The sequence below is a fragment of the Mytilus californianus genome, unplaced genomic scaffold (genome assembly GCF_021869535.1).
Source record: "Mytilus californianus isolate M0D057914Y unplaced genomic scaffold, xbMytCali1.0.p SCAF_18, whole genome shotgun sequence".
Lineage (NCBI taxonomy): Eukaryota > Metazoa > Mollusca > Bivalvia > Mytilida > Mytilidae > Mytilus > Mytilus californianus.
Window position 1 is genome coordinate 8,347,519 of NW_026262666.1, and position 72,089 is coordinate 8,419,607.

General features: G+C 33.1%; 3 protein-coding genes across 4 annotated transcripts in view; 2 read left to right on the plus strand and 1 right to left on the minus strand.

The window, feature by feature from the left end:
• The window catches only part of LOC127726644 (kelch-like protein 12), a 2,635-nt gene extending 311 nt beyond the window's left edge, over positions 1-2,324 (minus strand). The window contains exons 1-2 of the mRNA XM_052234078.1: positions 2,006-2,324; positions 1-1,251 (exon numbers count right to left, since the gene is read on the minus strand). The exon at positions 1-1,251 is cut by the window's left edge and continues 311 nt beyond it. Of these exons, the coding sequence (XP_052090038.1) occupies positions 1-1,240 (1,240 nt within the window). The 5' untranslated portion in view covers positions 1,241-1,251; positions 2,006-2,324. The remainder of the gene's footprint in view (positions 1,252-2,005) is intronic.
• A 25,351-nt stretch (positions 2,325-27,675) lies between these two features.
• Positions 27,676-42,680, plus strand: LOC127726646 (uncharacterized). 2 transcript variants are annotated; one of them, XM_052234081.1, is made up of 2 exons: positions 27,676-27,797; positions 41,072-42,680. In XM_052234081.1, exon 2 carries the CDS (start codon positions 41,196-41,198, stop codon positions 42,606-42,608), a length of 1,413 nt encoding a protein of 470 aa, XP_052090041.1. In that variant the 5' UTR covers positions 27,676-27,797; positions 41,072-41,195; the 3' UTR covers positions 42,609-42,680. The 2 variants fall into 2 exon arrangements, with proteins under 2 accessions (XP_052090041.1, XP_052090042.1); XM_052234082.1 differs by lacking the exon at positions 27,676-27,797 and adding an exon at positions 27,855-27,930.
• A 6,279-nt stretch (positions 42,681-48,959) lies between these two features.
• LOC127726651 (uncharacterized) lies at positions 48,960-60,661 on the plus strand. Its single transcript, XM_052234092.1, has 5 exons — positions 48,960-49,476; positions 53,709-53,888; positions 55,276-55,420; positions 58,035-58,271; positions 60,230-60,661. Exons 1-5 carry the CDS (start codon positions 48,995-48,997, stop codon positions 60,407-60,409), a joined length of 1,224 nt encoding a protein of 407 aa, XP_052090052.1. The 5' UTR covers positions 48,960-48,994; the 3' UTR covers positions 60,410-60,661.
• The last annotated feature ends 11,428 nt before the right edge of the window (positions 60,662-72,089 follow it).

The window sequence follows — 72,089 nt, forward strand, 5'->3', positions numbered from 1 at the left end:
GGTTTCCTCTTGTGGGTAGATCTGCACAGAATGCAAATATATTTGTCTCGATGTCAAATTGTAGAAAATATCCCTCGCTTGATGCAATGAATAATTTAGATTCATGGAGAATGGCTCTGCAGTCCGAGCATTTCTTTGGAAAATCAGCCACAAATTCCACGCATTTGTCATTTGGGTCAAAGGTTAATACACCCGTCGACTCTTGATTTTCATCATTTAGTAATTCGGCGACAATATATATTTTATCGTTATAAGCCGCGCATGGAGCGAATGAAAGTTTTACATTGTCCCGTAGCTGTGCAATTGTTTTCCATGACTTTTTGACCGAGAGTTTATTTCGATGGTGTTTTGTGTCCAGTTCTTCTATTTCTAATACATTGTTTCCATTATGGTGGCCACCGAGAGCGTAAATGAAATCTCCAAGAACCACCAATGAACAATCTGACCGTTGATGATTTAGAGTATGACAGTTTTCGTACTTTAACAGAACGGGGTCGTACCTAACCACGTGTTTGCCAGATGAAATGTAAACATAAGGTGCTTCGGTTTCATCTTTTTGCGCACAAGCAACAGAAAATTTGTCTTTTATGTTATTACTTTTAAACAAATTTCTTAGACATACCAGATCACCATCGCAGTTGAAGACAGCGGCTACAATTGACGATTTTGGTTTAGCAGACGACATAATCATCGCGTGATACAATTGATATGTCTTTACAGTGACGGAATCTTTTCGAGGAGATCGCTGTTTCTGTACAGCGTTCAAAAGTTTGCAGTAAATCGTCATACGACCTTCATGATTCCAATCTAGCCATTTTTCTAACGCTCGAAAAATATCCTCATGTTTAATAACGTTTTCAACTTGACAAAGGCTTTCTATGCTCTGTTCATGGAGATATAAGAAAGAATCATTATCCCACAGATTTTGAAAATGTTTGGTTATCAACTCTATAGCTTCTCTCTTTAGGAGTGAAAGTTCGTACTTTTCAGCGATTTGTAAAGCATCTAATGAACTCATTACTTCTATGCTTTCTAAAAGCTTTTCCTCGCAAGCTGTCTTCAGAGCACGAGACATACAACTCACTTCTAAATAGAACAAAATGTCTTCATTGCGGAGTAATTTCTTACAGACTTGTCCAGTTTTCAAAATTTCCACAACCTGCTTTCGGATAGGCTCCGGGAAACAGTGCACCATTTCACACCTGTCGCAGCTCATTTCACCATGCATAATTCCTGACATATTTCTTCTTTCTGTAAGGGACAAGGAAGATTTTAATATATCAAACAAAGTACTTGTAAATCTGCAGGAAATTGTCACATAAGAGTCTCAGAGTCAATGTTAAGTGTTTGACATCCCAACCAGTTATAGATATAACTTAATATGTAAATAATACATTTAGTGTTTTCTTCCGTTAAGACCAGCTGTGAAACATTAGGCTTCGTCGTATAAACAAATTACTGAAATTTAAAGTAGGTCGGCTAGTATATGTTCAAATAATTAAATAAATTTGAAAAAAAGGCAGGACAGGAGTTTTGAGTTAAAAAAATAGGCAGTTTGAGCAACTTGGCAAAAAAAAAAGGTAGGATGACAATTTATGTAAAAAAAAGTCAGGATAAACTAATAAAAAAAAGGCAGTACCGACCAGAGTGAAAAATAAAAAGGCAGTGCGAATACTGGTAAAAAATCAGTCGAATTCTGAAAATATTTGCTCATCAATCCTTCAAACCATATTAATTAAAATACGTGTAAATGCGTTCGAATTGAAATACATTTTGAATGTATGTTGTGTTGAGCATACAATTTCAAATAAAAATAGATCCACAATAAGCTAGCCTTTTTTGGTGTACAATACATAGAATTGTAAGCAGCTTTTTATAGTATAAAATTATAATTCTGTATTATCATACAAACCTGGGAATAGTACATGCATATACATTGTATGTAATATATTATGTCCCAGTAAAAGCATGTTATGTGTTATAAAAAATATATGACGTGTCTTACCTTTATGATGAAAATAATTCTTCGTGTAAAACACAATTCTTTCTTTATACTTTCTTTATATGCAGAAGGTGGTTTGTAAATATAGCAAGCTTTCGTTATTTAAATATCACAATATCGTTGCTGTGATTGTTTGTTTTATATGATTCCAGCTTAATGTGGGAGTTGCCTTTTTATACAGGTAATTTTCCGTTGATTAAAAATAAACCAAATGTTATGTACTTGTAGAAACTCATCGACGTGGTCTAATGATAGTCATACGTCTAAAAATAGAAAAGTATATTGGATCTCCCATAAGAGTGTTTACAATTATGAACAGCGTAGCTAAGTTCACAAAAATATATCATTGTATTGGAGTCGGGTCTGATGTTATGGCTATTGTCAGGGCAAAGTAGAACAACGAAACGTAAATAAAAACATGACTACGCAATTTGATAGCATGTTTACAGTCACTGCTAACATATAATGTTTACATGTGCAGCCAAAGACTTGCCTAGTGTCGAAAAACACAATCCAGCATCACAAAATGCAGACTTCATGCAGGGTTGTCTAGCAAAAATTATAAGATCATAATTACCTAATTTAAATTGATGCATCCTTAACGATGTACTTAGGTGAAATTCAAAAAATCTAGAATTTAAATTGATACCATAAGTCAGAAGAGCATTAGTTAAGGAACAAAATAAGCTAAAAATATTGATAGGTTCCTTTTCGAAGGTATTTAATTTTTCAAAAAAATGGCGGGAAAATGCGGATTCGGACTTTTACATTATATTTGCATAGGTATTATTTGGGTCTCAAATCGAAAGAAAAGAAATCCAGAATCTGCTTAAATTTTGGTAAATGACCTTTTATGAGCGATTGAAGTCTGATATGAAAAGAAAATGGGTGTTATGTGGCAAAATATTTTACCCTGTATCGTAGGAAAAAAACCAAGGAGTCCGAACATCTGACAAAAAATCCTAAACCTCTCCTAAGTTCATCCTTAATATATAAATTTCAGGCAGTTAACTGCTCCTAGCCAACAAGGTTTAGTTTATATTTCTAAGTTTTGAGTATATCAAAATTATTACACAAATAATAAGTTATGTCTTATAATGTGTGTATTATACAGATAATCGACATAGATAATCGTCCTATGAAGAAGCTATCGATTAAATTCGTTTTATAGGAAGAGCCATTATTTGGCCCCTGAAATTGCACAAATAGTAAGCTTATTCAAGCCTTCAAATAAGTTGACCTAACAAGCTATTTCACGAATAGTTTTTGGTCAAAATATAATACGAACAACAGATTTTACATAAAATTATATATTTTACATACATTAACATGTTCGTGTAATACATTTTGTAGCAAAATATGTGTTTGGGTAATTATGTTGCTCATATCTGAATATTTATGACAATATCTAAAAATGAGGCTATTTTAGTTTGCCCTTAATGTCAAAAGTTTCAAATTGAATGTCCGACAGACATAATTTCTTATGAACATCTGAAGAATGTAAGTTGGTAGATTTATAATATTTTTTTTATATTCAAATTTTGAATTTTCCAAAAAAGTGACCTGATACCTTCTCCTTTGTATTTCAATTACTAGTATTGTTTCATGTTGACAAAACTCGTATGCCCATGTACAGGACCTCTCGGCCCGAAAACAACGTTTTCTCCATAAGAAGTACTGGTACCACAATTAAAAAAGGACTTTATAACAGATGACAAGTGATGTAACAAGTGAAGCAGGAATGGTTTATACCCCCGAAGCACCCGACTTCACTTATGGCGTTGTCAAAACTTGTGTAGTTCAATAGTGTTATGGTGTTGTTTTTCTTTCATCGCAGTATAGTTTTTTTTAAGCCTCCCCCTTTTAAAGATCTTTCTATTTTTCAGTAACAGCGTCAGGTAACGTGAGGGTTTGACGGTCGCAAACACGTTTATTTCAACACCATTTTGTATGAGCCCGTGTCAAGTCAGGAGCCTTCAATTCAGTGGTTGTCGTTTGTTTTTCGTTGATTTTTTTTGTACATTAATCAGGCCGTTGTTTTTCTCGTTTGGATTGTTTTACATTTATTGTATGTTGGAGCCTTTTATAGCTTGTTTCCAGTATTGGTTTTGCTCATTGTCGAAGGCCGTACGATGACATACAGTTGCTTAAATCTACGTCATTTGGTATCTGGTTGTTAGTTGTCTCATTGGAAATCATACCACTTATCCGTATTGTATATCAAGTGTTTAGGTTTATATTTGAAGTAAAAAAAAAATCCTTTTAGGAAAGACTAAGGATGAAGCTTTACAATTAGTTTAGAAAATAGAAGTCTATTTAAGTTGATTTATTACATGAATATGGGTCCGATACTTTATTAAAGTTTGAACTGTTCCTCCCAATAAAAAAAAATAGACAGGGCATGTTTATCGAAGCTGTCCTAGGTTCTGTCGTCAGTCATATCTTACTCAGCATTAGATAAGTATATTTTTTGTTCAGACCTACGACATGTTTAGGCATGCACATCGTATCTTATGACTGTCTTACCTAGGATGTTCTAAGTTTTGACGTTAAAGAAACAAAGAAAGTCAGAATTATAAAATATATAAATATGCATCGAATTTTACTCATAATAATAAGATTAATAACTAGATTTGTAATTGCGAGCAATAACGGATGGCACCCTCGTCCCCTCATTGCCAGGGTAACGGCAGCCATTTTGAAAATTCAAAAGTCGAACATCGCATATACACATGCCAGTTACTATTACTGTAAATTTTCAAAGAGTTTGAAGCATTTCGAAAAATTTTGACATTTTAGATGTTTCCATGGTAACGGCGGCCATTTTGAAAATTCCAAAATTATATATCAACTCTGCACATGCCAGTTAACATTTCTGTAAAGTTTCATAAAGCTTGGTGCATTTTGAAATTTTTGTAGTTTCCATGGTAACGGTAGCCATTTTTCAAATTCCAAAGACAAATACCACTTTGACCCTTTACATGTTACATACCCATAAAGTATCATTGGGTTTAATATTATATTCTTTAAGAAAATGCAGCTTTAATGTGTTTTCCCATAGGGCCAGTGTTAAACTTTCGCCCAGTTTCCATGACAATGGCGGCCATTTTGGAATTTCTAAATACTGAAAAATTATCTAGGCATACGAAATAACATTTTCATAAAGTTTCATCCAGTAAGGTCTTATAATAAAAGATTTGGATTTTTGATTTTTTTTTTACATTTAAATGGTTTCCATGGAAACGGTGACCATTTTGAACCATTCCAAAGTCAGGTGCACAACTTCACTTGTGGGGTCCTCATTATAGTAGAGTTCCATCAGCATTGGTCCATTAAATTCCGAGAACTAGCACGGACAAAAATGTGTGGAAGAATAATAAAAAGGAAAAAAAAGAAACGTAGAATAACAATACGTCACCCCAACTCCGTTGAGGGTGCCATAATTAAAGTTTATATTAGTATCATTCAGTGTTACTAAATACTACTATTACTTATCTAATAATTGAACATTTATTCTTTACGGAAAAATAAATATTGGCAACTTAATATAATCGGGAACAATCATTACATATTTTTGAGTGAGTGAAATAAGTGTTACAGTTTCTTGTAATGAAACAGAGTTCAAAGGAAATCTCGTAAATCTTTCATTTAAATACGGAGGACTTCAACTATTTTATTACGCACGTGATGATCTTTACTTGCGTATAATGCCAATGTCAACCAAATGTCCATTTGATGAAAATAGTCCCTAAGAGGTCAATTTCTACATAAATCATTTGCCCTTCTTCCAAAATAGACGTATACATGGCCGTAATTGTTTACAAATCAACCATCGTAACATATATCCTTAAAACAAGGCCATCCTAAGACCCTCTTAACCCTCTTAAGACACATAAGGTGTCCTAAACTTTATGACAATTCCTATTTCCTATAACATTTCCTATGTTTTGACGCTTCGATAAACAGGTCCGGCAATGGACATTTGAACGAAAAGGCAGGACATTTGACCGATAAATAAGGACGTTTGAGCGCCAAAGTATAGGACATTTGAGCGCCGAAATGTTCCAGGTTAGGAGAGGGTTTAAGCGTTCACAACTGACATGTTTTACCCGGCCACATGATTTATGTGCCCTACCCAATGCAGGAGCCTGTAGTTCAGTGGTTGTCGTTGGATTATGTCTGTCATGTTTGTTTTTCGGAATTGTTTTGTTATAAATAAGGCCGTTAATTTTCTAGTTTGATTTGTTTTACATTATATGTATATGCCTGGAAACGGGCCCTTTAATTGGATTCAATAAATATTCTTATTCTTAATCTTCTTATGTCGGAGCCCTCTGAAGACATATAAGGTGTCCTAAACTTTATGACAATTCCTATGACATTTCGTAAGTTATGACGCTTCGATAAACAGGTCCGGCAATAGACATTTGAGCGATAAAAAAGGACGTTTGAGCGCCAAAGTATTGGATATTTGAGCGCCGAAATTTTAGGACATCTGAGCAAAAATAAAAAATGTGCATATGACATTTGAGCAAAAAAAAAAGTAAGAATGATGAAGGAGTAATTTTTCGACAGATGTAATCTGTTACCCCAGCTTACCACGGGGAGGTGGTAGGAGGATTTCGAGGATATAGTTAATAAAATGTAGAGTTTATAACGCTCGAAGTCAAACGTCCTTTTTGAAAATCCATGTAAGGTTAATATTCAGGATTTAAAATGTCCTATGATGTCGGCACTCAAATGACCCTATGTGCATTTTATATTTTCGCTCAAATGTCCTATGCCCAAACAGGTCACAGGTCGCGGAGTGAATTCATGTTTATCTTCCGTTCTATTCCTTTATTGGAAAACTTGATTAATGAGTGTGTACTGACCACTGAGACGAATGACATCAACAGGGCACCGTGACGGTTTAACTTTTTTTTTGTATCTGCCCGAAAGCTCAAACAAATAATATTATGTTATACGTAAAATCGTTATTCATATTTCTAAATACCACTATAGGATCTCGTTGACATAATGCATTTGATTTAAAATGTTTTATATATTAGAATTATAAATTCTCCCTTTCATGTTTTTTGATGCACAATCTCTAATGGATGTTGATGAGGTCATAGTGGAAAGTTTCGGTACACAAGGAAGAGTAAGAACTATAGTTGATTACCTTGTGGTTACAAGTTCAAAGCATGTCGTAAATGACTATAACGAAAAGAAGGTTATTAACAAGCCATGCATAACGGATGTTTCATTTCAGTAACTTTATTACATTGTGTACATCAAGATGAAGATCTACGAAAGCGTATTGGCGCCACACAATTTTTTTTTTAAATTTTGTCCTATGTTTGCGTTAACCTTTGGGTTATACATGTAACACAAACCTTTGCGAAATAACGCAAACCTTTTCGAAATAACGCAAACCTTTGCGAAATAACGCAAACCTTTGCGAAATAAATTAAACACAAACCTTTTCGAAATAACGCAAACCTTTGCGTTATATAACGCAAACCTTTGCGAAATAACGCACACCTTTGCGAAATAACGCAAACCTTTTCGAAATAACGCAAATCTTTGCGTTATAACACAAACCTTTGCGTTATATAACGCAAACCTTTGCGAAATAACGCAAACATTTGATTTCAATTATTTATTTAGTTTTGTATATGTTATAATAAAAAACTACATTGGATATAAATTTTACATATATGATATAATTTGAAAGCAGTGTTTTTGTAAATGTCGGTATTTGCATGTCCGTCTGTCATCAAATTTCAATTGTGATTTAGTTAAGAGAAGAACCATGAACACAAGGCCAAACTATTATAATAAATATGCATAGGAATAAGGGAATACTTGAAGTGCAATTATACACAAATTAAGAATGGCTTTTGTATCAGAAATTTATATATATTTAACAAGAAAATAGATATTGTATAGGCAAATTTTAATTGAAAGGCAAAGATTTTAAAACATTTGATTAACGGATAGTGGTAAAGTAGATAACATGGATAAGAGCAAAAATAATGTCATACAATTGTGAAACTATCAAAAGTCAAATAGACAAAATGATCTTTCTGCTTTAAAATGAATTATTCAGAAAAAACGTTTTTTTTTTTTTTTAATTTTGATGTAAGAAATCGTTTGTTGAAATCTCAGAATATAAAAAGTCATTATTTTTAATTTCAATCTAGTGAGGCAGCTATTCAAGATGCTTGGGTAGCGATTTGAATGTAGAGAACATTTATTATAATAATAAACATCTTCATCTTATACATTTATTGCAAAAGGGTAGCTTGTTTGGATCTAACCAATCTTATACAATGCTTTGGATTTAGATGTAAATTTGGCTACATTAGCAGGGTTGGTTTTTTATTTTCTTCGGTATAACTTCAATCTACTTAATTTTTTTCTTTGTTATATATATATATATATATACATGTATTATCCTGCTCATTATGATCCCATGATATGTGCTAAACATTCAAGCATTTTAATTTGCAATGAGTACAAAGGGTGATGTTAATATATGCAGCCTCCTCCATTTATAACAGTTGCTTCCCTTGAAACTTAAATAAGAAATAATATAAAACAAACGTTTGCGTTATTTCTCAAAAGTTTGCGTTATAACGCAAACATAGGACAAAATTAAAAAACAAATTGTGTGGCATTAATACGCTTCCACAGAGATCTGCGCAGAATAAACTGGTTTTTACTAGATAGTCACCAACAACATGCTATTTTGTGGTCGTTTTTTATGACCATCCTATTCGGTATAACTGAGGTGAAGTCGAACAAACGAGGATGTGAAATAATACTTAGATTGTTTTCCCCTAATGTATATTGATTGATTGGTGTCTTCAGAACTGTTGTGCTATTTTGTGGGGGTTAGTTTGTATTGATGGAGGAAGACGGATTGCCCGGAGAGAACCATGCACCGACCTTCAGATCCTAGTCAATTAAGATTGGAGTCGAGCGCACCTGTACCTTGCGGGATTCTAACTCACAACCGCAGTGGTGACAGGCTAGTAATTCAGTTGTTCATCTATTTAGAGCACTCGGCCACTTAGAACCCCTCCCCCACCCGTAAAAATAAAAAATGATAAACACGTTCATTACTAAAACATTAGACAGAATATCAGTCACAGACCATTATATCAAACTCATCCGGAACACATACCTTCGTGCAAAGACAAACAACAACGAACAATACTAGATCAGGTTCGACTGACTATGTGAAAGTACAACGTGTGATGCAGTTGAACCAGTTTTATAATGTGCAGACCCTCCCCCTTTCTGCTCATCTAGACTATATGTTAAAAAAAAAAATCCACAATAAGGTGAAGCTTATTTTAACTTCCAAAAAGGATAACTACTTAATTACTTGAACATATAAATAAAAGATAGCACATAATTTGGAAAACATGGGGGGATTTTTTTGGGGGGAGGGGTGGGGGGGGGGGGGGGGCGATCAACTCTGAAGGAAGCGAGCTCAGGGAACTACAGCTGTTGGTTGGATATAATCTTTGGTCCAAAATAATCATCAATAATCCTGAACTATTTTTTTTTTGGCACAATCAATATATACGATATCGAAAATTTACTTGGGAAGACGTGTTATTGGCGCAAACGAACAATAAACTGGAACAAACGTGAAACGCCTATGTATACTGTAGACAGTGTATTTATTGACGAAAGTACACACAATTATGCTGTTTTCGTAAATTGATTTTGTTTAAAAAAATCATTTCCTTTTATGATTGCTCATATATGAGAACTTCTCCGTTGTAATAGTATATATTGCATATTTTGTGTCCCCAAAGGCGTCCCCAAAAATATTAAATCAACATTTTTGAAAATAAAAAAAAAGAAAAATGACGTTTCTAATACTCTATCTTTTTTAATGTTGAAAAAACAGGATAATATTTGAAAATCCTTTTCATATGTAGGAATTTAAAATTTGAATGATATGCCGTTTAACAAATAAAGCAGTAAGTCATAATGGCGACACGTTTACTTATACTTATTGTGATATATTAAAATCCATTAAATAATATATACTGAGTACAAAAAGTTTAGCAACTGTTACAGATATTTTGTTTCTTTTTTTTTTTTTTTTTTATTTTGTATATTTTATATTTAGAAGATAACTATACTTCTAAACATAGCAATACATAGTTTAGTATAAAAACTTGAATGAATTCGCCGTTTCAAAATCTAATGTATTCTGAGTAATATTTTCAACAGCGTACACAAAGACGTTGTGATTTGTTTAAAACGTACTACTTTGGCCTATAATTGTTAACTTTTTATACATTGTGACTTGAATGGAGAGTTGTCTCATTGGCACTCATACCACATCTTCTTATTTATAAAGAATGGAAATTCAACCAATGACGTAACGTTATTTTTATTTTGGTGTACGAACAATGAGATTACAAATAGTCCTTTAGAATCTGAAAAGGCGAATTATTATAAACCAATTTTAACTCGACAAAATCCTTGTTATAAAGCTTTAAACTTTAGAAATTTTTAATATTGAGATTTTTTATTGAAATATAATTTTATGTTGTTAATTTTTTTCTCAGTATATATAATAATCTTTTGCTATAAAACTTTGTTAAGACCTTGGTCCTATTAAAATTCAAGTCTTTCTTTGCTTTTCTTTACAATTTATTTTCATTCCATCTGATTTCGATTTTCATCTGTTCGTGGGAATTGGGTCTAGATATTCAATCTACATTTTATTGTGTATTTAAACATCTTACAGCATAGTCCCAAATGTTTGACAGAATGACGCATGGCAATTGCGAAGTAGGGTCTAATTTCTTTAAACAAATGCCAAAACAGATTAATGATTATGTCTTAATGGTGTTTTTTTTTTATTAAGTTCTGCTTTATACAGAACATTTTCAATATTTCTCTTAAGAATTATATTGTTCGATATCCAACTGGACATTGTAGATTTTAAGGGTAGGACCAATTTCGCCTGAATATATTACATACTATGGAAGATTAAAAAAAGAAGTCACCAAATTATTAAGGCTTGAAGATTTCATTTTTACGCATTAAATCGTCAAATATTTGTATATCCTTTTGTCATTTCGATGCAAAATTTTACAAAAATATATTTGCCATTTGTAGTGTTGTATCATATTTCTTTTGAACATCAATGTGTAGTACGATTTTCGTATTAAATACCATTGGATACGTTTAAAATTGTTGAACTAGTTTTGTTTTTAGACTTTTTAAAATTCAAACTCCGGTGGATTTCAACAACTTTCCGATTTTGACCACAAGCGAGTAAAAAAAAATGGCAGAAGAATTGGCCGTCCCTCTTTCTGCAAAATTCCTCTTATTCATTTTTGTAATTTTCCATTCAACAAAACGTTCAATATATCTAATGCGTATAAAATATATTTTACAATCTTTGTAATCTTAAATAGACGACATTTTAACCACAATTTACCTCATACGTAACCGCACATGACTTACTTATTTCATATCTTTCTGTGTCTAAAGAAGATACATACGTTTACGTTAGAAACGCAATAAAAATGTTATTTATTTACAAAATTTTCCATCAAAAAGATTTTAAATAAAATACAAAATTGAAAAAGCTTGTCTGAGCTATCATGTCCATTGTACATCAACTAAGATAAGTTAGAAAGTATGAATAAACAAAAAAGATGTCGTATATGAGGTCGTCTATGATTGCCAATTCGACACTACGACGATACCACATAGGTTATTTTCTGTTATTTTATTTATTTCTCTGAATGGACAAACTATTTTATGCATGTTTCTGAGAGAACACATTATGATATTCAAAAGTTAAACAAAAGCTTACAGTTGTATTTATTATTTGTGGGAGTTTTCAATTCTTTAAATATAAAGGTTTTGTTACAAGGGCTGTTGACTTAAACGTCAGAATTGAAAAGCTACACGTTTATGTTTTAATAAAAGATTCAAAACTACTCATATACAAATAAGAAAAGGCTAAATGACGTAGAAGTAAGCAGCTGTATGTCACCGTACGGCCTTCATTAATGAACAAACCCGTACCGCATAGCAAGCTATAAAAGGGACCGAAATGACAAATTTACAAAAAACAATCAAATGAGAAAAGTAACGGCCTGACTTATGTACAAAACAATAAACGAAAAACAAATATAATATACAGCAACAAACGATAACCACTGAAGACATAGACAATGGATAAACATGTTTGCGGACTCTAAACTCTCCCCTAACCTGGTGTAACAGCACAACATAAGAACAAACTATACAAATAATATGTTGTATTTATCGAAATGAATTTGACAGAGAGATTTTACAGAGTGTGCTAAGCTGTGTATAAGCCAACCACATACAACATCACGGAGTCTCTTTAATTTCAGCCATTTCCATATTTTACTTAATTTAATATGATCTGCTTAAAATTGAATACTTTATACATACATCTAGTATACTAAAAATTAATCCACAGTCGACGGAAACAAAGACAACTTTCTTTTTATTAATTACAAAATTCGATTTTCTTGACGTCATTAACATTGTACCTTTATGTCTGACCTATCCTATAACTATATATCTCAAAAGATTTTTATAGTTCTTATTTTGTACTGTTACATATACACCACTGTCCCGGGTTCGGGTTGGTGCCTTTAAACATGTTTAACCCCGCCACATTCTTCATGTGCCTGTCCCAAGTCAGGAGCCAGTAGTACAGTGGTTGTCGTTAATTCGTGTCAGTCATTCACTTTTTATGTAAATTGTTTTGATATAAATAAAGTTCGTTAGTTTTATCAATTGAACGTTTCATATTTTTCATGTCGGGGCCTTTTATAGCCGACTATACGGTATGGGTTTTTCTCATTGTTGAAGGCCGTACGGTTGTCTATAATCCATATCATTTAAACTTTAGTGGATAGTTGTTTCATTGACAATTATACCACATCTCCTTATTTTTATGTTAGCAATTTATTGTTCTTGTAACAAAGAAACAGTTGTGGTGCGTGCCTTTTCTTGCTCAGTCTATTGGTTCCTTATCCTGATAATTTTCAAAGTCGATTTTTCGTTATGTTTTTATGGTTTAGTCTGTATTTTGTTGTTGTTGCTATACACAGTCAAATGTCTTTAAACGCAAAATTTTACAAAAGCATGTTAAATTTTAAATGTTGCATTAAAATTGTTCTCAGTATGAATGTGTTGTGCATGTCTCTATTTTTTGTATTGAATAGATATATTTGAAAGTTTTGACAAATCTTTCATTATTATTTAAAAAGCAGAGGAATTCGATTGTTACTCTTTCAGCAAAATTTTGACTTACTCATTGGGTAATTTTCCATTACCTACAGCAATACCTACAGAAATACCTACAAGAAAACAACTATTTATCACAATCATATGCATTTTAAAAAGATGATTTTTAACCACAATTGACCTCATGTGTAACCGCACATGACTTGCTTACTTCATTATATAATGGCATGTAAAAGAAGATATATACGTTTTAGTGGAATAAGGATGTAGCTCATTTACAAAATTTACCGTTTAAAAAGATATATAATATTCATTTAAAAAAAAAATAACAAGATTAATTAAAAATGTGTTAAGGTCGTCGTGTGAGAATATTAGGGTTGATCATCCATTTAATTAAATTATTTTTTTCAAATATTGAATCAATAGATAAAATTTTGTAATGAAATTATTATGTGGCTCTGTAAACGGGTTATTAAATAATCACGGTGGTATTTTCATTGTTTTTATAAAATATAACTTTTCACGCAAGAACCTGGGGAAGTTTTTTCACCAAAGCTTATAATGTATTATATAACATCACAAATATTGAGTTTTGTTGACTTTAATTATTAAAGGATTTTCTGGAGGTATTTTAATTAAGAAAAGTTTATATTTATGTGTTTACTGGGTTAGAAACGATCGCGTCTTGTACTTTTTTCATCGCACACAGTTAACATATTGAAAATACCAAAATCATTAAATGGTAATTATCACAAAAATGACAGGACTAACAAAGTTACCGCAATTTTACAAATCTGGCTCCAATGATAAATGATATAGTATAGATCAACACATTTAAGGAGCTTTTCTATTCTAATTACTTGTAATATCAAATTCCACAAGACTTTATGTCGTTGAATTATGCATGAATAAATCTACGTATTTGGATTTATTTACTGTCTGTTTGTATCGACATTACAAATTCACTGTTGGGGTCCTTTTTTTTTCTTCTTCTACGAAGCTTATCTTTAATACAACGTATGAAATTAAATGACGGCATCTTAAGTAAGTGACCGTTTAGTTGTGTGTCCGTCAACATATATGAAGTAAATTTAATTATAATACCAGTTTAAATTCACCATTGAAAGTTTAAAAATAAAGGAAAGGTTAAAAGCACTTACTACAATGATCTTTTGGATACAAGTTTCTTTTGCCGTTATAATTGATTGGCATTTGTTATATCGTATCCGACGTTCAACCCCTATATCACGATTGTTCCACCCGTATCCCACGATTGTTTCACCCCTATATCACTATTGTTCTACCCCTATTCAATGATTGTTCATGCTTTATCCAACGATTGTTCCACCTCTACCCCACGATTGTTCCGTCCCTATACCATGATTGTTCCAACCCTATATCACGATTGTTCCACCCCTATTCCATGATTGTCCCCCCTATACCACAATTGTTCCGTCCTTATCCCACGATTATTCTACCCCCATCCCACGATTGATCCACCCCTACACCACGATTGTTCAAACCCTCTTCCACGATTGTTCCATCCCTATCTGACGATTATGTCTATTCTATCCCACGACTGATCCAACCCTTTACCACGACTGTTCCACCCCTATACAACGATTATTCCATCCCTATCTTTTTCATCCCCTTTACCATGATTGTTACATCACTATCCCACGATTATTCTACCTCTATCCCACGAGTGATCCACCCGTATACCACAACTGTTCAACCCCTCTGAAAGAGTGTAAATAAGACAATATTATTCTTATCCGTTAAAGTCATTTATTTCATTCGTTTTACATTTTATTTTTGTATCGTAGTTATCAGTAGTTATAGTGTACCCGAATTCATAGAGGTCATAGCCTTTTAGCATTTGTTAGTTTAAGTAGAATTTTATGATATATTAATAGGTTGGTGCATAGTTGGTGCATATTTGGTGGCAATTAAGGTCAGATAAACAAGCAAAATTTAGGTCAAATTCTTGATGCATAGTTGGTGCATTCTAGATGGCAATGTGTATATAAGGGACCTCTGTTTTAGTTTTGGGAAAAAAAGAAGGCGAGAAAGGAACAATACAATATGAAACGTTAAAAAGGATTTTGTTATTCTGAGCAGATTTTGGCAGATCTTGGGAGGACCTTTATAGATTCATAGAAAGTTGTGTTACATTACTATTCATTTGTATTTTGGTTTAATATTTTCTGTCCGCACAGTATTGGACACTTTTGCGTGGTTTTTGTCCGCACAGTATTGGACACTGTTGCGTGGTTTTTGTCCGCTCAGTATTGGACACTGCTGCGTGGTTTTTGTCCGCACAGTATTGGACACTGTTGCGTGGTTTTTGTCCGCATAGTATTGGACACTATGCGTGGTTTTTTGTGTGCACAGTATTGGACACTGTTGCTTTTTTTTATACGGACTGTAATGAAATCCGTTTGTAGTAACTTGTGAAAGTGATGTACCAAGAGTGCCTGTGTGCCTAACATTTTTCCATGTGAATCTTCGAATCATATATTTTGTAAACTGTATATTATGTAAATATTAACCTGGAATGGAATTATAATAAATAATAGATTAGTCGATTTACTCGTATTTTTTTTTTATTTAACAACAAGACTACACATCACTGGATTATCTGTCGTCAAATTGTCTGTCATTTTAATGTATCCGGCCTGACCTGAAAGTTTTGTGATACTCGACCGCCATAGCACCTCTACCAGGATTGTTCCATCTCTATCTCACGATTAAGCCTACCTTATACCACGACTGTTCCAGCCCTATACCACGACTGTTCCAGCCCTATACCACGATTGTTCCACCCCTATCCCATGATTCATCCCTATCTCCTGATTGTTTCGACGCTATATAACGATTGTTTCACTTCGCCGATATCCAAGTCTAAATTGATTTTACATTAGTCATATCGTTGCCATTTCTACCTGACTGTGTTTTGGTTTTTGCTTATTGCTGATTGCCGTATGGTGACTTAATTGCTAACGTTTACGTCATTTGGTGTTTGTAGGAAAGTTATCTTATGGTCAATTATATCATATCAAGTACCGTCCTAACTTATGTAAAACCAATAAACAAATAATTATGAGATATGCATCATAATTTCGTTCATATCTCACCATTTTTTTTTATCGATATCGGTATATCACGATTATTTGGTCGATATCCCACCGTTGTTTGGTAAAAATCCCATGATTGTTTGGTCGATATCTCACGATCATTTGGTAAAAAATCCCACGATTGTTTGGTTGATATCCCACGATTATCGATATATCATGATTGTTTGGTCGATATCCATCGATTATCGATATACCACAGTTATTCGGTCGATATGTCACAATTGTTTGGTCGATATCCATCGATTATCGATATACCACAGTTATTCGGTCGATATGCCACGAATCTTTGGTCGATACCACAAGATTATTTCGCCGCGATAAAATGTAAATGATTTTTTTTTCAGAAGGGAAGTAAGAATCGGTGTGTTTCTATTTGAAATTAGTTAACACATATATACTATAACAATACTGATTGAACCTTGAGGTCATTGAAACAAGATTTTGTAAATTATATTTGAATTTCTTGTTTGTCCAGAAAAACAACCATGCCATAGGTACCCCATACAGACGAATGACCGATGACTTAGACCTCACTGTAAAAATGGTTTACTCTAATTGCATCTATATGTTGTTGAGGAAACTGTCAATCAAAATTTTATTAAAAGGCAGACGAATAGCCCTTAAAGTTTATTGTAAGTATGACATGACCTTGAACACTTCAGAAATAAGTACATATTAAACAATTTGGGTTTTTACACTTTCATTTGCGTCTTTTAAATTGAAAAAAAACTTGGATAAAAATAGATATCAAATACTTGACTTAAAAGATACTCCTCGTGTTTCCAAAATTATTAAGAGTATGAACGATATTTCCACTTGACGATTAATACGAATATAAGCAGTACCATTTTTTGACCGAACAATAAAATCAATACTAATTATAAATTATTGTAATACTGTTTTTTTTTTAAGATAATGCGTTTAATTTTTGAAGGTTCAAATTCAAACCACCTCTACCAGTTTTATTCATTTCACTTGATTATTTTAGATGTAAGACGAGGCAAATACTGTTTATGATTATCTTACATTAGAGGCGACAGTATTTTACCGATGTTGAAATGTCACAAATCCACTTAAAAACTTAAGGAAATAAAACGATTAATGATTATTGACCGAACCAACCGATTATGTTAGTCATTATAATCTGTATTGTAAAGAGAGCTGCTTATAGAGGGGATAATATAACAAACTGATAAAGAATAGAAAAGGGTTCAAATTACATGACTGTGCAAAAACATGTAACGAACAATAACGGAGTCGACCGGGACAGCTCGTATAGACCACTTTTGTTGTAAAATAGTATAAATTAGACCAAGAATGTATGTGAGGAATCATGTAGATTTATGTGCAATATATCTTAGAATATTAACATATGTAGTCTAAATTATATTCAGTGATCGATTGATTGCTGATTGATTTACGTCTAGTGGCAAATATTTCAAGTATTTCAGGACGATAACAAATTGACAATGTAGGTTCTACTAAAAGGGCTAAAGTATAAGTAAGCTCTTTCATAAGTCGTTTCAAAAGAACATTAAATATCGGATACAAATTGTATAAAAATAAGAAGATTTAGTATGATTGCCAATTAGACGAACTTCTTCCAGAGACAAAATGACATGATGATAGTTAACAACTATAGGTTACATTTCATAGATATAATCTATGTTCTTTTTACGAATAGAGGGTCAGAATCTATAAACTTATGTTAATTTATGATAAAAGCATGTATATTTTGCTTTCTGTAAATTTCAATCTGAGCAATTGATTTGGCGACAAACTCTTGAGCGAACAAAACTGATTGACAGATTATTGTTGATTGTTTAATATCCAGTGGCAAATATTTCATGGATAATCTGGACAACAACAAATAAAACATAAAATCAAAAAGAAAGGGCCTGCAAAATTGACCATGATTTGACTGACACTTACATGTACATACCATGCATGGTACATTGAAAAAACTACCTACGACTACAACTAGAGTTATTGCAAGAAAAAGGCGAGTGTTTAAGTGCAGGTTATACTTATTATCATTGACTTTAAAACATGAATTCCAAATTATGTATTATGTATAATTACATTGTAGTAGTACATAATTACGAAGGTATGTGTTGGGATGTTTAATCATTAATCTTAATCATTTGTGTTTTTCTATTTGATTTTAAAATCAAAACATACCAGTGACATGGATAAACATCATTGAAACAGGATCACGGGTTTTGTATGTCACTAGGTACGCACAACCACAACCTAATTTATACGTAAATAAATACATCCTAGAGGATTATTAAAGTAAGCAAAAGGTAGACAAGTGTAAATATGAAAACATCAAAGATATAGAAATAGAACAGGGATACCTTCAATTGTTTTGTTCTAGACTGGTTCCCTGTCCTTTATCTGTATGGCTCTTAGATACCCGTATGTTTCAAGGGAGAGGACCAGCCTATGTGTTATTCACAACGGGTTCTAGATATACATTGCCACTTAGCGCATAAAGACAGACTACAGTATTTGCTGCACCATTGATTGAAAAATCAACAACTACAACGTGATAAGTGGATCTAAGAAAATGTGGTATAAGTGCCAATGAGACAACTCTCCATCCAAGTCAAAATTTATAAAAGTAAACCATTATAAGTCAAAGTACGGTCTTCAACACGGAGCCTTGGCTCACGCCGAACAGCAAGCTATTATAAAGGGCCCCAAAAATTACTAGTAAAACCATTCAAACGGGAAACCAACGGTCTAATCTATATAAAAACCGAGAAACACTTATGAACCACATCAACAAACGACAACTACTGAACATCAGATTCCTGACTAAGGACAGGTGCAAACAATTGCAGCGGGTTAAAACGTTTTAGTGTATATATATAGCGTATGCAACAAATCTGCAATGAACTTTCCGCCACTTTGTTACTTTGTTCTTTTTACGACAAAAGAACCAATCACGAGTTGGGGTCTCTTCCTTTGTGAATGTAATGAATGTTTACATACACGTGTCGCTGGAATAGGTTCCTTTTTTGAAACGTCAAATATATATGCATCAATGGGTTGAAATGTCAATTGGTCAGTAATTTTCATCTTTCGATTAAGTATATATTTTTATATACGCTGTTTTGTCGTTTTAAATTAAATTAAGATGCGGTGTTTTTTTTTTTTACATCCCAGCTGCACGTCTGTACCAAAAATCCCATGTTGAGACCCCTGTCCCATCGTGGAACCATTACATTGCAGACACAAGGTAGTGAATATTAGATTCAATAACACAATATACGTTTTTTTTCTTTCTCACACATTAGATGCAAACTTATATTGTTACTTCCTATAGATCTTTTATCAAATTATTACTGCTTTCAACAGGTCAATACTCTGCTTTTCGAGTACAAGTAATATACTTAATTTATTTAGACTTACCTCCGGGGGATTTTGCTAATATTTTGGTAATAGTCATTTTCCTTTAAATGGTAGCTTATTATTAATATACTTATACAAGAAACGTTTTGGTATAATTTGAAAAGAAATCAATATGATTATGTACTCAAGCAAGGTACATTACATTTAAATTTGAGACGTGTGTCATCCTTTTTAAAAAGGATTTATTTCATTTTTATAATTTTAAGTGTAATACACAATTGTGATTTAAAAATTTACAGAAAATCTGTATATTTTCAGAATTGCTTTATTTCTTTATTAAGCTTGGTGAACGAGTCGGATCTTGAATTAAACATTCGTCATATAAATGTTTGTATTTGTTAGGTTGATTTATTTGTCTATTTGTTATCACAGTTTTTTTATTATGCTCTTTTTTTCTATTGAAAATTAGTGAAAAACAATAAAAACAATATTGACTTAAACCGATCTTCTACTTTATTTTTATTGATAAAAAATGTGTTGTTTGATAAAGTTGAATAAAACTCTTTGTCCCAAGAAAAAAAACATACCTATTTCAAAAACAAGGAATAGTGAGTGCCTAAGCATAACCAGCCATTGAGTAAAACATCAATGAGTAGAATAGAAATGCAGTAAGTAAAGGCCTCGCAGTTAGCTATTTGGTTTAAGATTGAATATCGATCAAGTTGCAAGGAACCGTTACGTATTGGAGATCCGCACAAGGAACTCCGACCTATTTTTATCTTTGAATATAGATATATAAAATGCATGTCTCGGTTTTCAGAGTTTAACAAGGTACTGATTTAATATCAACGAAATTAACTCGCAAATATTGTGAAATATTTAGGAAAAAAAAAATATGTAAGATACGAGACTTTTCAAAATGATGTCAGCTGCCATAAATACATACATTTCATTCATAAATAAAAATATATACCTGAGTAATTTTTATTAGCAGTGATGTAGACACTCTACTTAAATGTCATGTGAGTTTTAGAACACTTAACCGCATCCGTGATGTGACCTTGAACTCCATGACATGCATAACATCAAAATAAACATATTATCTGTATTAGAAAAAAGAATAATTATGGATTATGTGTAATATATCGGGTGTCAGATAAAGAGTAGAATTGTCTAAGGACATGTTATTGTACTATAGTTATAAAGAGCCACCACGGTCTGGTTCTGCGTTTCGTCTCCTATTGAGACTCGCTTGAGCACGGTGCATATTTGCATCAGACTTCATATTCATGTATGCTCCACGCCAAAGGTTTTAGAAACCAACTACACTAGAACAGCAATGAAAAACACATGTTTCTTTGATATATTGAATATTTCCTCGTATTGTAATAATGTTGGTTTTTCAGGACAGTTTCATATTAAGTACTGTTATATAGTACAGAATTTCCCCGTATTCTTGTTTGTCAAGCTAATGAAGAAAGTAGTCTCTTACACTGTATGGCAGTGATAAAAACGTGTTCATGGTAAACATGTCTATTGCGGGAACACCTGTCTTTTTATGTCAGCTTCTTCTTGTCCCACTGTTGTAATATCCAGTATGTACTAGTGTTTTGAACTTTGATTCAAATGTCTTTTATGAAGTGTCTTTGATACAAAGGCTGACCTTTATATACATATTTGACTGTATATATAATAAAACCTCAATTTATTTTAAATATGGCTTACATGTAGATTTCATGGGGCGGATTCCAGGAATTCTGAAAGGGGTGGTGTTTTTCCATAACATTGAATCGATTCCACAGAGCGGAGCAAGGCAAAACAGTTTTTGGACGATGTTATGCTAAAAAATCGTATGAATCGTGAGAAATATTTTTTTTTTTAATCCCACCCCCCACACACACACATCACTGGGTTTGGTTTTTCTTAATGTCAATCTTTACTTGACTTTTGTTACATGTAAGTTGTTTGAATATATACAGAGTATCCTTTTTTCTTTGCATTTATGTTATTTATTACACGGATTTCGTTACGAAATAAAATGCTTACTACATGATATGCCTACAGTCGAAATAATAATATATTTGGAAAGCAAATGATTAAAAATTAATTACTTTTTCTGGCATTGTATGACAGAAACACTATTGTTATTATTATAGGAAGAATAAATATTTAAATAAACTCATCATAGATACATTTCTGTACCAGGATTAAAATTTTGTACGCCAGATAAAGGACTCATCAGAGACGCTCTAATAAAAAAAAGTTAATAGCTGGTGCATTATCTGTGTGCCTCTCATTTGATTATCATAAAAATCAAAGACAAAGTCGGCGCTATATCAATATGTCTTCTTTTTACCAGCTGCAAAATTTATGTATTCGTATAAATGTATTTTTGTTACTTTTTTTTTTGTCATTTAGGAAGAGAACAAGAGAGGAGGAAGATAAAAAAGGGATAATCAAACTCATAAGTCGAAAACAAACTGACCATGCCATGGGAAAAAACAAACTGACCATGCCATGGGAAAAAACAAACTGACCATGCCATGGGAAAAAAACAAAACAAAAGCAAAAGACAAACAATAGTCTACAAAACACACTATAGAAAAGTAAAACCTGAGCAACACGAACCCAAACAAACAACGCCGGGGGGATATCAGGTGCTCCAGAAGGGTAAGCAGATCCTGTTACACGTGTGGCACCCGTTGGAGGTTTGGTGTTGATTACAGACCTTAGACCAATTGAATGTTTCTAATTTACACCAATATATTGTGGCTAGTATAACATTTAAGGATAGATTTCAATAATTTAGGAAAGGGGTATCAGCGATTTGACCTTATCTTACGGTAAAGCATGCTAAATGCAGGACATCTGGGCCAATATTTTATAGCTTCTTGGTGTGATTATGTATGTTTCGTCTTCACGTAATTAGTTCGCCATCCTTTAAGTTTTTTAAAATGTTGTATTATCTACTTCTGTTTATAGTTTCAAATGTCAGAGTGTATAGCAAAATCTTAAAATCTTAAATTTATGAAAAATTACTTATTACATGGGGGTTTAGGGTTTGACATACTGAATACTAGCTGTTAGTCTATTACTGGCTGTTGTATGTTGACTCCTAGTCGTAGATATTGATGTCTTTATCATATTATGTGACGTAATTCAATATCTTTGATACTTTCGAGGGGTCTCGTTGGCCCAGTGGTCTAAGTAGTCTGGTTAATTCTTTATTGTACATATTTGAATGAAATTTTATCAAGAGAAAAGTAGTCGAACTACTGTATCACTAGACAGTCAACACTGATGTTGTGAGTTCGAATACCGCACGTGGCAGGTGCACTAGACTCCAATCTTAATTGACTAGGATTGTCAGTTTTCCTACCGAAGATCGGTGGTTCTCTCCGGGCACTCCGGCTTCCTCAACCAATAAAAACTGACCGCCACGAAATAGCACAATAGTGTTGAAAGTGGCGTTAAACACCAATCAATCAATCAATTTGATACTTACGAAGCAATACATTTGGCATTATTTTAACGCTTTTTAAAATGCGTACTTCAGGTTTTTTCGTTTAGTTTGATTCACAATTTGGCAAGTCCGATCCTTTTATAGCTGGCTATACGGTATGGTTTTGCTCATTGTTGAAGGACGAACGGTGTTCTTTAGTTGCTAAAATCCGCTTCACTTGGGCTCTGATGGATGGTGGTCTTATTGGCAAACATACAACATCTTATTGTTATACAGAGAGAAAAAAATAAGATGAACTCTCCAAATGTCCGATTATGTGACGTGAGAATATATATACTGTGTTCTTATCACAAATAATTCTAAATTATAAGTAATAGGGATGTATTATTATATTCTCGATTAATAATATTGTGTATTAATTGATTTGATTACCATATTTATAGTAATATGTATTGTACACAAAGAGGAGAAGATACAAAGTGGTAAAAAGAAAAACGGAAATCGAAGACAAACAGACGACACCAAAATGTCAGAGATGAACTCTGGTGCATTATGTATGCTTTGGGGCCCTTTATAGCTTGCTGTTCGGTGCGAGCCAATGCTCCGTGTTGAAGGCCGTACCTTGACCTATAATGGTTTACTTTTATAAATTGTAGCTTGGATGGAGAGTTGTCTCATTGGCAATCATACCACATCTTCCTATATCTATTTGACTTACTTTAACATCCAGTTTGGTCATTCAATACACAATTATATGTACTGTAAACGCCTGATAATAGAAATTAGAAAATACATAATAGTAGATAACAGTATATGTGACCAAAAAATACGTGACTGTACTATTATTATTTTTTTCTTTCAAAAACTGCATCATCTCTGAAATGTCATAAATAGCTCAAACAGGAGGTAACTACAAATAAAAAGTAACTGCAAACAGGAGGTAACTACAAATAAAAAGTAACTGCAAACAGGAGGTAACTACAAATAAAAAGTAACTGCAAACAGGAGGTTACTACAAACAGAAAGTAATTGCAAACAAAAAGTAACAACAAACAGAAAGTAACTGCAAACAGGAGGAAACTGCAAGCGTAAAGTAACTGCAAACAGAAAGTAAGAGCAAACAGGGGCTAACTGCTAACCGGCGGTATCTGCAAACAAGACTTAACTGCAAACAGCAAGTAACTGCAAACAGAAATTAACTTCAAACATGAGGTAACACATAGAAACAGAAATTAACTGCAAACAGAAATTAACTGCAAACATGAGGTAACTATAAACAGAAATTAACTGCAAACTGGAATTAACTGAAGGCAGAAAGTAACTGCAAACAGGACTTAACTGCAAACGGTAAGTTATTGCAAACAGAAAGTAGTTGCAAATAGAAAGTAACTGCAAACAGAAAGTAACAGCAAACAGTGATTAACTGCAAACAGGTGGTAACTGCAGACAGAAATTAACAGCAAACAGGAGGTATTTGCAAACAGAAGGTAACAGCAAACGGATAGTAACTGCAAACAGAAAGTAATTGCAAGCAGGAGATAACTGCAAACTTAAATTAACTGCAAACAGAAAATTACTGCGAACAGAAAGTAACCGCAAACAGGAAGTAACTGAAAACAGAAATTAACTGCAAACAGAAAATAACTGCAAACAGGAAGTAACTGACGAAAAAGTAACTGCAAACGGAAAGTAACTGCAAATAGAAGTTAACTGCAAACAAAAAAACTGCAAGCATAGAGTAACTGCACAAAGAAAGTAATGCAAACGGAAAGTTACTGAAAAAAAGTAACTACAAACGGAAATCAACTGCAAACGGAAAGTAACTGCAAACAGAAGGTAACTGCAAACAGAAGGTAACTACAAACAGAAGGTAACTACAAACAGAAGGTAACTGCAAACCTAAATTAACTGCAAACAGAAGTAACTTCAAATAATTCGGTCGACGTTATCAGATTAGAAAATATAAGCTAACACAATATTTATTTAAGATTTCGCAATAAAGCTATATAATTTATATATATTTATGATTTTTCATGTTTAAATAACCGACTTTTTATATTTCGATTTGTTATATGTGTAATGTTTACCTTTTGGTGGTTTTTTTAATGCATATCTAAAAATAGAATAAAGAAAACTTTCATAATTTTAGAACAGTAGTCATCATGTAATATCTCTGGTTAACTCGACAATACGACAACTGTGTCATCACAACAACTGTGTCACCACTGCCAATATCAGCTACATGTAGAATACCATGCAATGTCGTTGATAAGAAAGCGCATTAGGACATACAAAAATTAAATTAGAATTGAACTTTATTTCGAAGTCGCAATTTTAACATTCAAAATCTGAAAAAAAACTGTTTACATTTTGTAATTTCCAGTTCATACAAGTCGAAATAGTTATTATAATATTGATACCAAGGGGTAGTCAAAAATACATATAGAAAAAGGAAAAATGATAGAGAGGCCAAAGATACCAAAGGGATATTCAAACTCATAAATCGAAAACAAACTGACAATTGCCATGGTAAAAAACGAAAAACAACAGTACATAAAATGCAACATAGAAAACTAACGACTGAACAACACGAACCCTACCAAAAACCTGGGGTAATCTCAGGTGCTCCGGAAGGGTAAGCTGATACCGCCACAAATGTGGCACCTTTCTTGTTGCTCATGTAAGTACATGTACAAACTTGTTGATAAGTTTAATTCGGTAGGTCACATTAGAGGGAAAGAGGACGAACAACACCGTAAATAAACTCATCATATATACCAGGATTACAATTTTGTGCGTCAGACGCGCGTTTCGTCTATAAAAGATCCATCAATGACGCTCCAATCAAAAAAGTTAAAAAAGGCCAAATAAGGTACGAAGTTGAAGAGCATTAATTGTTACCAAAAGGTATAACAAACGAAAAGACAACGAAACATCTTGAGAGCATCATGTTGGAAACAAGAAAAGTCTGAGCAGAAATACAGCCACAAACTGGGGGATTCGAGTGAAATGGATAGGTAAGCAGTGTTTGACCCGTAAGTGACTGTGGTCTAATTTGAGATCTGAAAAAAAAGCTTGTCTTTAGTAAACCTCATACCATGGCGGATTTGTAGGCTTCTGTTTCCTTACCCTTACAAAGCTCATAAAACGATCAAAATAAATATAAAGATTGATATGAATAAAAGGATCCATAGGGTCAACGTACATGCAGCTTAGTATTCGATTTTCTACAAAAGACAAGTGTTTTTACAGTTTTTTACAGGCCACGCATAATAATTCTTGAAATATATTAAATCAAGATCAGCCACCGACACAGTATGATACTTAGTTGTACATGTATCCAGAGGCGGATTTCGGGGGGTGGGGCAGGATGCCCAGTGGCCCCCTTATTGAACTACATATATGGTTAACACATAGACTTTTTACATGTTCTATTTCTAACGTTGGGGCTCCAGTCCCCCCCCCCCTCCTTTTAAATCTTGGATCCGCATCTGGGATCGAATGACCGATTTGTATACAGTTCGATCTTAGACTTTCTACAACGCGTACAATCATAGTTACCTTGAAAGGGCAAGGGCAAGTTAAAATGGCGCTGTCATGAAAATCGACTTTTTTATATAGTGGAAATAAAACTTAGTGCTAAAAAGGCTGTACGTAAGATCTATTTTTAGATTTCGGGCGTTGAAGCAAAATGTAATCAGATAATATGTATTTCAAAATATGGTTATTGAAGATCCAGTTACCAAAATTACTAAAAATATTGTTTTTCAAAATATTTCACAAGATTTGATTCTAAAAATAGTATGTTTATATCTTTAAATATACGTGCACTACAGAAACTTTACATTTAGACTGAAGGTCATGTTTATCTGCGTAATTTAAATGATATAAATATCAAATATGAAGTTGGTCAAGGATGTGTACACACGTCATATTAGTATTGACGTCACTGGCTATTGAAATAACACAAGACACTAAAGTTATAAACGAATTTAACAAATGCATTTTTATTTATATACTGAAGATTGCTTAAAATATCATATCCTATTTGTAAAAAGATGTGTATTGCGAAAATAAACTAAATAAATATTTGAAGCAATTAATGAAAATAGAAAATTGATGTATCTGTTGTCAAAGCAAAATGTAATATGATGTGGTACTTGAAAATAGATCAGAAGTAAGATTTTTAGAAAATATTTCGCAATGGTCAATTGGTGAATGCAAATATAAAAATAGAGCTTAGTACTATTAAATAAATGTTGTGAAAAAATCTACCTTTATATGCAGATGCAGATATTTTTTCGATTTTATTATCGATATATTTTTCTACCACAGCTATAACAGTGTGACATTGATGATTGAAAATTAAAAAAAAAAATACATTGTATAGTCATCGATATTGTAACATGTGTCAACGTTACACAAAATGTTAGAAATAAGAGAAAAAAGGAGCCGTATTGATTAAATATACAGACGAACTCAACAGCTTGTAAAAAGATAAAACTTGTATTATAAATGGAAATTGCATTCGCTGCCACCAAAATGCCTAAAGTGATGTGACTAATTCATTTGAATAGTATGTTTTATCATACATTATAGTAAACGTAGATACATGTTGATATTTTTTTTTTTTTTTTTTTTTTGATTTACAGTGATATATTAGTTTTGAAGGGCAGGGATTATTACTTATTTTAAACACAAATTGAAAGGTAAGTACAACACTTAACATGCAATAATGTTTGAATTGCAACTATTACTGCAAATAGTAATCATTTATAAATAAATAGGACAAACGTGAGACAGACCGCAACACAACAACAAAAAACAAAATAAAAACAGTTTGCTGCCAATATACGGTATTCAAAAATTGACATGTTTTGTTTACAATATGTTAATATCTAATACCGATTCGAATTAAGTAGTAAATAGATTTAAGGAAGACCAAAGACAGTCAATGCATGTAGACTTATTTTCTTATAGTTGCTGTTACCTGTGCTTTATCTTCTATATACTTTCTTAAAACCAGGCTTAATTGGTACATGTTCTACAAAGAAATTTAACGTTTAGCAACTTACGGCTATAACAAAAAGTTTCCTTTTTTATTGCAAACAAGAACAGTTCAGGCTTTCTATTTACACCCCTACACTATGTCTAAACCTTCAGCACATGAGGACAAACAACTATATTACAGTTTGCAGTGCAAGCACATTTTGTAGCACTGAAAGGCGATCGACTTAATATATATTCTCTCCTTCATACTAAGATTGTAATTTCTTAGAAGTCTTTACTTTGAACGTCCTTAGTTGGTTGTTTTGTTACACATAGTTTATGACAGAAGTTTGAGTACTTCACTAATTTGCATACACACTATTTTGGCGGCAGTCATTTTAATAAGATTATAAATGCGCCATCCCTCCGTCGGGGTCTACTTTGGCATGGACTTCGTCATATCTGCACAATATGCATCTGCGTCTCCTTCGAAATCCATAATCATATATCTAAATGAAACTTATTTGGATATATATTGTGATGGGAGAGTCAGTCCCCCTGTTCGCTAGTCCGTCCGTCCGGTCATGCGTCCTCCTGTCCCAGTTTTGTATCTGACATTGCTCCTGAACCTCTGGACAGAATGTTGTGACATTTTCACAGATTCTTACTCACCTGATCTACTTTTCAATCTCTTGTTTTATCTAATTGATTTTTGGGGTATAATTTGGGATACTTTGACATATCTGCACACACTAATAGTACACATTTGTACCTACTTCTACTCCTAAATCCTTAATCAATCATTAAATGACAAATCATCGTTATATGTCTACATATAATGTCATTGTGCGTCTTTTATTTTTTTGTCCGGATTACTTTTGGGGTTTCCCTTACCGAATCATGGACTTTGCAAAAAGCGGGGGTATCTTTTTATGAGATTTACTCTTAGTAGCTCTGGTTTGCCTTCTGCTTGTTTACAAAGGAATCATGTTAACTATAGGGAACTTTCGGACCATTGTATTTTATAGAACTGAAGGGTACATGTATGCGTACTTATAATTGCTATATAAAACAACCATAATTCGTGAAAAAATTCAGATTCAAAATACAGATACAATGTAAAAATAAGGAGATGTGGTATGATTGCCAATGAAACATCTATCCACCAAAGTTAAAATGAAGTGGATGTAAGCAATTAACGGCATTCAACAATGAGAATAAAACATAGTCTGATCGGCTTTAAAAAGCCCCCACATGAAAAATATGAAAAACATCAATTGCGAAAAACTAACAGCCTAATTTATAACATGGCATTGCTTGCATGTTCGGTGTGAGCCAAGGCTCCGTGTTGAAGGCCGTACTTTGACCTATGATGGTTTACTTTTACAAATTGTGACTTGGATGGAGAGTTGTCTCATTGGCACTCACACCACATCTTCTTATATCTATATATGATAACAAATTACGAAAAACAAATATGACCAACATGAACTAACGAAAACCACTGAACTACAGGTTCCTGACTTGGGACAGGTACATAAAGAACTGGCAGGATTAACCATGTTTGAAGGCGCCAACAATTCTTAGATGAGAATGTTTAAGATTTGCCCAATGTGGAATCACCCTGTAGGATGAATTTGCACAGTAAATAACTTTTATTTCACGTATTTTCTTGAATGTTCAGCTAATGCCTTTTAGCCCCGATGTTTTCATGTTTCCGATTGCGCAAACGATTACAATTTGAAGCATTTTTTTTTAGAATAAAACAACATGTTTATAAAAGTCCGGGGAAAAAAAGAAATTTCAAAGGCGCGTTATTTTTAAATCTAAGATGTAAAAAGGTGATTGTCTGTTATTTTTTACTGGTTTTATAGCTAGCTAAACATCTCACTTGTATGACAGTCGCATAGAATTCCTTTATATTGACAACAGTGAGTGAGCAAAACAAACAGACATACTAGGTAAAAATGTAAAAAAAATTGGGGTACAGCAGTCAACAATGTATTACTATCTTAATCACTATAAAAACAAACAACTATGTCAACAAAGAAAAACAAAATGGCATATAGACACTCTACAGACAAAGTACATAATCAAAAATGAAAGACATGAATACAAAAAAAAGAGCATAGTACAATAACATAAAAAGGGACGTCACGTGATAGAAATATCCTTCATAAATAAAATTGAGTGCTTCGGTTGGAATGTTCCAATCACTTGAATTGCTTTTTGCGTAAAATGTAATGCCAGTGCTATGAAAAGGAGGCGCAAGATACCGAAGGGATATTTGAGATAAACTGACAATGCTTTGGAAAAAATCATATACAAAGAACAGTTAACAAAGCGCAAAACAGAAAAATAAATACAGAGCAACACAAACACAACCAAAATACCGAGGGTAATCTCAAGTGCTCCGGAAGGGAAAGCATGTCTTGCTCCATATGCGGCACCCCTCGTGTTGTTCATGAAAGTACAAATTTGGTAATTAGTTTCATTCCGTGATATCACTGTCAGCTCATGGTAGTTTGAGACATGCTATTTTTGACATTTAATTCATTTAGTTTACAAATTTTCACATACTAGTAACTGTAAATGCGATTTATCGGGTCGTATTTCTTTGATTCTGTTATGTTTTCCATTTATGTCGTTGTTATAAAAATGAGGAGATGTGGTATGCTTGCCAATGAGACAACTATCCGTCAGAGTTCAAATAAATTGGATTTAAGCAATTATAGGCAACCGTACGTCCTTCAACAATGAGAAAACCCCATACCATAAAGTCGGCTATAAAATGCTCCGTTATGTTTTTCGTTCAGTTAATCATTTGTTACTTTTCCCCCAACTAATATTATAAATGAATTATACAATTTGATATGAAAAACCTTGAGGTAAACTATTTTGGTAAATTGTTCAACATATGTCTAAAGCATATAAAATCAGAGTATAAAAACTGAAAATTTTCATGACGTCTCTCGGTTACTTAATGTCGTTAGGTTGCTATCTTGTTAGCCTATCCCATGCCCATGACTAAACCATCAATCTCGCTGAAGATGAAATAAATTTCTATATTTATAGTAAATACTGCTATTTTTATCGTCTCTCATTGTGTTGTCGACCTTTGAATTAAGGAGTGTATTTTGTGTTCGTTGACAGACAACAGTCTTATCTGAAACTTTTAAAAGCTGTAAGTGGTGATTGTGGTATAATCTCAGACAAGACAATAACCAAACATGTTTCCTTTAGTGGTGCAACATCCTGTCCACGCGCTCTTTATCAAACTTAACAGTACTGTTGTCTTCACTTCAGGTATTAAATACATTAATATGTTTAAAACGTACATTTAAGATCACATCATAATCTTACTTTGTAAAATAGATGACAAATCCTTAATATTGACATTTTATCGCAAATTAAATACAGATTTATTGAAGCTGGAATTGGTTTAATACAACCGCATAATTTTTGCGTTCGTATTATGTTATGGCGTTGTCTGCGTCGTCGTCGTTCGAAGACATTTGGTTTTCATACAATAGCTTGAGTATAAATGTATGGATCTCTATGAAATTGCACCACAAAGGTTCATACCACAAAAGGAAGGTTGGGATGATTGTTTTGGGGGGTAATTGTCCTTACTGTGTAGAAATTAGGGGCCAAAGAGGTGCCAAAAACACGCATTTTCTTGTTTCAGGACAATAACTTGTGTAACGGTGTATGGATCTTTATGAAATTGTACCACAAGGTTCCATAACTCAAAAGAAAAGATTGGAAAGGATTTTGGGGGTTGTGGACCTAACCGTTTAGAAATAAAAGTCAAAAAGGGGCTAACAAGTAGGATTTTATGGTTTCCGGACAATAACTTGTCATGAGTATTATTCTATGAATCTCTATGAAAGTGTACCACAAGGTTCCGTACCAAAAAAGAAACGTTGTGATTGAATTTGCGGTTAACCGTTTAGGAAATTGGGGCAAAAACTCTACTAATACTTTGTATAATTAAATTGCTTTTTCTTGACTAATTTCAATGGGGTTTAATTCAAAGTCTTGAATTCTTGTGGTTCTTTAATATGCTGAATCTAACCGTGTATTTAAATTTTGGATTTTGGGGCCCGTTTTCAAATTAGTCCACATTTAGGTCCAAAGAGTCCAACATTAAACTTTGTTAGATTTCATAAAAAAAAATGATTGTTTGGGTTCTTTTATAAAAATTATGCTGAATCTAATGTGTAACTAGATATTTTATTGTAGGGCCCGTTTTCAAATTGGTCCACATTAAGGTCCAAAGGGTTCATAATTGAACTTTGTTTTGATATCAACCAAAATTTAACTCTTTGGGTTTCTTTATATGCTAAATCTATCTTAAATTTTGGTTGATATCAAAACAAAGTTTTATATAGATTTTGGGTCCGTTTTGGGACCGGATTTCAAATTGGTCCACATTAAGGTCCAACTTAAACTTTGCTTGATTTCAACCAAAATTTTATATATGAGGTTCTTTAATATGCTGAATCTTACCGTGTATTACGTTTCAAAATTTGGGCCACGTTATCTTATTGGTCCACATTGAGGTCCAAAGGGTCCAAAATTAAACTCTTTTAGTTTGATTTAACCAAACATTGAATTCTTGGGGTTCTTTGATATGCTGAATCTAACCATGTATTTAGATTTTGGATATTAGGCCATGACATGTAAATATCCAATTTCAAAATTTTAAGTTCTTAGACAATTGTACAATTAATAGAAATTGTTAGTATATTCATAGTTAAAATAGATATATCACCATATTCTAATCTTAGAAATAATTTACAATGTTTAAATATAGGCTGAAATTTACAGTTCATTATTAGATATTTTGAAAAAATTATTAAAAGGTAAGTTTTATAGATTATTAAGACATTATATTAATGATGAATGATATTTTGGAAATTGTTATTTTCTCTTTTTTCTTCTTTTTTTTTTTGAAGTACTTTGTGGTAGGTTATTTATTTGTTATTCTGTATAAATTAGTTTTTCAGAATGCTATATATATATATTTTTTTATGTAGAGAACCCCTTTAGAACTTAGATAATATTGTCCATTAATTAATGAATAATGAAAATTCTTTGTGTACTTGGATATGCTGAATTGTATTTAGATTTTGGATATTGGACCATAATAGTTAAAGTCCAATTTCAAATTCGAAAATCTTAGACCACATTCATTCTGTGTCAGAAAACTATGCTGTGTCAAATATTTAATCACAATCCAAATTCAGAGCTGTATCAAACTTGAATGCTGTGTCCATACTTGCCCCAATTGTTCATGATTCGACCTCTGTGGTCGTATTAAGCTGCGCCCAGTGGAGTATTTGATTTTTTAAAATTGTTGTGACTAAATTATTCTTTTGAAATTGTCAATAAAAAAGCAGTATTGCTGTATTTTTTCTGCTTATATTCCACATGCTTTTTCATATAGTTACTTTATATATTTTGGTCCCTTATGATTACTAGTATAAAAAAAGGTGGTCTCGTAGAAGTGTGTTCGCTCGAGTACGGGAAGTCTTGGGTTCGAACCCCGGCCGAGTCAAACCAAATACTTTAAAATTGGTATTTATAGTTAGTGAATTGGTTATCTGCCGACTACAAGCAATCCGTTGACAGGTGCGGATTTACTGTGATATTGAATGTTAGCCTGAAAAGGTGTTGGGCTAGTTTTATAAATAGATTTGGTAAATCCCATTTTAAGATAGAGCTGTAATTTAAAATTACTGGACGGAATTTTCTGCCATTTTGAATATTTTTTTCGAAAGGCCGTTGATGTCTGTTACAATTTTTCGGATTTTAGATATATCGCCTTATTGTTCCCTGGCTTATTGTTCGCTAGCTTCTTTTCGAACGGCCGTTGCTGTCTTTTTCAATATATCGGTTTTTAGATATATCGTCTTATTGTTCGCTGGCTTTTTGGTTCGTTATAGTTATTGTTCGCTAGCTTCAGCCTGGTGTGACACTTCCTCGTGTTGCTCATGAAATTACAAATTTAATAAAAAGCCTCATTCCGTGATATCACTGGAAGTTCATGGTAGTTTGAGACATGTTATTCTGAGCATTTAATTTATTTAATTTACACATTTCCACATAACTGGAAATACGTTCATCGGTACTTCTTTGAACGTTTTCCATTTATCTGTTTATGTCGTTATGTTTTTCGTTCAGTTAATCATTTGTTACTTTTCCCCCAACTAATATTATAAATGGTAAATTGTACAACTTGACATGAAAAACGTTGAAATAAACATGATAAACTTTTTACGGAATAGGAATTGGGTTTTATAAAATGTAAATAGTTGAGCATATGTCTAAAGCATATGCAATCAGAAAATAAAAACTGAATTTTTCAGCATGACATGATATATATAATATCAATTAAAAGATGTCTTTAAGTTACGTTTAGTACGTGTCGTCAGGTTGCTATCTTGTTAGCCTATCCCATACCCATGCCCATGACTATAATTTAACCATGTAATTATCAACCTCGCTGAAGATGAAATAAATTACCATACTGATTTCAATAGTAAATACTGCTATTTTTATCATCTCTTATTGTGTTGTCGACCTTTGAATAAGGGAGTGTATGTTGTGTTCGTTGACAGACAAAATTCTTATCTGAAACTTTTTAAATCTGTAATTACGTGGTGATTGTGGTGTAATCTCACTCTAGACATAAACAAACATGTTTCCCTTTAGTGGTGCAACATCCTGTCCACGCGCTCTTTATCAAACTAAACAGATGTCTTCACTTCATTCACTTCAGACAAAGGTATGGAGTATTGTTTAAAACGAACAAACCCTTAATTTTGACATTTTAAAATACAGAAGCGGACATTGATCTTTTAAGGTTGTGATTGAAATAATTTCTTAAAGTTGTCAATAATATAGTGTTATTAACTGGCTGTTTCTGTATTGGCCCTGTTATAGATTCGAGGTTAGTTGTATTGGACCCGAGACTCGAAGAGTCGAGGGCCAATACAGCTGATCGAGAATCTATAACAGGGCCAATACAGAAACTGCCAGTTCATAACACTTTTATTAAATGATTATAAGAAAATTAAAAACCGGAAGTGAACGTCCCGTATTAGCCCATGGGCCAATACGGCTTTTTTCCATATTGTCCCTGTTTTTTCCGTTTCAAGACTTTAAGACGTTACAACCTGTTTATTTTATGATTTTAATTTAAAAAATATAATACAAATGTTTTTATGCATAACGATACCACCAACGTTAAGTAATGGCGTAAGAAAATTGAATCCGGAAGTGAACGTCCCGTATTAGCCCATGGGCCAATACGGCTTTTGGCCCTGTTCGAAAAGCAATATAAACTCTTGATTTATATCGACAGTGGAATGTTTTCAGTATTGCACATGCTGATTTATCCGTATTAGGGCTTATTTGCTCATATCATTTAATAATAAGCAGTATTACTTTATATTTTAAGTCGTAATGGTTACAACCGGAAAAATTTTGCGGTCGTATAATGTTATGACGTTGTTAGCGTCGTCGTTGTCGTCGTCGTCGTCGTCGTCCGAATACATTTGGTTTCCGACAATAACTTGAGTTGGATCTCTATGAAATTGTACCACAAGGTTCCATACCAGAAAAGGAAGGTTGGGATTGATTTTGGGGGTAATTGTCCTTACTGTTTAGAAATTAGGGGCCAAAAACAAGCATTTTTCTAGTTTCAGGACAACAACTTGTGTATAAGTTTATGGATCTCTACGGGATTGATTTTTTGAAGTTATGGCCCAAACAATTTAAAAGGGCCAAAAGGGGCCAAAAAAGGTTCCATACCAAGAAAGGAAGGGTACGTGGGATTAGTTTTAGGGGTTATGACCCTAAACGTTTATGAAAAAGGGTTAAAAAAAACAATACTTTTCTAATACTTTGTAAAAATGTTTCCGAAATATAACGATTTCTGCTCACTACACATGCATCAAGACTTCCTTGTCCTTTTAGATAATCACTCATAATCTTAATTCATAATATCGACACACTAATTTTTATCATCCATAAACAAATTATACCGTGACACATAGTTATTTTTATACGGGTAGAACGGAAATTTTGATTGCAAAAAGATAAAAATAATTATACTAAAAATAGATTTGTTTGTACCAGGCTTCAAGTTGTTATCAATATTATATAATACGCGTGTGCATTACAAATTAAACCTTGAAAATTAACATAACAGCAACCAAATTCATTTACAATCGCTGAAAGAATGGTCACCTGCATGTTATTGAGAACCCATTTTTTATACGGCCGCAAAACAATTTTGCGGTCGTATATTGGTATGACGTTGGTGTCGTCGTCGTCGTCGTCGTCGTCGTCGTTGTCGTTGTCGTTGTCGTCGTCCGGCGTCGTCGTCGTCGTCCGAAGACACATTGGTTTTCGCACTCTAATTTTAGTTTAAGTGAACGGATCTCTATGAAATTTTACCATAAGGTTCAATACCACAAAAGGAAGGTTGGGATTGATTTTGGGGGTTATGGTACCAACAGTTAAGGAATTAGGGGCCAAAAAGGGGCCAAAAAATAAGCAATTTTGTGACTTCCAGACATAACTTGTGTGTTAGTGTATGGATCTTTCTGAAATTGTACTACAAGGTTCCATAACACAAAGGGAAATCTGGAATTGAGTTTGGGGGTAATTGCTCAAAACGTTTAGGAATAAGGGGCCAAAAAGGGGCCAAAAATAAGCATTTTTCTAGTTTCCAGACAATAACTTGTGTTCAAGTGTATGGATCTCTCTGAAATTGTACTGCAAGGTACCATATCACAAAGGGAAGGCTGGGATTGAGTTTGGGGGTAATTGCCCAAAACGTTTAGGAATAAGGGGCCAAAAAGGGACCAAAAATAAGCATTTTTCTAGTTTTCAGACAATAACTTGTGTTCAAGTGTTTGGATCTCTCTGAAATTGTACTGCAAGGTACCATACCACAAAGGGAAGGCTGGGATTGATTTTGGGGGTAATTGCCTCAAAATTTTAGGAATAAGGGGCCAAAAAGGGGCAAAAAAACAAGCATTTTTCTAGTTTCATGACAATAACTTGTGTGTAAGTGTATGGATCTTTATGAAATTGTACTACAAGGTTCCATATCACAAAGGGAAAGCTAGGTTTGAGTTTGGGGGTAATTGCCCTAAACATTTAGGAATTTGGGGCCAAAAAGGGGCCAAAAAACAAGCATTTTCTAGTTTCCAGACAATAACTTGTGTGTTAGTGTATGGATCTCTCTGAAATTGTACTGCAAGGTACCATACCACAAAGGGAAGGCTGGGATTGAGTTTGGAGGTGATGAATCATAAGGGGGTTAAAAAAAAAATTTTTTTGGGGGGGGATTTTTTTTCCTTCTTTTTCCTTAAAATTTTCCATTTTAAATTGGTTATTTCTGATTTATATATAAAAGCAAATAATAATGATATGGTTTGAATAGGTAAATTAAAATTTTTTAAGTTCTTAGACCACATTCATTCTGTGTCAGAAACCTATGCTGTGTCAAATATCCAAATTCAGTGCTGTATCAAGCTTGAATGTTGTGTCCATATTTGCCCCAACAGTTCAGGGTTCGACCTCTGCGGTCGTATCAAGCTGCGCCCAGCGGAGCATTTTATTATACCAAAATGTACTAATCATTTAAGGAATAACTGTAATATTTTTTCTGTCTATGAATGAATAACATAAACAATGTGGTGCACACTGAATAACCCGCGTAATTTAAAAGTGTGTACCCTATTTTTGAGGTTAATTCTATTAGAAAGAAAAATATTGCAGTCATTCCTTATAATTCAATTCTAAATTCCATTTTTTAAATCATGAAAAAACGTTGATGACGTCACAGTCACATGACAGAATTATGTCGATAAGCTGATAGACAAAACACTTTCAGCCAACCAGAAGACGTGTTACATCCAACTCTTTATTATATAGAAATCGTCTTGATAATTAAGGGTCAAAGTGTATGTGCGCAATGTATAAATACACAACCATGTCCAGTTGGATGGGAAGCGTTTAATCCGATGTCTGTTTGGAAAGAGTGCGAGGCTTTCTAAACGTTAAAGAACTATTCCAAAAACTCTTTAACGGATATGTAGGTAGCATGTCGTAAAGCAAAAATGCTGCCCATATCGATCATATTCTTATTTGCAGCTAAGGCAGTCGAAATTACCGCCATTCTTCCCGGTCGAACAATCTTGCAGGACCTACCCAGTGGTGGATCCAGGAGATGGGGACGCTCCCGAGAATTGGGGAATTGGAGGACCTTAATTATTGTGACATAAATTGACTGTTATTGTACCTTTATTACTTAGTTTTTAAATTTTAAGTGGGCTCAACGTGCACGTGTTGCTTGCCACGAGTTTTCTACATAGTACAATTTCTTTGATTGTTTAGAAATTATGTATTCAATTGTGTATTCAATTGTGTATTCAGTTGAGATGCACATGTCCGTTCGTCACGTTTAGTCTTCGGATAATCAAAATGTATCGCTGACTAAATCATTTGAAATGTAAAAACGCAAATGTAATGTACTGTTAATATATACAGGTTAATACGATTTTGAGATGCATATACCGTTCATGCGTTATTTCTCTAATTATCGTAATAACTATTAATATTCTTTGAGTTTCCAGGCAACAGGCACATGCACATTTGTATTTGTTATCACTAAGATCACCCACTTTCAGTTTTTGATATGTTATTATGCTTTTCGATTGTTCATGGTCAATATATACAGTTTAGAGCGTTCTTTCATCAACTGAGCCGGGCGGTTGTTGAAATAACTATGATGGCCTGGTAAATATTGCAAACGAATAGTCGGTGCTTGACATAAGATGCAGGAACTAATTGTGTCGAAATTCGAATATAAATATTCACGAAATGAATAAGCCTGCCTAGCAACACTTCAAAATGGATATTGTGTCTGCCAAAAATTGTTACTCCACTTGAAAATCAAATGGCCGGTCGTGTTAATTTTTCTTAAATGGGATAGGAAGTTGAAACCATATATATATATATATACATATTTTTTTACGACCTCAAAATTTGTTTTTGGTTTCCGGACAATAACTTCAGTATAATTAAGTCTTTGGATCTCTAATTGTACGACAAGGTTTTTTACCAAAAATGGAAGGTTGGGAATGATTTTGGGAGTTATGGCCCTAACCTTGTAGAAAAAAGGGGCCAAAATAATACATTTTTTTCTACAACTTTTTATAAATTTCTTATTTCTTGACTAATTTCAATGGGGTTTTATTTAGTCTTGAATTCCCGAGGTTCTTTGATATGCAGAATCTAATCGTGTATTTAGATTTGGATTTTATAAAGGTCCCGTTTTTAAATTGGTCCACATTGAGGTCTAAAGGGTCCAAAATTAAACTTTGTTTGATTTCACTAAAAAATGAATGATTGGGGTTCTTTTATATGTCGAATCTAACCGTGTATTTAGATTTTTGATTTTGGGCCCTTTTTCAAATTGGTCCACATTAAGGTCCAAAGGACCAAAAATTAAACTTAGTTTGATTATAACAAAAATAGAATTCTTCCGGTTCTTTGATATTCTGAATCTGAATATGTAACTATTTAGATTTTTGATTTAGGGACCAGTTGTCAAGTTGGTCCTAAACAAGGTCCAAATCAAAACTTAGTTGAATATTGAATATATGGAGTTCTTTGATATGCCGAATCTAACCGTGAATTAAAATTTTGGATTTTCGACCGGGTTATCAAATTGATCAGCACTGAGTTCCAAAAGGCCCAAAATTAAACTTTATTATAAATTTTTGGGGTTCTTTGATATGCTGAATATAACCATATATTTAGATTTTAGATATTAAACCATAAATGGTAAATGTCCAATTTCAAATTTTAAGTTCTTATACCACATCCATTCTGTATCAGAAACCTAAGCTGTGTCAAATATTTAATCAAAATCCAAATTCAGAGCTGTATCAAGCTTAAATGTTGTGTCCATACTTGCCCCAATTGTTCAGAGCTCGATCTCTTTGGTCGTATCAAGCTGCGCCCTTAATTTAAGGTTTCTGTGAATTTATTTTAAACGTGACTAGGGTGGAGAAGATTACGGGTTTAACATAAGGTGGCCATACTTGTCTATATAATTTATGTAGTTGTCGATCGTTTGTTGGCCAGGTATATTTAGACCAACTTAAAAAGTTATCATCTGTTGATAGCCTTCCACAAAGTAAGGTTAATCGGTTGAATATTGAGCTTCCGAACGAAAAAGTGCTCAAGGAATGTAATTACAACGAACAAATAGTTTGCCGTTTTGTTGAACGCTATATTTTCTGTAGTTTACGCAATCTGGAAAAAAAATATCCATAATTCTGCAAAGAACGAAATAATCGGAATGTCTCTATTTCTTTAAATTCAGAGCAAAAATAAAATATGACGCATGCAGTCTGTTTCCTTATATAATTTAGCATAACACAATTTCTATCTTTAAAAAAATACATACATAATGAAGAGCAAATACATTAACTGATAAAATCTTAAATATATATATATATTAAAGGTACTTGTAGTCTATTTTGGGCAAAACTGTAATTTCATTCTATGCATGGAAGTGAGGAAATAGTGTTTTAATTGCACTTAGTCTACAGGTAACATAAACGTGTTACATTTATAACTGGCCTATTTTACAAAATTAAGATATGATATCATCAATGGATTTCCATGGTTTGTAGGTCAATAACAGAATAAAAAAACAAACGCAATATTTAAATCTGAACAGTTTGTAAACATAATTTTGTTTGAATAGTGTGCAAGACGTTTTCGCTTTGTTTCCTTAAACTTTATAACTAATTTGTGTATTTTCAGTTTATTGTAAAAACGTGGAACTATTATATAAAGTCTGGAAGGAGATTGGAATTGGCACGGAAAAAGGAACAACACTGAAATGAACGTGATGCGATATTGAGCTTTTATATTGGAATTGACAACAATGATTGATATGGAAAGATTTTACAACAAAATCGGATCTAACGTTGGAATAAACAATAATCATTATAACAGTCATAGCTACACAGATGGAAAAAGTGATATGAACAAATATGAATTTGCTTCAGAAAAATCATACAATATAAATGAAAAAGACAGCTTATACAATAAAGCTAACGTATTTGGTGTCGCGAATGGAAAGAGTGATGAATCAGACCTTGAATATATAGTGCACGTTCTAACCAATTCTAAGCATTCAAATCCGTTGAAATATGCCATCGAAGAACAGCTGATTGTCGCTTTGTGTCCAGCAAACTGCCGGAGTTTGCTGTTAATAGCGGAAAGATATGCATTACAATCACTCAAAGATGCCGCCATTAAAATAATTCAAAGCGATGGTTATCAAACTGTAAATGAGTACATTCCTAAATCCGTCGTCGGTAACGAAAGTTACATTCCAGAAAATAACTGTATCCTTCCAAACGATTTGAGTTACGTGCGATATACTGCAGTTTTTACAGTGAATATATCAACACGGGCAGTACAAGTTGTTGTTTTAGATTCGGAGCAAGACGTCAAATGCCACAGGCATCTGAAACAAAGTAAGAACATAAGTGGTGAATTCAAAGCGTGTTGTCTGCACGATTCTAAAGAAGATACCTCCTTCTTATACTGGACTTGTGGGAAAACATTTTTTAAATATGATACAATTATGAATAGGAACAAAACGTGCAAACCATTGAAATGCCGTCGATGCAATTTCACTCTTGTCGGGCATGCTGGGAATTGTTTTGTTATTGGTGGCGTTTATCAGGGTCAAAGGATCCCGGATATCGAGGAGTACAGCGTCAAGAATAATACATGGAGAAGAGTTGCGTCCCTTCCTTTCAACGTTCACACTACAAATTTGTCATGTGTTTCCGTTGGAAATGTGATTTACATTTTTGCAGCATTTAATCAACAGGAGTCTTCTCAACAACATGAACTTGCGGTTTGTCTTTTCAATCCAGACTTAACAAGCATTAATGTCATCGCTGCAATACCAGTGAAAACACAACAAATCAGAACGTGTGTATTTGGAGAGGACGTTTACATTGCTTCTACCAACGGGGATTTCTTAAAATTCAATACTCAAAGCAATTTGATTAAGGAACTTCAGACACAAAATCTGGTTTGTAAAGAATTCGGTATGTACACGTGTGGGAATGCTGTATATCTTGTCGGTGGTGTAAACACGAACGCAAAACTCAATGACGTCATACGCAAGTTTTCACCTTTGTCTGGTACTTGGCAGATACTTTGCAAAACATTACCCGATTATATGCCAATTTTTGCAGATTGTGAGGTAAAAGTCTGTAGAAAACTAGACACAACAATTGTGCCATTTTATGAAAACAACTACATGGAAATTCGATGACATATTATAGACATGTGTTGTCAATGGTTGCTGTTTTAATCAAGAATAAAGCTAAAAATATACCTAATAAAATGTCTTTTAGGTATACAAAGGTGATTTTTATGCCCCTGCCGCAGCAGAGGGAGCATTAAGTGTTACCCTTGTCCGTCTGTACGTCTGTACGTCTGTACGTACGTACGTACGTATGTCTTTACGTCCATACGTACGTACGTCCCGAAATTAGTTTCCGTTCTCTAACTTAAGTTTGCCTCAACCAAATGTTATGAAACTTATACACAATACTTATTACCACTTAAACTCAGATCAAGTCCGAATTTGGGAGGCGTTACTTTAACCTTTCTTGAGGTTTGTCCCTTTATAACGTTATAAGCAAGCAAGGGCATCTTCTGTTTCCCATGGACACATTATCCATTTATTTAAAATTTTATTCTGGCATTTATGTACACATAAATAGGTATAAGGCTTGTCTAATTTTAAAGACTAACTATGTTTACCCTTCAGATTTGGTTGCTGTCTCATTGGCGTATAACCGCATCTCTATTATAACGTTGCTGTCTCATTGGCGTATAACCGCATCTCTATTATAACCATGAAATATGTGTAGATTCTTCTTGGCACTGATGCTCCTTACTTTTACGTGTAATTTGTTGTCTACACTTCTGGTTTTCAGTGTGCCTTGTGTTGAAGGTAATATCATTAACCCATGTCATCTTCATTAAAATGTGTTAAATTTCTCACAAACGCAAGTTGGGCATTTTGTCAGTGTTTATATCTTTCGTACTGCTCGAGGCCAAAATACTAAAAAAAAACGTAAAACCTGATTCAAACGTTGTAGAGCTGGTAATCGATATGGACCAAAAGTAAAGCCAAACCCAGACAATGTATTTGAGCTTCGTGTTAGAACGAGGAAGATATATTCCTTAGTTTTATTTAAACTCCATGTCACTGTAAAAGAGAGGCGAAAGATACCAAATGCCCATTGGACATTCAAACTTATAAGTCAATATTTAACTGACAACGCCATGGTAAAAAAAGACAAAGACAAACAACAGTATACAAAACACAACAAAGAAAACATGAATACTGAGCAACACGAACCCTACCAAATACCGGGGTGGCCTCAGGTGCTCCGGAAGGATAAGCAGATCCTGCTACACATGTGGCACCTGTAGTGTTGCTCAAGGAAGTACAAACATACAGTATCTAAGAACAAAATTAACCAAGAAAACTTAATATTGACCGACCAGTGAACCATGAAAATGAGGTCAACGTCAGATTATACCTGCCAGACAGACATATTCACCTTACAATCATTCTATACACCAAATATAGTAAACCTATTGCTTACAGTTAAAAAAAACCGGACCAAAACACAAAAACTTTAATTTTGAGCAATGAACCGTGACAATGAGGTTCATGTCCAATTTAACCTGACAGACTTACAAGTACATTGTAAAATATTTCCAAACACCAAATATAGTTGCCCTATTGCATATAGTATTTGAAAAACAGACCAAAACACAAAAACTTAACTTTAACCGCTGAACCATGATAATGAGGTCAAGGTCAGATGACACCTTCCAGTGGACATATACACCTTACAATCATTCCATACACCAAATATAGTAGACATATGACTCATAGTATTTGAGATATGATGGACTTGACCACGAAACCTTAACCTTGTTCGCTGATCAATGAAATGAAGTCGAGGTCAAGTGAAAACTTTCTTGACAGGCATAAGGACCTTGCAAGGTTCGCTCATACCTTATATAGTTATCATATTACTGATAAGAAAGTAATTAACATTACAAAAAATCTTTACTTTTTTCAAGTAGTCACTGAAACATGAAAATGAGGTCAAGGACAATGGACATACATGTATGACAGACGGAAACTTCATACCATAAGGCATCTATATACAAAGTATAAAGTATCCAGATCTTCTACCTTCTGAAATATTAAGCTTTAAAAGTAGTTAGTCAACGTCGCCGCCGCCGGATCACTGTCCTTACGTCTCACTTTTTGCGACAGAAATTATAGTGCTGTAAAATATCAAACAAGCAGCAAGCAGAAACAGGCTGCACACTGAATATAAAAACTAATTACGCAATACAATTCAAAATTATCCAGCTGCAGACCAAATATAAAATCATTCGAATCCGTTTAAAAGAAAGTCAAGAAAATATACTGTAACAGTTACATGTATAGACGAAGTTTTTGTAACCAAACTTTCTTTCGGACGGGTGGGTGGACGGACAGCCAGACGACGGACGCACAGAATCGAGCGGTTAAAAAATGTACTAGATCTGCTTTCGTCGTTAGCGACGCAGTCAAATATGCAAATAAACGTATGTAAAAGGTTACCAAGCATTTGTTTGTTGTTGGTTCATTCAATTTGTCAATTAAAAAGCTTAAAATCTAAATTGCAGCTGATAGTCATGGATAGTTGCAATTCACATTTTAATATATGTTTCTAATCCTATATTATATATATAATACAAATAGTGCAATTTGCTTTTAAATTTTGATGATGACTTTTTTCGCTCAAATACAAAACGAGCTATGGTCAACGGGAAGTATTTTTTCGACTTTCTCTGCTTATACCAATTATTTTTGATATTTATATTTTGATATACCGTTTAAATGTTAACAGAGGGTATAGCTGCGACAACCAATATTTGCAAAATATTAATTTCTTACATACCTATGTAAAGGGGCCTTCACACTGGACGAAGACCGCGGTAAGATCTGAAAAATCGTTCAAATCACGAAAGAGGTCGTGGCGAAGTCTTTAGGGGCGTATTAGCAACGTAGCTTGGTCGGCATTTCGCATGGTAATTAAAGCTACGACAATTTTGAACATGCTCAAAATTAACGTAGCGAGATCGTGGTGTTTAATAGTCGTACATATATCGTATCAAGGTAGTAGAAGGAGCGTAGTGGCAGCGGTGTCAGCATTGTCAGCGTAGTAGAGACGTAGGGCCTTGAATGCAAGACTGACTACGCTAGTCTCACGTTCGAACTACGATCATTTTACGCTTATATTACGACAGGATATTACTACGTCCATGCACTGCGCCTACTCTTGACGCTGCCGCTCTCACTACGATCACGACAACAACGGTACGTTATCCTGACAAGGCTCCTACGACTATTTAACGTTGTCGAATTAACTATAAATACTGCAGCTTTCACAGCCATTCTTGTTATCTTCTTTTGCAGTCACACCAGCCAAGCATGAGAGGGAAAATGATACATTTAATTCTACTTCTTAAAGAGAGGCAAAAGATAGAAAAGGGAAAATAAAACTCGAAAACAAACCGACAAAGCCATGGCAAAAATGAAAAATTACGACAAGATATACAACAGTCTGAATAACACAACATAGAAAACTAAAGACCGTGCAAGACGAACAACACAAAAAAAACGCGGGGTGATCTGATGTGCTCCGGAAGGATAAGCAAATCCAGCTCAACATGTGGCACTCGTCGTATTGCTCAACATATACACACATCAGGTGACAAGTCTATTTTGATGGTGTCATTTTCAAGAAATGAGCTTCAAATTTTATAAAAAAGAAAATCACAAAAGGTTCAAATTTTTACACTGCATAAGATGCGCTTATCGACTTACAATGTCATTCCATCGACGCTCACGGCCAACATATGCTCAAGTATGTCTAATAGGAATTATATTGTAAAACACCAGTAATCCCAAGGTAGATATAAAACAAAAACAGCTGGTAAAATTACAAAAAAAAGCTGTGTAAAATGACGAGTGTAGAAATGGACAAGATAAAGGTGATCGATTTACAACAGATGAAGTGGAAGGGGCAGATCCAGCCATTTATAAAAGGGGGGTTCCTAACCCAGGATAAAGGGGGGGGGGGGGGGTTTCCAACTATATGTCACCATTCAAATGCATTGATCGTCCAAAAAAAGGGGGGTTCCAACACCCGGAACCTGGATCCGCCACTGAGTTGGATCAAGTTTGTTTACATTAAAACCTTTTGTTTTCCAGTTTTATCATGTATGACCAGTGTATATTAACTTTTATATAGCCAAATTAACAATTACATACTTAAGATCTCAAACTTTATTCAAAAGATCTTGATCAATGTCAAATTATCAGTTGAAGTCCAAACTCAAATTCTCAACTTCCAGAACAAGTCAAAAGCTTCCTTTCTGATCAAATCACCCGTCCTTGTAATGGTATTGACTCAACAGGACTGCTAAAATACAATCTTAAGTACTCTTTCTATCTCTTGCCAGACGTAGTTTCAAGGTTTGGTCCCGATACTGTATCCACTTCGTGCATGTTAGCCTCTCTGTCAAGAACTGCATAGGGCTGAGCTGGATACCATGTTCGTATACGATTATGTAGACACACACAAGATTCAACTACATCTCGTACAGTATCAGCTAGGGCCAATATGCAAAGTGGTCAGCAGAACTTAAAACATCTGGGCTAAAATGCCGAAAGCATTCTCAACTACACATCGATCCCTTGAAATTCTGTAGTTATAGATGCGTTGTTCTTTTGTAAGGCCTCTCTGGAAATAAGGTTTCATGAGAAACGTGCACAGACCAAAAGAATCATCCCCAAGTAGAAAATGAGACATACCGCTGTCATCAAATGGCAGAGGCTCTGGTTCTGGAAATGCATTACTGGCATCCTTCAATTCAAACTCAATAAATATCTGACAGTCCAACATGGATTCTAGACCACCAATTAATGTTATATTTGTGACTGTTTTGAATTAAGGAGATCAGGTATGCATATTGACACTAAGTCAAGTAAATGATTTGAGAATGAATGCATATAATGTAATTTTATTCTTTTATTCACAATATATATGTGGTTTTTGGCTCTGATTCTGACCAATGCTAATATACTAAATATATATTTTCAAGTGACTATTATTGTTGTTGTTACCAATTATGTAAATCAATTGTATCTGATTTTATGCCCTTTATGGGCCCTGTAATTTGGGAAATAATATATTCTATTCTATTCTATTCTATTCTACCTACAAAACCTTGCAATGTGCGTCTACAAGTACCAACAAGATGACAGAGAAGAAGCATTTATAATTGCAATAAAGACTATCAAACATATTACGAATATTCGTATTGAAGTTTAACATTTAACAATTAACTTTTTCCACATAAATAATGCTGCACCAATACTGCATGATACTTGTAACTTACTAACCACTGATATGCTCCCCTTGTGTAATATAATATTACATTTTACACGAATCTTTTTCAAATTGAATGACCTTTTACTCGTCATACATTATCAGACAACGTCAGAAAGTTGAGCAGGAATTTTATAATTATCTCCAACTACTTACCACTTATAGTAGGCGACGACTCAAATAAATCAATGAAAACAAGCGAACACAGGATGAAATTGTATATATTGCTACACAAAATGCAGGTAATAATTGTGTACAAAGTGAAAAAAATAAGCATGCGTAGCAACTGGGACTGTTATGATGGTCTGGATTGGGGTTAACAGAATAGAGAATAATGGGCAAAAAATATAAAGAATAGAGAAAAATGAACCAAAAAAATAAAGAGGGGTGCTGAAATATCAAGAATAGAGAAAATTTACCAAAAATATAAAGAGTAGAGAAAAATAACCTGAGACATTAATGAATACAAAATGTACCAGTAAGTATTTTAGTAAGTAAGTAAGTAAATTGTATTCAAAGTCGGCATATATGTACACCGTGAATAACATTGAAAACATGATCGAGCTCTGATGAACTCTTTAACCGACTATCATTTAAAAAGCATGCAGTTACGTGCAAATAATAATAAATGGAAATAAAAAAGGCATGCAAATATAATGAAAGCAAACTTTTGATTTCTGAACTTCCATGGACTCACTATTCATATTAGTGAATACATGGTCAATTAATTTATATTAAAAAGGTCCTTGTAAATATGCGATACCTGACACTTTTATTGTTTATTAATATGTGCTGTACATATGTTCAGAGACATATAATATTATATGTCTCTGATATGTTGGATAATTTTTTTATTTTTTAGAATTTAAAGTTAAGGTATCAATCACTCCATATGGAGGTGCTCCTAATTAAAGGAGGCTCATACTAAGAAGAAGAAGATATCTTTTCTTTTCTTTTTTTTAAAATATCCCACATATTGTACAGGTTTAGCCTGTGTATTTGTTTGCATTTTTACTGTAGGAACAATGCTCTACTTTGTTAGAAGATTGATTAATGTTTCTTAAGTGCTCCCAAACAAGGATGATAATAAAGTAGAAATAAAGGATAAATCAATACTTAATTTTTACATTTCATTCCCCTAACAACAAATGGATCAAAAATTTAAAAAAAAACAGACACAAAAATGGACACATTGACGCCTCCTTACTGTTTTTCAGACACAAGCCCCATTACTGATGAGTCAGATTCATCACTTAACAGTAACAACAGACCCAGGAAGCGCCGATGGTCAAGCATTTCATTGAACGATTCGGTATCATTACAGATATCAAGTCAGAACTCTGAGCACTCTGAGTTCTCCGTTTCAAACTGGACTCTACGACATGTTGAAAGACTAAATATATCCTATGCATCTGAGTATTTGGAAGATCCTTTTGATTTGTTTGAGAAAATTGGTAGACAAATAAACCCCCTTTCTGATCTGCAAAGAAAATATACTGGCAAAGTGAAATCTCTTCTCAATTTCGATGCAAATGTACCAGAAAATAGACAAGAAATATATACCAGAGATATATGTTCAGATTTAAATCATCAAATTATTGATCAGTTGGAAACACTGAAAGTAGAAAATAAGACTTATTCAACAGACAATAAAGACAATTTTGTGTAAGTTTTCAAGCAGACGGAAAGCGGAGCGCTTTTAGCCACAGAATACCACAGAACTACACAAAAAAATTGAAAGCTCAGACAGGGTTTCATCACTAACTTACCCATATTTATAGGTAGTGATGTTCTTTTTGCTGTATCTTAATTTTTGTGGTTTGTATATTTCACAACACATACATGCAGGTTATATTACCTACCGTGTTTACCAGTCAGGGGACTTACTTAAATGAGTGATTTTTTAATCACTGATTCAAGTAACATTGTGTCCACAAATGTTGGAAGTAAGAGTTGTCTTTCTTTAATGATCACTTATTTAAGTAGTACAAAAAAGTCAAATAAATCACTAGACTAAGTGATTTATTTTTATTGTAGCTTTAAATATACAATACTAATGATCCAGTGACTAATTATGTTGCTAAAATTATCAGAACCAACATCTGTGTTGATAAGATGACCGGTCATGTCATGTGATGACCTTGTACTGAATCTGGTATAATGACATCAAAAATCACTTGTTTAAGTATCATACCTCTATTTTCTTCCAAAAAATCACTTCTTCAAGTATTATTATTTTAATTACCCCCACTAATTTCAACACCCCCGAACAGTGAAATTTTGATCGCGAACAGTAAAATTTTATTACATAATCTGTAAGATGAAACCTTGAATTTTACAGGAAAATTACTTCCCTGCTGGGAAATACCTGTTAAGAAAGTATAAGTTCATTATGTAAAGCCTTAATTATAGCATTTTTTCAACAAATATATAATTTACAGCTAATTATATATAAATGATTGCATCAAAGGCATAAACCTTGCTATTAAAAAGAAGAAAAAGGTTCATTTTTTCCAATTTTACTAATAATAAGATATAATGTAATTTTGGATGTAACGCGTCTTCTGATTGGCTGACATTGTTTTGTTTATCAGCTCATAGACATAATTTTGTCATGTGACCGTGACGTCATCAACGTTTTTTCATGGTTTACTCCGGTTTAAAATGGAATTTAGAATTAAATTATAAGAAATGACTGTAATATTTTTTCTGTCTATTCGAAATAACATAAAAAATGTGGTGCACACTTTAAAATAACTTGCTATGCGGGTTATTCAGTGTGCACCACATTTTTGGTGTTATTTCTTCATAGACAGAAAAAATATTACAGTCATTCCTTAAATAATCTGAACCTATATGTTTAGAATTTTGGTAAAACTACAAAATCACAATTTGTGACAAAACTTCTAATTTGCTACTTAAATAAGTGATTTTTAAATCACCTATTTCAGTAATTCCCCTGACTGTTTACCAGAATATGTTCTAATGCAGCTGACGTGGGGTATGTCAACATATATATATATATTTGTTTAAGACAACCCCTAGCACCTGTTTGGGCGAATAATGTACAGTATATGTATATGTCAGTGGTACAGCAACCAAACAACACAAATACATGTAACCCTCCGCTCATTGTTGAAGGCCGTACGGTGACCTATAGTTGTTAATTTCTATGTCATTTGGTCTCTTGTGGAGAGTTGTCTCATTGGCAATCATACCACATCTTCATATTTTTATACTTCACCCTCTAGAGGCAATGTATAGTCTTCAATAATAGAGTCAGACATTTATATATGTTTAAACATGCTGCATTTGTTTGCACCTGTCCTAAGTCAGGAACCAGTGGTTGTCGTATGTTAATGTGGTTCAATGTTATTGTTACTCGTTTTTTATATAGATTAGACCGTTGGTTTTCCTGTTTGAATGGTTTTACACTAGTCATTTTTGGGGCCCTTTATCATGTTTATAGCTTGCTGTTTGGTGTGAGCCAAGGCTCCCTGTTGAAGGCCGTACTTTGACCTATAATGGTTTATTTTTACAAATTGTGACTTGATTGGAGAGTTGTCTCATTGGCCCTCATACCACATCTTCTTATATCTATATATCAGACAGATTTCATACACTATATACATGATATATGTGAACCTCTCACTCGATTAGTCTATAAAAGTTTTGAATAAATTTAACAGAAACAATCGTGTGACAATCAAAGATCTGCCATTGACACCTAATAATACAAATAATGAAAAAAAGAATTAAGATACATGTATGACGTACATTTTGTGCAACATATGTACTGACGAGGTTCCTGACTTTCATGACTTTAGAGAACATGGAGAAGCACATGTAAACGTATACACGACTGGAATATTACAGAAACTATTGGTTTTTAGATCTCAACCCCCTTTTTTTTATCTCTTACAGCATGATCCATATTTAAACAAAACATACAAAAAAGAACATACAATAAACATGATAAAAATTAAGCAGTACAAGAAAAACACCTTACTCTTAAATAATGGTTAACAAAAGCACAAAGTGAATAACAACCTTAAGTTATACTGTACTAAAAATACTCCCAGTTATTGAAAGCAGGCTCAAAGTACTCAACCCGTTGATAAACAATCTTGATACATTCTTCCTACACTTAACATTAGTTACTGGTTCAATTTATTAAACCCACCACATTTTGTGGCTATTCCAGGTAGGGTTATCATGTGTTCATAACTGTCTTATAGAAAGGGGCAGATGTCTAAATTAACCTCAAATCAAAGAATGCTTCTATCAGTCAGGGGTACTACTTGTAAAAGTAATTTTTATCTACTTGAAGAAGTAAATATTAATATACTTATATAAGTAAATTTGTAGGATACTCATACAAGTGTATTTTATTTACTTGTATAGGTAAAAAAAAATTGGGCTTAGTTACAAATGTATGTCCCTTAGACATTCAGATTTTTTTACCTATACAAGTAAAAAAGTCATCCTATCTTCTTTTCTTGAATTCTTAGGACTTCTTTGCTCTAATAGAATTTTTGATTGTCTGTCCTTTGCAGATGTCTTTACTAATCATTTAAGTGTAATTTCATGGACAATGAAAATCTCATTTGTCTGTTATCTTCAGAACACTGCTCATTTACAAGCCCCCAAGGGGCAATTTTTGAAGGCCTTGCGCAAATACTTAAGATCTTTGCGCAATCAGTTTCTTTGTTGAATTAATGAGATGAAACATTGAACTCTAATAAAAAATTATGAGCTAACCTAAGAAAAATTGTTAAAGGCATGTTTTTACATCTCAAAACTTGAGAATTTTTGTGGGATTGTAAAAAAAATTACTTTTACAAGTACCGGTAAATTTTTGAGAAAATTAAGGGGAGACTATTCAAACATTATGATTAACTTATATAAGTATATTTTATTTACTTCTTCAAGTAAATAAAGATTACTTGTACAAGTAGTACCCCTGACTGTCTATCCTGTAAAACCATGCATAGAAAGATGAAAAAAGAAATGTGAATTAATCTTGCTAATGACTTTGCTATAGTATACATGGTATAGATAATTCTAAATTTCCAAATCTTTTTGATTACTGATAAACTAGCTAGTGATCCTACTAAATCCTACAAATCTACAAGTTAAATAAAAGGGTTCCTTTATAATACAGTCTTTGGAGCTGAGGACTGGGGACTCTTACATGTACTTAGTATCTGCATATATGATATATGTATGGAATCAATTTTACTATTTTTGTTGTTGAATATGATTTCTATTTGTATATGCTTACATGACAATGAAGACTACTATTAAACAATTATTGACTTTTGGTGAGGTTCATACAATGATTTATCAGCCCTAGAGATATGATATTCACTGAGGCCAAGGGTAAATGTCATATCTCTGGGGTTGATAAATCATTTTATCAACTGATATCAAAAGTCAACAATTGTTTTATTATATTACTTTTTTTATTCATCTTCATTTTCCTTTATTTGCTCAGATATTTAACTGCTCCTGTTTTTATACTAACAATATTATCTGTTTGGTAATTGCTAACTTTTATAAGTTGAAAATATTCAATAAAATTTACTAAAAAAAATCAACGCAGAGAAAGAAGAATAAAAATGAGAATGTGTATGACGTCATAAACCTACGTCATTGACGTTGAATTGGAAAAACTATTTATAGGTAGATATAAGAAGATGTGGTATGAGTGCCAATGAGTACATAGGTACATGTAAGCTGTTCCAAATCTTATATTAACCTATCATGATTTTTCCCATGGTGAATATAACATTTTATCAAAGAATATTCCCTACGTTTTTAACTAATGAGAAAAGAGAATTTTTATACTCATATATATCATGTATATATAATAATATTATCTAATATTATTACAGGGATTCCATGGCTCAAATCAGAGCATTTGACTTCATACTGGAGCTGTCGAACATTCTGAAAATTTATAAAAATATATATCAGCTGATGAAATATCATGTAGCCATAGCAATAGAAGAATCTGGCAAACTCTATGTACCGATGATTTCTAAATTAGCAGAATTGTGTCAACTGAGGGCTGAGTAGGTATTCAAATACTGCAGTGGAAGCATACATATGTTTATTTCACTATATACACTTACTTGCATCAAATTTTATATTTTATTAATCAATAAACAGCAGAAAGTACAGAAACAGAAATGTTGAAAAAGGTCTTTTAGAAAGTAAATTTTAGAGGACAATATGCAGGGTTTTCGCTGGCAGTTGCCCTTTTTAGCATTTTGCAAAAAATAAAAATTGTGGCGATTAAAATTCATTATGGTGAAAGACTTTGGCAAAAGAAATGTAACAGTTTGACTTCATCTATATTGTTTTTTTTTATTTCGGGTTGTTCAGACTTTTCCCCTGATAAGACAAATACTGAGATTTCAACTTGAACTTGTCGTGTTACAATATTAATTATGACAGAAAATCAATAATCAGCTGATTGCATTATATATATGTAGCTATCCACAACAATGGACTAATTAATAAAGGTGTTGATTGAATTGTTTAATGAAATTGTGTGGTTGAAATGCGTCACGTGTCAACTTCGATAGAAATAATTGTTTTGAAGTGGATACTTTGCAATCGTTTTAGCGACGTATGTGTTTGAAGCAAAGTTTGTCTTTTAACAATGGTACAGAAAATAAAACTGTTGTTATGAAGAAAAATGTCCAAAAGTAAGAAAAATCTCTGACTTTAGTACGTATCCTTAAACTATAGACAGCAGTATCCAAAAATTTATTGAAAATATATCCCATGTTCCCAGAAGTCAAATATGATGATTTCATGATTGATATTGCAAGTTTACAGTATCTCTGATGAAAAAAGTGAATGTTTGTTATTTTTGAGTGCTTATTTATTACAATGTAGATTAAAAAATAGATATTTAGAATTATAAAAGGTTAGACAAAAATGCTGCAAACATATTGCAAACTGATTTTTTTGGTTTGTTAGCAATACAATTCAAAAAAAATTTGAATGAAAAATACAATTATGTTAGTCGGGTGGAAAACATTTGAAAGTGGCGAAAAAAATATTGTTTTGGCGAAAGAGGTAGTGAAAAAAAAATTAACCCAGTGGAAACCCTAACAATATTTGTAAAAAAAACTTATGAAATGGAATGAAACCAATATATCTGTATGCAGACTGGTATGTATATATATAAATCAACAAAAGAAATATTGCATTATATATCAAATAAGGAGATTATTGTCAATGAGAACAACTATCTACAAGAGACCAAATGGTGTAGATGTTAGCAACTATAGGTCACCGTAGGACCTTAAACAATGAGCATGGCAGATTTATTGATTAAAAATCAAATTTGAACAGCCAAATTATTTCATATATTTTGTCTATCATAGTCTAAGTATTAAAAAATACATTAAACCTATTATTAAAACTTAAGGTTTTTTTTAATTTAAGAATTGGTAAAGGAAGGCGGGGTCAGTGGTTACACTTGTTAGATAATGATGTTTATTCTGAACCAGATCTGAGATTATATAAGAAAGGCATGCCAATAGTTGATTCAGTAGTAGAAGGACCAGATACCTGTGTCACAGTAACTGCGGTAAGATTCATGTGATTCAGTGAAAATTTTCTCTTCCTGGTGATTTTTCACAGTGAATTCTGGGTAATATGAGTGATCCACTGTTTGTACATTCAATATAAGTTATGTGATAGAGTCTTTTCAGCTACTATGGTTACTATTGGGTATTATCTTTCTAAATTTGATAGTATCATACAAGAAATCACTCTTTTTCACTGTGACTCACTTAACACCACCAAATCAGATTTTTGATTGAAGAATTTGTGCAATACCGTAGGTTATATAGTAAGGGTCATTGCTCAGTGCCATCAATCTTGATAGTTAGCAGTCTAACCCCGTTTAACTCAGATTTACATTTCTCCACCAAGAGTGATACTTTAAGGATTATGTATCCTTTTGTTGTTTCAATGCTAAACATATGGAAATTTTAAAGAAAATCCACAGCCTTTCTCCTTGTACTCTAATATTTGGCAATTCTGTACTTAATAGATAAAAGATTATTGCATGCAGTGCTAGAAATGATTTCTTTAAACCAAGTTTATAAATTAAGATATTGGTTAAAACAAATATAAATACTGACCAATTCAAGTACACCTTCTATGGTGCGCTCGACATAAGTAACTCAGCAGTAGGTTTTTTTTTTGGAATGTAAAGGTTCTTCAGGACTAAAAAAATAGACGCTATAAAAAAAATCTCTGCATTAAAGTCTGTGGATTTTCTGCAAAAATCTTATCTTTATTTGCCACAAAATCCCCATTTTCTATTAAATGCAATAAAACAATAAAATAATATTGCTTTGAACGAAGCTTCCCTTTGGTATATGTACAAAATGGTACATCTCTATTATTCATTATCTTTGCTGTCTTGATATTACTGTAGTTTGAAAATTTGTAATACACATGGCTACAGAAGGGGTCATACAACTTAAGTACTTTATGTGTGCTGTAGGTAATGTATATATAACAGGGTCATTACTCAAAAAGCAATCACTCTAAATCACCAGGAATTACCCTGTTTCACAGTGAACCACTAAACATAATCAAGATTTGACATTTTTTGTATATTTTAGGGTTTACAACTGTCTTGGTTGTATTTTGGCAGTCATCTTTAGTACAGGATCCATGATCCATTCACTGGCATGCATTTTTACTTTATAAACATGATAAATTTATAAATAACAATTTCCGGATAATATACAATGACCACTGTCAGCTCTCAGCAGAGGATGAAACAGGGAATTAATATTTGAGGTATAGTTATCTCCCTTAGACATCCAGACTTTTGGATTTTCCCCTTACCAGATTTGTGTTACTTTTATAAAAAAAATAAATAGTCATATTTGCTTCTCGCCTTGAAATTCTCTTGACTACATTACTTTCACAGTTGTCTTTACTATTTATAAATGTAATGTAGTTATAACAGACCATCGCCTAATTCTCTTCTCATAAATCCACATCCAGATTTAAATCAAGGGCTAAATACAGAACCTGAATAATCTTAATACCTTCAAAAGAGCCATGATAACATTAGCTGAGTAGTATGGACGATGAAAATCTTATTTAAATTTAAATTGTCTGCTATTTTCAAAATACTGCATATTAACACGCATCCAGGGAGGCTTTGTGCACTTGCTTAACTGTGCATGTACTTTCGTGTAAATTTGACCTGTTACACAATTTGTAATAAAATTGAGAATGAAAATGGGGAATGTGTCAAAAAGACAACAACCCGACCAAAGAGCAGAAAACAGCCAAAGGCCACAATGGGTCTTCAACACACCGAGAAAATCCCACACCAGGAGGCATGCTTCAGCTGGCCCCTAAACAAAAATGTGTACTAGTTCAGTGATAATGGACGTCATACTAAACTCTGAATGCTTTTTTTGTTATTCAATGTTTACTTATTTTGTGTTATATCTTGTCTCACTATTTTTAATATGTACCACATTTGATAAGTATTTAGCATGACGATAAATTTTCACTATTTCCTGTTTCAGTGGTTGTAGTTTGTTGATGTGGTTCTTAAGTGTTTCTTGTTTCTCGTTCTTTATATAGATTAGACCGTTGGTTTTCCTGTTTGAATTGTTTTACACTAGTCATTTTAGGGCCCTTTATAACTTGCTGTTCGGTGTGAGCCAAGGCTCCGTGTTGAAGGCCATACTTTGACCTATAATTGTTTACTTTTTACACATTGTGACTTGGATGGAGAGTTGTCTCATTGGCACTCATACCACATCTTCTTATTTCTATTGTAGAGTTTTTGAGGTAAAAATTTATAAAAAAGTATTATGCAATGTCCCTTTGGCCCATTTTCGCCACTCTCTTATGCAAAATAGGAAATATATCGTAGGTAAATTTGACCTCCCAAAACTTGAAAATTTTAAGTTTGTAAAAAGTAAATTTTTGGAGAAGCACAAAGGGAGATTATCCAAACATTGAAAAGTAAATTTAAATTTTTAAAATTCCTTGTACATCTTTAAAGTTAAAAAAAATAATTATATAAGTTGTATCCCTGACGGTCTGTTTCTCATATAAACATTGTATACTTCCTTTATAGATTAAAAATTTATTTTGTTGGCCTAAATAAGTAATATCAATGACATGCTTATTCATGTCTGAACTTCATTTTTTAACAGCACCAGAGGAATTTCTGTCAAAGAATAAATGAAACTCACAGTAAAAGATCAATTAATGAAACAACTATATTTAACGAAGACATACAGTCACCAAGATTGTTGCAGAATTTAAATGAATCAATTCTCGGCAAACATGCTGGGGAGTTATTGTTAGACATTAGGTCAAATGGCATGAGAAAGAAAAATGGTGACACAAATGAACGAATAATGCTTGGAACTATAATTGATGGGACAAAGGTATGGTTAAATTATTTAGAATTTTTAAATTTTCAAATTGTCTTGATATTTGCATGAAGGTATCAAAAATCAGAGAGGTATATTTAAACCACTATCATCAACAATTGAAATCATTTCGGAAGAGAATTTGTGTCCAGCATAACCTTAAAAACAGGTATTAAAATTGATAGCGCTTTATCTCATTTGTTCCCTTTAGGAAAGGTGCCTTAGTTTTGTGAAAATAGCAAAAGGGATGCCTGTCCAAATGTTTGAAAGTCAAAAGTAGTTTATGGTGTCTTTGAATATCTCTTCAGATTAGATGAATGTCCATGGGAAATCCTGAAAAAAAGGGTTCAATTTTTTGTTTTAAAAAGTGTGACCCTCATGTTGATAAAAACCTGCAAATGATAATATTGTAATAACTGTATCATACATTTTTAAGTGCAAAAGGTCATAATTCTTACTTAGGGTTTTTGATTCCTGGATGCCCAAACATGAAGATTTGAATATATGTAGGGCATCCTGTTCTGTTGACAAGTCCTATAGTTATGCCTCTATGATATTTGTTTTATACTACTGTGGATTCATTTATTTTCGTGGGTACCAATTTTCGTGGATTGAGAATAACTTGTATTTTCATTGATATTTGATTTTGTGGATTTGCCAAAGTATGCATACAACCTTATAGAATATGTGTAATGCGTTGAACATTTAAATTCGTGGTTTACTTGTACCCACGAAATCCACAAAAATTGGTACCCAAGGAATAATAATGAATCCACAGTTTTCAGTATTGATAAAACAGTATATTATAAGTCTACAGTCTATGTATGTTAATACTAAAAAAACTGAAAATTGTTTTTATTAACATATATGTTTTGGACAAGACAAATGGAAGAATTATAGGCATGACAGGTACATATATTTGTCTTGCTCTAACGACAATTTTAGTTTTAAATTTATGTATTTAGTTAAGTGTTTCCTACAAGAGGTTTCACGAGGGCATGGCACCCTGCCTATTTTTTTTTATGCCTTGCCCTTTTTTGTAAAATATTTGTGGCCATGCCAGTTTTCTGTTGTATTTTATAAGCCCCTCTTGTAATTTATGATTGGGACTGTGTTCACCTTTTAATAAGACCATTTAGAGTTATTTCCCTTTGGAGGAAATAAAAATTTATTGGCTGACATGCATTTTTGTCAAATTTCAATTGAAAAATTTCATGATTATTGTTTTTGAAGCAACTGAGTTTGTAGTACCAGAACCAACTCAGTTACTATCAAAAAGAAAACAAAACACAGTATGAACTGAGAAAAAAAATATTGGCCTAAAAAGTTTTGTAAAGTTATGAGCCAAGGTAAAGGTAGCTCATTGATTGTTATAGACAAAATCAAAAAGGTTTTTTACACTAATTTTTCTGTGCAGCTAAAAAGCAATGCATATGCTCTTGGTCAGGCAAGTCTCGACACTTTCACAACAAATCATCAGACACCCTGGGATCTAGTATTAAAGTTTATAGCTAGAGCTATTAAATTAAAATGAGGCGGTTGTACTATCAAGATTCTGTAAGCGGAGTCTAGAAGTAATCATTTTACCATAATTAGTAACCTATATATATATCTTTATTTGTTAACATTAAATATTTCTGTAACAGTGCCTGTATAACCCTATTAACATGATTTTAAAAGGGTGTCTTAGAATTGTCTCTAAAAGTACTTAGAGGGCCCTCTGAGAAAAAAATTACCCTGCCCGTCTTTTAAAGATGATGGAAACACAACTTTAGTATATGTTATAAGAAATTGTTTAAATAAAAAAAAACTTCCCTTGACTGTTCATTTAAGTAGTATGTTATAACGATATGAAAATTTTATTCCTAGACATTACCATATGTACATTCTTAATCTTCTAGTTATTTTTTTGGTATCTATTTATACTGACTGTAGGCCTGTTTCAACACAATATTTAATGTTATCATTTGTAGATTTATTTAACCCTTTTGGAGATGACAGAAACACACTGCAGAAAGCTTGAAAGGCAAGATCAGCTAACAGATTCAGATAGAGCATGCATACATTATGTTAAACCATTTGATATCATCTTTGAAGAGGAACGTAATATGTTGATTGAATGTTTAATATGTCTGAATAATATTAAGCAATAAAGCTTACCTTTGTTACATGTACGTTTGTATTTTCCCAAGTGAATTGTTTTACTGAGCACAGAATCAACATGTAGATCAACTAGTATGACCATATACATGATATATTGGCCTCTTTGGCCATATAATGACCATATATTGAAAAGTAAAAGGTGACTTATTGGTCCATTGGGCTGGGTGTATTTTGTATGTTGGATTATATTTTGTAGAAATATATATATTTATGTCACTATAATAAACTATTTATTTACTTTACTTACTATTGGACCTTATGACTATATAATGACCTTTATTATCATATATCACCCTTTATGACCATATATTGGCTTTTATGACCATATATTGGCCTTTATGACCATATATTGACCTTTATGATCATATATTGGCTTTATGACCATATATTGTCCTTTATCACCATCTGACCTTTATCACCATATAATGGCCTGTATAACCATATAATGGCCTTTATGACCTTATATTGGCCTCTATAACGATATATTGGCCTTTATAACAATATATTTGCCTCTATGACCATATATTGGCCTTTATCACCATATGACCTTTATCACCATATATTGGCCTCTCTAACCATATAATGGCCTTTATGACCTTACAGTGTTCTCCCCAGGATTTTTGGATAGCACCAGGGTAAAGCGTGTGGACAGCTTGGTGAAATATTTCATACAATCAGTTGTGTCGCGTCGCTTAGCTCTATTTCTAGTTACTGTAGTTTTTATGTCTCTTGTTTTGTTTTAATACTGTGGTATGTAGACATTGAGTCAGAAAATTATTGGTAAAAAAGAAGTAAATAAAAAAACAGTTTGTTTACTTTAATATTTTTTTAAAATAAATAAATTATGATTCATAATAAAATATTCATCTGAATTTAAAGTAATTAAATCTTTTATAAAATCCAAAATCAATAAAAATAAAATATCATTCAAAAGAGAACAAAAATGTTTAATTTAAAAAACTTTCTAGTTTCTAGAAAGAAAGTTGTTGTATGTGAAAGGATTCCTGTTATAAGAAGATATAAAATTAACAAGAACATTTGCAAATATTGTTTTATTATTTGAACCAGTTTCTATCTTAGATTTTAATAAAAAGAAATTTTTCATAAATTTTAGAACATTTTGCCATAGATTTTATGTAAATATTAACCGAAAGTGTCTTTGGTGATAATCAAACATAGATACAGACTTAATACTGCACTGAAATCTAAATCTTTATTTGTCATGAACCATTTAAAAAAAAATCCTAAATCTATAAATTTATCTTTGGTCTATAGATCTATAAGTAACCATATTCAATGTCAACAACTAAGTCTCCCTATTTTCCCGCCTAAATGACAGGAAGTAGATATAAATAGATTTAACATGTGCTTATGGATAAAATTTGCAAGATTGCTTCTGTTATTCATTAATTATGGATATAGATATCCAGTTTGAAGGTACAGTCATGCATTTTATTTATAAAATAGAATAGATTGCAATTAATTGTAAATAAACTTGAATATTCTACGTGAACTATAAACTGGGTCATGTGATATCTGAGACTACTATAACACATGTGTTATAGTAGTCTCAGGTGATATGTACAGACAGATACTACAGTTTGAAACCCCGACTATCATGCAATAACTATGCCATAATTAAAGATAATATTGGCCATGGTTTAATCAGAGACATATCATACTATAATATAAGAATTGAGAAATGTATAATTGTCAATTATACGTAATGAGCCACCTTTATGATGTACAAAAAATGTACCTATCGGGTCAAGGCACTGTTTGTGTACAAAGTATATAAGGCTTATATTGGCCTCTATAACCATATAATGGCCTTTATGACAATATGTTGGCTTTTATGACCATATATTGGCCTCTATGACCATATATTGACCTTTATGACCATATGACCTTTATGACCATATATTGGCCTCTCTAACCATATAATGGCCTTTATGACCTTATATTGGCCTCTATAACAATATAATTGCCTTTGTGACCATATATTGGCTTTTATGACCATATATTGGCCTTTATGACCATATATTGGCCTTTTTCACCATATGACCTTAATGACCATATATTGGCCTTTATGACAATATATTGACTTTTTGACCATATATTGGCCTCTATGACCATAAAATGACCTTTATGACCAACCATATATTGGCTTTATGACAATAAATTGGCCTTTATGACCACATTTTGGCCTTTATGACCATATATTGGCCTTCATATAAAAAAAGAAGATGTGGTATGATTGCCAATGAGACAACTCTTCTCAAGAGACCAAATAACAGAAATTTTAACAACTGTAGGTCACCGTACAGCCTTCAACAATGAGCAAAGCCCATACCGCATAGTCAGCTATAAAAGGCCCCGAAATGACAAATGTAAAACAATTCAAACGAGAAAACTAACGGCCTAATTTATGTACAAAAAAATGAACATGTAAGAGGGATCCCAACCCTCCCCCTAACCTGGGACAGTGATGTATCTGTACAACATAAGAAAGAACTATAAAAATCAGTTGAAAAAGGCTTAACTCATCAGATGGATACAAATAGAAATACATTTAACAAAAACACAGTGGACGTGGCCGGGTACTTGTACATCCCAACAACAAAAAGACACGAAGTACAGATCTGAGAGTACTAGCAGTTACTGACAGCTAGTTCAAAGCCAATAACAACTAATAAAAAAAGTCATGCATCTAAGACTAAATTATCAATCATTACACATCCAACATCCAATGGATTTAGTGTAAAGACGTCATAAACAGTCAGAGAAAAACATGACCTTGTGCAATGCCAAGATACAGGTATCGACAGATTGTAGATCCATGAATGTGCATATGTATATAACAATAATACTTAGTTTGCTTTTAATTTACTGATAACAAAATCAATAAAAACAATATTCAAAGATCTAATTACAGTGTTAAATTGGTAACTTTTTAGAATAAGTTTATTTAAAGGATCGATAAGTTTACCAGGATCGTTTCTAAATTTCCTGGCATGGTAAACAACATCTCTGAAAAAATGAGGATGTGCTATCCCGTTTGAAATAAGTTTTCTACAGGTACAACAAAACTTCAAAACCAAATCTTTATATCTATGGAAGAATTTAGTAACGGTTTTAAGTAATTTGTGGTAACTAAATCCCTGACTTAATTATCTACCAGTAATATATAGATTACGTTCATTAAAATCCAAAACGTCAAAACAGACACGGGCATAGCAAACGAGTTGTGATATATAAATATCGTGAGATGGTGCCAAAGTTTTTGTGTTTTTGGTCTTTTTTTTTCTAATACTATATGCAATAGGTCAACTTTATTTGGTATATGGAAATATTTCATGATGTACATGTCAGTCTGGGAGTGTTTTTTTTTACCTTAACCTCATTTTCACGGTTCATTGCTCAGTGTAAAGTTTTTATGCTGTGGTGTGTTTTCTTAATCTTTAAGCAGTAGATCAACTGCATTTGGTGTAAGGAATGAGTGTAAGGTGTATTTGTCTGTCTAATAAGTATCATCTGACCTTGACCTCATTTCCATAGTTCATTGGTCAGTGCTAAGCTTTCATATTTAAGTTTGTTTCTTAGATACTATAAGTAATTTGTCAATATTAAATGCATAGATTGATTGTAAGTTGTGCATGTCTGTCAAGCATGGTTCATCTGACCTTGACCTCATTTTCATGGTTCATTAATCAATGTTAAGTTTCCTGGTTGAGTTCGTTTCCAAGAAACTATAAGCAATAGATCAACTATATTTGGTGTATGGAATGATTGTAAGGCGTACATGTATTTCCGGTTTGGTTTATCTGACCTTGACCTCTTTTTCTTGGATCATGTTAAGTTTATGTGATACTTGTAGAAAAGCTTTATATTAAGGACATAAAATCAATGGTCAGAAAAGCAGGCGAGACATTTCAGCATGTGCACTCTTGTGTATATTAATTATGTAGTAACACTGAAGCAAACTTTAACTAACAAGGTGCAGAACCAATGGATAATAGTACACTTGAAAGCATGTCTTAGATTTAATGTTTGAGTGCCTCAATCTTTAGTTTTCTGTGTATTGTTTTGATGATTGTTGCTTCTCCTTTTGTCTATATACTTAGGCCATGTTAATTTTGAAAAAAATGTGTATACATCAATGGAACAGCAACCAAATGACCCAAATTGAGGTCTTTAACTGTTGCAATAGATAAGCGTCTATAGCAATCAGTTTGCTTACAAGAATCTGACAACACTCCATTTTACTTTCTGTTCTGGTAATTATAACATCAGGACATCAGACAATGAAATTTCAGCCTTCAAAGTTCTGAAGGTAATATATTAATCCGACAAAACCAGAGAATCCCGAAAGGTCTTTAAAACAGAAAATGTCTAAATCCTCTCCTATCTCATGTATCTAGACAGGTTATGAATACAATAATACAAAATCTGCCAGAAATTTCCTTTATAAACTCGATCAGTATAATGAGAAAATGTGCACAGAAAACATCGAATATTAAGATTAGTATGATAAGTCTTATTCAGACGAAACGCGCGTTTGGCGGAACGAATTATAAACCTGTTATTTTTTATGAGTTACATTTTTGTACTCCACGGAGGTTATTTGACCCTGCATCTGCAGTCATGATTCATGAACTGAATTTGTTGCACAGTTAAAGTATTACCAATAACGTTTACATCATATCATCAAAACTGCATAACGATAAGACATATCTCTGTGTTAACAGGATTGTTATAAGGGTGAACTTCGAATGCCTTGTACATGCTTAATCGGCAATCCTCGGATGAACCCGCCCTGAATGTAATCTGCCGAGTTTAGACTAGTTGATATAGATTAGGAGGTATCATGTGCAAAAAAGAAGTACCAGACGAACATTTAAAATTAATAAAACAACTAACAACACCATTGCAAAAAAACCCACAAGGCGACGAAATTTCAAGTCTACAAAACAGTCATAAAAATCAAAATGATGATCAGCACGAAAACGAAAAGGGGGGAGGGGGGTGATATCAAAGTTCTCTAGATGGATAAGTCGGTCCTGCTGAACATATGGTCACTTTCATTTTACTCAAATGGTTCAATGTATAATAATCAAACACAATTACAAGAAGTAAAATATGTTTTTTTAATGTGTATTCTGCTGCATAGTTATAATTATTGAGAAGATTACAGTTTTGCATTCGAATTGAAACGTATATGGAAAAAAAAAAACAAAACAAGAACTAAGCAGATACATGTTTTGTGCATTGTTGTTCAGCGCTCGATTTTAGTCAAATCTTCCATTCACTCTACAATAGAATGAATTATGTGAATGCATATGGTAGATTAAATCATGATAAATGCTTATTTTTTTGTATTATCAAATTACGATGCAATAAACGGTATAATATAGTCCAAAAGACTAGGCCACCTTGGTGGTTTCGTGGTAGCGTGCTAGCCTCTAGAGTTTCGATCCCTGAACAGGTCAAGCCAAATCCATTTAAATTTGTTATTGCTACTTTTCTGCTAAACACGGGCTATAATTCGGTAAGAGCAAACACTGGTCGGCTCGGATTCAGAATAATTGTCCTGGTAAGGTGACATTTTTACCCATACGGACTGTTACCTTGTGACTTAGCAAGTTAAAAAAAACCGGCTCAGCGTTTCGATCTAATACAAAACAGGGTTCATATTCATATTGCTTAAACCTATTCTCATCTTGAATATGCAATTAATGTGCCACTTATTGTTACACAGTTATCCATCATCGTCGTCGTCGTCGTCGTCGTCGACCTCGTCATCGTCCTCGTCATCGTCCTCGTCATCGTCATCATCGTCGTCGTCGTCATCGTCATCGTCATCATCATCATCGTCATCATCGTCATCATCATCATCGTCATCATCATCGTCCTCATCATCGTCGTCGTCGTCGTCGTCGTCGTCGTCGTCGTCGTCGTCGTCATCGTCGTCATCGTCATCATCATCATCATCATCATCATCATCATCATCATCATCATCATCGCACCGACTTAAAAAATTATATGTGTAAATCTACTTACCTCAACAACCCAGACATTTGCAAATCTTGTAATCCAGGCCTCCACAGTAACCTATCTGGCATCTATCAGCTAAACAGTGAGCATTACACCTTGGTTGGTCAAATGGACATCCAGGGTAATGGGCGTCAGCAACTAATTGAAAATATAAGAGTATGACAAATCATTTAATTTGAAAAAAACTAATCAAATGGAACTCGTATAGCATCTTCTAAAATGATAATCTATGCCAGGTAAACATGTAGTGTTTTCTGAATTATATGATAAAAATGTATAACGGAAATAAGTATACCCATTTTAAATACTTGTATAATCATAAGTACGATTGTCAAAATGTTTTACATGTGAAATGAGGAACCCTAACCCTTCTTCTCACTCAATTTAAAAACAAAAGCAAACACACAAAAAGCCTGTCGTTCTCACACCATGCTTTTTGATATTGTAAGGATATTCAGCATAACACTCTTGTGTTTGTATTTTAAAAATATTTTTTGGTCGTGGATTGATGTTTACCACACATATCAGAGATCACTTCCCACCGCTATCATCTAACTGCTTGTTATTGTTTCGGTATTTACATGTCTTGAAAGATACAGCATTGACAATTTTTTGTGAAAAATAATGTTGAAATTAATGTGCTCAAGTAAAGACTGTGACTCCTTCATGTCAAGTTAACTTCAGGAATATTTAAACTGCTTTATTTGTGTCTTTCTCATTTGGCTGTTTCCGAGAAATAAAATTATTTTAGTATACAATCTAATTGACACAAGTAGCTAGAAATTATCTTGCGCAGAGCAAATTTATTCTATTAATAACGGGAATAAAGAGACGTTACCTTCTACAGACACACAAAATAGCAAGGCTAACAAAAGAACAACTGTTACAGCTTTCATCGTTGATAATGCGTATTAGCTAAAAGCAATTTCCTCTGAAACTGGAAAAAAATATAAACGTTAAATTGAATCTGAAAGCGTGATCTATGTTATATATAACGAAATAGTCCAAAATATTATATTTTGTAGGATGAAAGATATGTTTTAGACTCTTTGTAGGTTTAAATGTAAGTCTAGAATATGACGCCCTTGTGACCAGTCCATTATTGTGTGATGCCTTACATGTATCACCGAATATGCTTCGTCAACTGACTTTTAAAAAGAATTAACACTACGGATGTCTTTATTGAAGCAGGAACTGCTATATATATATAGCTACCCTTTACGGTACACAGGTTTCATGATACTCGATCGTTACTTTTTTCTGATGTGTGCTAACGATCGTTGCATTCCATTTCGTCCATTCTATTTAGGTCATTTGGTTGTTTCTCTTTCTTCTGTTTATGTTATTTTTTATTACCTGTTTGTATTTTCATATAAGTCAGTTATATATTGCAGCAAGAGAGGATTCAGGAAATGAATATTCTGGCCGAATAAGAACTATAAAATAACAACAAAAACAGAATCAATTTTCGCTTGGCAAAGCCGCGTGGAAAAAAATATGAACATTGATATATATTCCGTTAGAAAAACATGTACCTCTCCCCTCTCCAGAATATCCAATGAATGTCCTCTTAATTGACCGTTATGTGGTGTATATGTCACACAAATCTGGTGCAGTCAAATTGGTACCGTTTATGTTACGCCTGATGACCATGTAACCATAGTCCCATATTCTATTCTTCGATTGTAAAATATCGGAATTAAAATCACCACTGTATGTTAACTGGAGAGGGGCAACACGATGGCTAACAACATTGGAGCAGGGAAAATGCTGACTCTTTAATACATAAGACTTCAACCCGCTTGTTAATGGTGTTCGTGTTACTTCATCTTTCCAAGTTTTTCTATGTTCTTCGTTGTAAATTATGTAATTATTTGCATTTGTGGCCATGGTGTTGTCTGTTTATATCTAACTTATGGTTTTGACTATTCCCTCCTGCATCTTCACTCTCTCTCTCTCTTCTTATTTCTCTGCTTAAGGATGTTCGCTACTCTGTTTCAAAATAACAAGCTTTTTAAAAGACCGTTACACATTGATAGTATATAAATAAAGACCGTGTGCTTGTTTTCGAGATATAAGCCATTGAAAATTTGGCGGGAAATGACTCTCTCTAGATTTTTCATACATTTAACATTGTGCCCTTTTTTCGTTCAAAAACTATGAAATAATAACAAAGATATCATAATATTTTCAAATATGGCTTTTTAAACTATATGTTATAAAATTATGAAAAGAAAAAAAAATAGGTATTAGCGGGTAAAATGTTTAATGGCACTTCAGTGATAAAACCAGAGCATTCCGAATATCTGGCAAAAATTCAAAAACAAGAGGAGCAAACATCCTTAAGAACGATTCGTATTTATATTGTAATTTTGTCGTAACGCAGACCTTTACTAGATTTGAAGTTGTAATGTCACAGTGATTCCTTGAAAAGTGAAGTAAAATAAATAAGGAATACAAAATTGAGAAAACACTTACTTTCTGCTGCAATCTTTTTAGTTGTCCAACTGGCAAACGATTAACAATTAACACAATGCGGATATTCTATTTATATGATTTACTACAAACCAAAAAGTCAATGAAAACCGGTGGACATTATAAGTTATCTACGTTCATATCCGTAGATATGGATATTTTAACACCCTGAAGTATCCAAGTACACCCTGAGGTTTTAGTCTAAATCTGGCGATTTTTAGAGAAATTCGACCACAAAGTGAAACGTGAAAGCAACGTTTTTTTCATTTTTTAAATATCTTTTATTGAAATTTGGGAATTTGACATATTTTTAACGGGGTGTAGGGTTCTACCTTTGGTAGAACCCTACAGGTAGACAAATATAAGACGTTTTTAAAGTAGAGACAGAGAAACTGAAATGGGTCGAATTTGGCGCGCAATGTTGTGAGAGTTACATCATAAAGGGTGTGACGTCAACGTGGGTCATTTGCATAGCTAGGTCAGTAGTACCATTCATTGACAATGTGGCTGCATAGTGATGCATTTACTAAAATGAGTGCAAGGTAATAAGATAAAATCGTTAGTGGATTAAGTATTTAATTATACAGACATCATGGAAAATCTACAGAATTCGATATTTCATAAGGAACAACCATGGAATTAAGGAAAACGCGCGTGAAATTCCCCGTTGTAATGGGTAGCAACGTCCGGGGATATGGGTTAGCAACATCCAGGGGCTATGGGTTTTGTAACGACGTGCGTTAACCAATCAAACTCCTAGAAATATACTAAGCCGGGGATAAATACATCTTCCGTTTGTTTTCTAAGTTATAATTATATATTATATACGTTTTTGTTAACATCTTTTGTAAATCTTTTCGAGGTCATATCTTTTTAATTAAAGAAAAAAAAAACGATAAGGTATGCATTTAGAAAAACTTAATGTGATTACGGTAAGAGAACAATTTTCATCTGTTACTACGCATGCTTATTTTGTCTGCTTTGTCGCTCGAAATTTTTTTTTGCACTTTTGAACACGATTGATCCCTGCATTTTGTGTTGCAGAATATATATTCATTTTCATTCTGTCTCATGCAAAAAATGTTATTTATTATAATCTCTCACCAAGACAAGATATTTATTTTCAAATCCCAACCCAGAAAATCAGATGGTCGTCCCTAAAGATGTCAAAGTACAATCTGACATTTAAAAAATGGAAAGTGTAATCACTGTTCTTGCAGCACTCTATTAAAATAAGATAAATCAAAACAATTAAATTAATATTAATACTTTATACACTGTATTTGAGCCCTGTCCCAACAGGAGATTGACATCGAATCATGACTAAATTGTACAAATATACGGAGATGTAGTACGATTGTCGATGAGACCATTATCAAAAGTCACCAACTGATATATATGAGATTTATTACAGGTCACAGTACGACCTTCAGCAACGAACATAACCGATATAATACTTGTTTGTTTCATATAAAAGGCCTCGGTATGACAAAATGGTAAACAATGAAAAAAAAAAGAACAACAAAAAAGAACAACAAAAAACAACAGCATCAATTCTATTCTACAGTGAACATTTTTTTTTCATCATACTGCAAACAAAACCAATCAATAGATAACAGGTTCATAGCTTTTGAAAGGCATATACATAATGTGGCGGAGTTTAACATGGTTGGGAGCACACAATCCAAATCCTTACATAGGACAGTGACGTAACAACACAACATGCATGGATGAACAAACTGTAAAAATCAGTTGCTATATAAGGCCATGACACATCAAATCAATTAAAAGACAACCGACACAAAGAGTTAAAAGACAACCGACACAAAGAGTTAAAAGACAACCGACACAAAGAGTTAAAAGACAACCGACACAAAGAGTTAACAGACAACCGACACAAAGAGTTAAAAGACAACCGACACAAAGAGTTAAAAGACAACCGACACAAAGAAGACAACCGACACAAAGAGTTAAAAGACAACCGACACAAAGAAGACAACCGACACAAAGAGTTAAAAGACAACCGACACAAAGATTAAAAGACAACCGACATAAAGAGTTAAAAGACAACCGACACAAAGAGTTAAAAGACAACCGACACAAAGAGTTAAAAGACTACCGACACAAAAAGTTAAAAGACAGTTAAAAGACAACCGACACAAAGAGTTAAAAGACAACCGACATAAAGAGTTAAAAGACAACCGACACAAAGAGTTAAAAGACAACCGACACAAAGAGTTAAAAGACAACCGACACAAAGAGTTAACAGACAACCGACACAAAGAGTTAAAAGACAACCGACACAAAGAGTTAAAAGACAACCGACACAAAGAAGACAACCGACACAAAGAGTTAAAAGACAACCGACACAAAGACTTAACAGACAACCGACACAAAGAGTTAAAAGACAACCGACATAAAGAGTTAAAAGACAACCGACACAAAGAGTTAAAAGACAACCGACACAAAGAGTTAAAAGACTACCGACACAAAAAGTTAAAAGACAGTTAAAAGACAACCGACACAAAGAGTTAAAAGACAACCGACATAAAGAGTTAAAAGACAACCGACACAAAGTATCGATCTAAGAGTATAATATTCGCAGTTACTGAATTCAGATTTCCAGCCCAATTGCAACAAATAAATTAAACAAATTTTTATTTTTATAATTCATCATTTGAACACTCGATTTAAAGTTTGATTTATTTCTATATAGACACATTAATGTTGACCATATGCTTCTAAAGGTTAGTTGCTTATTAACAGCTACCCACAACTATTAAAGATGATGAACAATTGTTATTGGTAAAATAAGTTTTAATTCACATTGCCGGTAAATATTAAAACTGCATTGAGATCGCGTAACTCCAAGCGACAAAACAAATGACACATTTTCAAGCAAAAGATCTTTTTCTCTTCATTAAAAAACAATGCCACATCGATTACATTTGTATTGCGTAAGTCTAATATAATCTGTAATAGTATTTTTGTAGTTTTTACACGTGAGGGACTGGAGAGAAGTATTTTTTAGTTTTTACACGTGAGAGAGAGAGAGAGAGATATTCCAGGAATCCAGTTCCAGGAACCACCAAGTAAACAGTTTGGGCGGATAAAATATAAAACCGAAATGATGAAAATGTT

Bases quoted from the DNA above. Each gene is read 5' to 3' on its own strand.
- LOC127726646 (XM_052234081.1), top strand. From the start codon at position 41,196: ATGATTGATATGGAAAGATTTTACAACAAAATCGGATCTAACGTTGGA.
- LOC127726651 (XM_052234092.1), top strand. From the start codon at position 48,995: ATGGACACATTGACGCCTCCTTACTGTTTTTCAGACACAAGCCCCATT. The intron at 53,889-55,275 runs GTAGGTATTCAA...TTTTAATTTAAG, and splicing joins TTGTGTCAACTGAGGGCTGA to AATTGGTAAAGGAAGGCGGG. The intron at 55,421-58,034 runs GTAAGATTCATG...ATTTTTTAACAG, and splicing joins CCTGTGTCACAGTAACTGCG to CACCAGAGGAATTTCTGTCA.